The 57417-nt window shown below is 40.6% G+C and overlaps 2 protein-coding genes across 2 annotated transcripts; one reads left to right on the top strand and one right to left on the bottom strand.

The window, feature by feature from the left end:
* Nucleotides 1–12050: 12050 nt before the first annotated feature.
* HIF1AN (hypoxia inducible factor 1 subunit alpha inhibitor) lies at nt 12051–30414 on the bottom strand. The gene is made up of 8 exons (XM_015822106.1): nt 30241–30414; nt 29901–30151; nt 26700–26848; nt 25530–25675; nt 22230–22336; nt 18525–18588; nt 15470–15580; nt 12051–13927 (listed from the first exon to the last, which is right to left on the bottom strand). The coding sequence occupies exons 1-8, from the start codon at nt 30412–30414 to the stop codon at nt 13883–13885; spliced, it is 1047 nt and encodes a 348-aa protein (XP_015677592.1). The 3' UTR covers nt 12051–13882.
* Nucleotides 30415–31925: 1511 nt separating this feature from the next.
* On the top strand, nt 31926–41151 carry NDUFB8 (NADH:ubiquinone oxidoreductase subunit B8). The gene is made up of 5 exons (XM_015822109.1): nt 31926–32094; nt 34211–34337; nt 35398–35497; nt 37877–38032; nt 40832–41151. The coding sequence occupies exons 1-5, from the start codon at nt 32001–32003 to the stop codon at nt 40922–40924; spliced, it is 570 nt and encodes a 189-aa protein (XP_015677595.1). The 5' UTR covers nt 31926–32000; the 3' UTR covers nt 40925–41151.
* Nucleotides 41152–57417: the final 16266 nt, after the last annotated feature.

Genomic DNA, 57417 nt, shown 5'->3' on the forward strand with positions numbered 1-57417 from the left:
AAGCAACGGATGGAAACTAATCAAGGAGAGAAGCAACCTAGAACTAAGGAGAAACTTCCTGACAGTTAGAACAATTAACCAGTGGAACAACCTGCCTCCAGAAGCGGTGAATGCTCCAACACTGGAAGTTTTTAAGAAGAGACTGGACAGCCATTTGTCTGAAATGGTATAGGGTTTCCTGCCTGAGCAGGGGGTTGGAGTAGATGACCTCCAAAGTCCCTTCCAACTTTATTATTATTATTATTATTATTATTATTATTATTATTATTATTATTATTATTATTATTATTATTATTATTATTATTATTATTATTATTATTATTATTATTATTATCATCATCTCCTAACTTAGAAGGTGCTGGTTGCCTGGAAGGCACCATGAGATGCCAGTAATGAAATAATACCAGTAACTTTCTTTCACCTTTGAAGTGTTTCATTATAATCCACTGATTACAAATTTCTGGGGAGTGTTACATGCTGGAGTTCCTGCAGTACCTTTCTCTACTTAGTGATCTGAAAAGGGGTTCCACAAAGTGTAGTCAAAAAAGTGAAGATAGTATGACACACATCAAAAATGGGCAGAGCTTCGGTGAAAACATTCAGCCACCATTTTATGATTATAACCTGCAGACACCCCTGTAATCTCAGAACCATCTGATCAACTGGCTGTTGGGATGTGTGTTAGTTGAGGGTGAAGAGTGCACAGGAAACATCAGGTATCCTTCATGACCATTTTCTGAGTTCCTGCACATGTATTGTTTAAGCCAGAGGTCCCCAACCTTTGGGGCACCAGGGACCTGTTAGGTCCCCCCCCCTCTCTCTCTCTCCCCAAGCCACCTCACAGAGTTGTTGTAGAGAAAAATAGTAGGAGGAAAGAGTATTAAATAGAATCACCACTTCGAGTTAGAAGTAAATAAATAAATAAATCTCAGGCCTTGGCATTAGAAAGAAGACATCTCCCACCTTCTGGATGCAGTTATTGTTGAGACGTGAAGGAATGCCAGTCTTTACTTGAAATCGAAGCCAACAGGTGGCTGCTATTCATGAGCTCTTTCTCTATGTCTAACTTCATAAACAGAGGGAATTTATGTTCCTTTTGTTCAAGTCTTTGGTGCACAAAAAGCACAAGGCCCTCAGGGATGTAGAATAGCAGGAAACTTTCTGCCTGTCTGTGGCATCAGAAATGTTTAAGGCTTGAGAATTATTCTGGAGAATTGTTTTTTCCTTGTACACAGTCAAGAAAACTTTATAACAATAGAAGTGCCTTTCCTTCCCCCTACTGTGCTTGCGCTTGTGTCAAACCACCAGAACTGCTGCTGCCACCATTTCTAACATGCCATGTGGAAAGGGCTTTATCCTCTACTTTATCCTCTACTAAATCTTATTTAGTAGGGAAGGCAAGACTATAAGTAAACTGTCAACGCTGCAAATACTGTATATTCTTGCTTTGACAATATGCAGAACTGTCTGGTATTTTTAGGGTTAATGCAGAGCAGAAGAGGGTGGGGGGGGAAAGCCCAGGAAAGAAAGAGGAAGGAAACCTTTGACCTTCACACTAATTGGATAAGGTGATATATGACAGCTAATTTAGGGAGGGAACATGCTGATAATTTAACTGCTCAGAAGAAGAGAATTTCAGATCTTAGCATCAACTTTCGTTATGCCTGTGCCGACATTTTGTAACAATAAATTACTTTTAGGAAAATCAATGCCTGGAAGTTCTTTGAAGTGTTTCATTAGCCGGAACCATATCATCAACTATATCGATATTTATTAGAGCAAGATATGATTGAGGAACAGGTGAAAGAAACGATGATAATTTGGTGTGAATATTTTGGGCACAATATTGATTTGGATAACTGGCAAAGTTTATGGGGAAAAAATCTAAAAATTACTCTTAGCAACCTCCTATAAGGAAAACCTCTATAAGATGTTTTATAGGTAGTACCTCCCTCCCACAAGATTAGCACGAATGAACAAGGGGAAATCCTCGATATGCTGGAAGTGTGGAGAGACCGTTGGGAATTACTACCACATGTGGTGGCAATGCCCAAAGGCACAAAAATTTTGGAACTTATTAAAGAAATGGCTGGAAGAAATTTTGCTAATAGATATAGAGGCCAAACCAGAATTTTTTTTATTGGGAATTATAGAAAGAAAATATAAGAAAGATACAAATTATTTACTACTGCATATAGTAACAGCGGCACGAATAGCCTTCGCTCAAAAATGGAAAGAGAAAGATACTCCAACCGAAGAGGAAATATTACTGAAAATTTTCAATTGCGCTGAAATGGATAGACTCACATGGGAACTCAAGGATAAAAGTGAAACTAAGTACTACAAAATCTGGGAACAATTTTATGATTGGATAGACAATAAGAGGGTAGCCAAGACAAATGTATAGTGTTAGAATAAAATATAGATTATAGACAAATGTATATTTAAAAGATAAATAGATATACAGAAATAAGGGAAAAAGTGTTAATATTATATTATAAATANGGAACAAAGGGATGGTGGCCTCGGTGTCAGCCATTCTCTTCGCCACCACAACTGGGGCTAAACAGCCTCACATTGGCAGCCCAGACTGAAGGGCAATCAGCAAGTAAAAAAGAAAACCTAACTTATAGACCGTGGCATCTGTTCTGAGGTCAGATGACGTCGTCCTGCCTGAGCTATAATTTCTAATCTACAAGGAATACGGTACTGGGAATCCTGACATAGGAAATAGTTCTAAGGATGCCAATTGTGGAAAATAAGCAAACTGTGATATTCTGATACATCGCCTTCTCAACAAACCTTGGTCAGCTAAATGACAGCAAGCGGTATTTTTGCACAAAGATATGAATGGACGTTGCTTGGATTCAGAAGACAAGAAGTGGGTATGACCTTATAAATACTGCATCGCTCTTGCTATACTCATAAACACAACAGAAATCTATGAATCCCCGATGGCAGTGTTAGATATTGTGGAAAGTCAGCACACACACTCCGCCAGAGAATGAAATATTTGGGGGAATATGAAAAGAGGCAGGATAGAATATTTCCCCTGAAGGAGAAATGGAGAAAAAAATCTTAACAAAGACAGAAAGCAGCCCCCGTCTACCTGCTACAGGGGGGGGGGGAACTCAAGCAAAAGGGCCAGTTGTTAGGAGATTTTGAATGGATATTCAGAAAGACTGGGGCACACTATTCATAAGCAAAATGCCTTCAGTCCCCACAGCTGATGGGATTAAGAATTTACATTCCCCCACCCAGCTCCAAGGATAGGACTTCCCAGCCACAACGGGACTGAAGCAACAATAATTAGAATACCAAAAGGGCACACTCAAGCACAGGTCAAAGTACAAAGTACAAACACAAAGCCCCAAAGAAGGTATAAAAACCCACCCACTCTCAACTCCATTTTGTTAGCTGTCTCAGAACTGCATGCTGTTGCTGGTTCTGCTCATTAATAAACAAGAACCTTCTTTTCTAAGCAGCCTCCATTTCATTTCCAGCATCTTATTCCTGGCTTGGAAATGAACCTGATTTTTCTTCCAACAATATATATGCATGTATATATTCACTAGATCAGGGCTTTTCAACCTTTTCACCCATTGTACCACTTTCAGGATATGACAATATCCGAATACCACCAGTCGCCTAGCAAGGTGTCAAAAACTTGACCCAAAAAAAAAAAAGTGATAAAGTGCAAGTAGTCCTCGACTTACAATAGTTCACTTAGTTTGAAGTTACAATGGCACTTAAAAAAGTGACTTATGACCATTTTTCACACTTATGACTGTTTCAGCATCCCCTGGCTCATGTGATTTACATTCGGATGCTTGGCAACTGATTCATATTTATGACGGTCACAGTGTCCCAGGATCATGTGATCCCCTTTTGCAACCTTCTGACAAGCAAAGTCAATGGTGAAACCAGATTCACTTAACCACTTTTTATATCAGGGGTGTCAAACTCAATTTCATTGAGGGCCACATTAGCATTGTGATTGGGGGGAGGGTTTCTTCCTTCCTTTTTCCCTCCCTCCTTCTCATTCCCATCTCCTTCCTTCCTTCCTTCCTTCCTTCCTTCCTTCCTTCCTTCCTTCCTTCCTTCCTTCCTTCCTTCCTTCCTTCCTTCCTTCCTTCCTTCCTTCCTTCCTTCCTTCCTTCCTTCCTTCCTTCCTTCCTTCCTTCCTTCCTTCCTTCCTTCCTTCCTTCCTTCTGCAGGCAAGCCTTTTCACTGGTTAGTTGTTTTCACAAGTCCTTAGTTCTAGGCTGGTTTTCTTCTTGATTAGTTTCCATCTATTATTGCCTTCTGATATTTTGGAAAATAGGTTGACTCCTTCTTCTCTGTGACAGCCCATCAAATATTGGAACACTGCTATCATGTCACCACCGCTAGTCCTTTTCATTAAGCTAGACATACCCAATTCCCACAAACATTTGTCATATGTTTTAGCCTCCAGCCCCCTAATCATCTTTGTTTACCATCCATTTAGACCAGATGGTCCCCTTAGTTTGGTTTATAGAACAGTGACCACGAGTAGAGCCTTCTCAGAGACAGCACCCCAAAAATAGAACTTTCTCCCAAGGAAAATATGAACAGTGCATCCCTCACCTGTTTAGAGGCAACTCCAAACACACTGTTCAGCCAGGCATATGTAGAACAACACATTTTATGGTCAAACAGCACTAAGTAAATTACTACTAATATTTTTCTTTCTTAAAATACACACTTTTAATATTGTTTTAAGCAGTGCTGGTGATGCTTTACAATAGCTGTGTTTGAGAGTTTTCTTGTAAACCACCCTGGATTTCTCCGAAACATTTAATTTCGAATTAGACGTTGATTTAATAAATTAGACAGAAGAAACAAATGTTTAAATACATCTAAATCCCACAGACCTACTGCCTCCTAGGCGCATACTGCAGAGAAAATAAGGCATTCCATTTCTAGCCAGCATAGCCACAGGATGATGGGAACTGTGGTCCATGACACCCAAAAGACATTAGTTTGGGTAAGGCTGGATTAAATTATAAAAGAGCAGATGAGAAGAAGTAGAAGCAAGAAACACTTTCCACATGTCCGACAAAATAATTGGGGGGGGGGCAGTTGACTCGGCTTTTTATTTTCAACTCACGCCAATTCCTCTTAACTTCCCATTCATACATTCATTTGTTGTTGTTGTTAGTTGCGAAGTCGTGTCCAACCCATTGCGACCCCACGGACAACGTTCCTCCAGGCCTTCCTGTCCTCTACCATCTTCTGGAGTCCATTTAAGCTCACGTCTACTGCTTCAGTGACTCCATCCAGCCACCTCATTCTCTGTCGTCCCCTTCTTCTATTGCCATCCATCTTTCCCAGCATTAGGCTCTTCTCCAGTGAGTCCTTCCTTCTCATTAGGTGGCCAAAGTACTTGAGTTTCAACTTCAGGATGTGGCCTTCTAAAGAGCAGTCGGGGTTGATCTCCTCTAGGAGTGACCAGTTTGATCGCCTTGCAGTCCAGGGGACTTGCAGGAGTCTTTTCCAGCACCATAGTTCAAAGGCCTCCATTCTTTGGCGCTCAGCCTTTCTTATGGTCCAACTTTCACAGCCATACATTGCAACTGGGAAACCATGGCCTTGACTATACGCACTTTTGTTGGCAGGGTGATGTCTCTGCTTTTTAGTATGCAGTCCTGGGCCAAAGTCAATCAGTTATTTGGTAACACAGTAATGCCAATCTTGTTGTAACTGAAATGGTGTTCAGTCTGTTCAGCCTAGAGAGAAAATACATCAAATTAAAATACAAAATAACTGTGTTAGTTAACAAATTACAAAATCCATGTCATTTGCCCCTCAGTAGGTTTTAACAATGGAGTCCCTGATTTAAGAATTAGATTAGTTGGCCCTTAAGCTACTTCATCCAACTCTGCTTGTATAAAATTGCCCCTCCCCCGGTTTCTCCTGTTTGGGTTGTTTTATCTGTTATTAGTAGCTAATACTCTGAAATCATTTCAACAGCAAAATTCTGATCAAATCCCACCAGGTTGGGAACGTATTACTCAGCACAAAAAGGCTGGATTGTTTTCTTCGTCGGTGGACTGCCAGGTGCAAGAATGCGCTGCTCTGGAACATAAAACAGAAAAGGGGCTCTTTTGCTAACCAAGTTTCTGATTAATGGCCATTCACTCCTAATTGTCAAACTTCTTTCTTTCATCTACTGTCTAATCAGCAGTGACAGAAATCATTACGTAAATGACTTTCCACAATTGTTGGCATCAGTAAAAGCCTTGTAATTTAAAGCTCTGATTTGCAGAAGAAAACTGTGTTTCCCTAAGGCACACGGGCATCTGTTCATGTTATTCTGCAGGAGCAGCCATGGCTGCTCCCTCCCCTGTCACTTCATCCTCTGCTTGCAACAAATATTTGACTTTGCGAGGCAGTAATTAGAGCTCATAGGCTTACTTGTGGAGGGCTGGAACTTCCAAGGATGCCCGTGCTTCTATATTTCTCAAAGAGACTGTCTAACAAACTGGAGCAATGAGCAGCCTTGTGGGGACACCTATGCTCCCCAAAATGTTCAATGCTATATTGAGTATAAGTTCCATGTGCTCTGCTCATGGGGACAGTAGTCTGGATTGTGGTAGGTTGGGATTCTGATCTTACATATGTTGTACATAGTATGTTTAGGTATGTGTCATGTATGTGTTTCACTTTGAGAGCGGGCAACTAAATTTCATTTTTGATGTGTGCCGTTGTGCCCACAGTAAAAAAATGACAATAAAGGTTATCTTATCTTACTCTCCTGTAGGCTTCAAGTGCTGTTTTCTGTGCCTATCAGTCCGTCCTTAAGCCTCCCCTAAACAAATATAAGCAAAATTCAATTTTTTCTGTCCAATGAAAAACATATCCTTTCTGTCCAGAGAGAATAAAGCAGTTAAAAGTTGTTCATCAATCAAAGGTTTATAATCCAAAGTATTCCATCATCTCAATCAGTAATGGGTGTTTCTTCTACAGAGAAGTAGCTCCACAACACAGCTCTAAAAGTCAGTTAGTATTTGTATTCGTAATCCAGGCAGGCCAGTTTCAAAATAGTTTATCATCTCTGCCACACAGATAAGCAGCCCAAGAGGTTTTTTTCCCTCTTTTCCCAGCTGCAGTCTTCAAAAATGAAAGTTTCCAAGGACAACAAAAGTCTTATCTCAGTCTGGGCTTCAAGCCAAGTTTCCTTTAAGCATAATAGATTGTAGTTTGCCACTAGATGTCATTGACACCGTCTTCCAGCTTTTCAAATCCAAACTTATATTGCAAGCTTTTCAAGTCTCTTTTCTAAAAAGTCTCAAAAGCACTTCTCACATCTCTTAAAGACTGTCATTCACAAGTTGCAGTAGCTATGCCCAAGGAACCATTACATCCCTGCCATTGGTGCGTTGGCCGGGAATCAAACCTGGGCCTACCCTACTGTTTTAATATGCTGTGAGCCGCCCTGAGTCCTGTGGGGAGAAGGGCGGCATATAAGTCTAATAAATAAATAAATAAATAAATAAATGGCAGGCGAGAATTCTACCACTGAACCACCAATGCACAATATCAGCTAGGGCTGAAAATAAAAGGAACATATCTTCACTTCACGCAGCTTAAATAAAAGCCCAAAGCTCAAACATCAAAATGGCAGCCTCAGAGTTCAATCTGCAAATCACCAGCAGCCAGAAAAAGCTTGAGAAATGACATAACCTTATTTCCTGCTGAGCGTTGTTGACAAGGGAACAAAAAAAAAAACCCTCGTCAATGAGGCTGCAAGAGATAATACTTGAGGGCAGTTTTGGACCATAGGCAATCAGCTTGCACTCCCTCTCTGCTTTGGACCAGAGATAAGGAGGTACCTCTTTCTTGGGACCCCCTTTTTGTGCCATCTCCACTTTTGGCAGCAAGGGGTCACAACCAGACTTGCTTTGGGATGGGCTAATTGTGTAAAGGTTGTCGTGCCCTTAGGCAAAACGGTCGGGCAAGTCCAGTGGCAGTGGAAACTACCATGGCCAGGACCCAAAAGGGAGCTGACGTTCCTGGGGGCTGATCACCCCTTTGTAGTGTTTGAGATAGCTCTTCAGGTAGGGTCGTACCCTTGTGTTAACAGTGGCCTCATGCTTGGCAGTAGTTCTTCCTCTCACCATTATTGACTCCATGTTAAAGTTGAAGTGATCTACTTTGGTGAGTAAATGTTGAGATGATGTGTCAGTTTAATGATTGTAGATGTTGGTGTGACTGTTGTTATTGTTACTGCTGTATGGAATGTGGAGTTGTCCATGGGGACCGTGCCTATTTTGCTGGGACCCCTGGCCCTGAAGAGCAACCTGTTGATTTGTCTTCTGTGGCTTTACTTCCAGCTGGCAGCTTTCGAGTTGAGAAATAACCTTCAGCTGGGCTCGAAGGTATTGTTTGTGAAATATTGTGTTGCAGTTGCTTTTTTTTCCCTGTCATACGGTTGCTATTGATAGTTTTTTTGTTGTTGTTGCATGCCTGCTCTTAAGGGGCATTTGTTGTTTTTGAGTGGAAACTATGAGCTCTGCGTTAATGGAGGAAGGTCTCTCTTGTGGCACTCCTAGGGTGGAGTTCCATTCCCGTTTTTGTCCATGTTTTCTTTCATTGGGTTGTTTTCTACATTGGGGGAAGAAAGAGTTCCTGGTGGCAGAAGGAATCCTTTGTGGCACACTCCCAGGGTAGACCTACTGTACATCCAGTTATCCCAATGTGTACATTTTGTCTTTTTTTTTTCTATGCTTATGGGTGCGGTGTCACTCATTTTGTTTAAATGTGTTTATTGTTCTGTGCAGTATTTGAACCCTTGTCTGTATCTGTGTCTACATTGCTGACATGCAATTGCCTTAAGATTGTGTGCCAAATGCTACTTTCCCCATAGGTAAGGGTCAGCTTATTTGCTGGGACAGCGCATTTCCTGATCACTGCTATTGAGGGACTGGGCCTTTTCTGTAGATAAGGACTGTCTGTGTTGGCAGGGCTCAGCCTCCCTCTATTGCCCCTGGAGAATTGTCTGTTGCCCAAGTGAAGAAAAAAAAGAGACAAAAAAATGGAAAAAAGAAAGCAAATGAACGAACCAACTACATAAGAACATTGTAGGCCCTCAACCATGCTCTCAACCATGATTAAATGCAGCATGGTTGAGAGATAACGAAGCGCAACCACAAGCATTTTAGCCTGAATTGGACAAGTTAGTGTCCCCCGTCCACCCACGTCTGTATAAACGTTGCTTAGCTTTTTTCTGCTCTTTTGATTTAATTTGTGGTCTCTTTGTTCTATAATGGAACGTTCCCAGCCTATATATGTTCATAAGGGACCTAGATTTTGTCAATACTTGCAGCAATGGCATGTGCTTGTCGCACAAGAACTTAGGTGTCAATTTTCCCTTGCTGGAACTTTTGACAAGAGACTAATTTAATTTTTGCGAAAGTTGTCTTGGATGCTGTCGATGTCTCCCTCAAACCAGGTAATTGATCTGTTTTTGTGGTTTGGTTTGTAGAAATGGAAAAGCGGTGCAGAGAACAGCATTTGCAATCCTTCAAACATACCAAGGAAAAATGGAAAGATCTCTGATTGACCTTAAGGCCTCTCTCGTAGCTGTTCAGGTTCCCCTATAAGAATGAGTCTTTTCTCAACAGACTGGACTCTTTCCACGTGAAGTATTAATGACCAAACCCATACTGATGCCAGCCAACATTCCTATACCTAAAAGACACTCGTATGTTAGCCACTGTTTTGTTGAACTATTGCCAAGCTCTTCTCACATCTCTTAAAGTCTGACATTCACAGGTCGCGGTAGCTATGCCCAAGGAACCATTACATCCCTGCCATTCATTGAAAGTTGGTGATTGAGTTCTGACTGGAGTATTTCAGCATAAGAACTGTTTGGCTCCTCTTTGGAAGGGACCGTTCCAAATCTTGTCCACCAACACTGCTGTGAAGTGTCAAGGTCTGGCCAGAGGTGTCAAACTGCTGGCCCATGGGCCAGATGCGTCACGTGGAAGCCACACCCACCTGATTGCCGGCAATAGCAAAACTGCCGATATGTTGTGCGACGTCACATGACGTCGCGAGTTTGACATGTCTGTCCTAGGTGCTAGTAACTTCTACTCCCCACCAGCGTATAACCTCTGCCCCAGGCTAACCAACAAAGAGGTAAGCCTTGATCTGCTCTCCTCAGACAACTGAAGACCTTTACACCACCTTTTCCAACACAATGCAAGCCCAAAGGCGCATGAAGGATACACTCTGCATAAGAAGATGCCTCATGTCTGCTGTATGGCCTATGGTTGTGTTGTTGTTTATTGCCACTTGTTTTAATTTGTATAACACTTTGATGCCCTCCTGTGTTAATGTAATGTACATTTTCTCTATTTATTGGTCCTAATTGTGGTATTGTCCTAAGAACAAGAAGTGGGGACTGTGAAAGGAAAAAATATCTTAATAATACTTTCTGTATAAATCGAACATATTTCTTTGATAGTCAATTAAAATAAAGGTTGGTGTCTGCTGAGAAATACTTAGTAAAAGAAAGAACTGTGACCTTTGCAATAGATGGTGAAAGATTGTTGGGTGGTTCCAGAAGTCATGGGTAGGCACAGTGCTAAGGTATAAAATATGCATCAAGGGATAAGGGTGTTGCCACCTGGCCCAGCCGTCACACTTAATGACTGCTGTCCATTTGGTCCTTATTGCAATAAGTTGCTGAAATGTAAGTACTGAATTTGTATGTCAAATTTAAAATAAACCTCTGGATCCTAAGGTGAGAATTTTGTTGTGTGTTGTCTCTTGTTTCTCTTTAACAAGTTTTTCCCCTGACAACTTCAACTCCCATAATTCCCTAGACAGCATGCTATTTAAACTGTTTGGTTTCCTTACATTGAGCAATTGCTTCCATTTTTTTTGTTATGAATATAAATGTGTTTTCCTGTTTGAAAATCATTGATCAGAGCCAATTATTCTCCATCACCTATAAATTAAGTCTGTCCACTGGAATGACTCTGCTTCTCGTTTTTTAGCATGTACTGAGAAAGATTCGCTATTGTCAGAATTTAAAGCTTCCCATACACACATGTAATGAATGCATGAATGCAATCTTAAATATAATTCCAGATGTAAAAAGCAACAAAGTGGGTAATTTTCTGAGATGGGAGAGCCTGTACTTTATGTGTTGTTTCTAGCACAATTTAAAAGCCTGATGCAATGATCTTTTCACATCACAAGAATGCAATAAGGAAAGTTAGCCTTTTTAAATATTGATTTTAAAAAAATGAACCAGTACTTTAGCTGAATATTATCAGTTCTTGTCACATCTTATATGGAAAAATATTGTCACATTCCTACGCGTTATTCCCTTTTAGAAGTATGTATTAAAATATCAAAATTCTCTTATTAAATGTTCTTAGGAAATCTGTTAATTGCATCTTACTTTTGTTTTGCAAAGGTAAGTGCAAGATTCGTCTTGTGAAAGAAAGATTGTTGGAAATTCTTCTATGAAGTGGAGCAGGACATGTGGTGGGGATCTGTCCCTTACCCTTCCCAAACGAAAATGAACAGACAGCTGGGGACACAAGGGGGGCGTGCAAGAAGCATCAAGCCAAATGTATCGGCAGGAGACAAGCTCTTATAGGTGTCCAGGTATCCATCTGCAAGATAATTTCATGATTGATTAATCTAATTATATACAGTACACTAAAGGTAAAGGGGGAAAGATGGAGGGCAATAGAAGACGGGGACGACAGAATGAGGTGGCTGGATGGAGTCACTGAAGCAGTAGGAGTAAGCTTAAATGGACTCCAGAAGATGGTAGAGGACAGGAAGGCCTGGAGGAACGTTGTCCATGGGGTCGCAATGGGTCGGACATGACTTCGCAACAACAAAAGTAAAGGGGAAAATGTCACCTGTAGCAATTATTATTTTTTAACCTATATATAAATCACAAGATCATGGGAACAACCGAATTTTCAAAATGAATTTCAAATTGTTGCCCTTCCCGTAAGATGAGAAATACGTATCATACAGAATAAAGGGGAACAGGTATTTGTGTCATTCAACAGTAGTTATATTTTAGGAACTACACTTAAGATATTATGTATTTCCCACATATTCCCACACATCACAAGACACAATTTTTTTCCCAATAGCATGGCATCAAAACACAAGATTAAAAAACAAAAGTGACAGTGTCTAAAACTGTCTTTCGTCAGTGCATTGTAAACTAAGCTTTTGCACTACTAAACTGCAATATATTCTTTTCCCAAACCAACTATTTAGACATTTTCAAATTTACACCTTTGGCAAAAAAAAGAAAAACATAGCAGAATGCTGCATTTCAACTCATCTTCTTCTTTCTAATGAGACACCTTGCCTTTTCTGTTTAAGCTCTATACCAGGGGTAGTCAACCTTGGCTCTTTTATGACTCGTGGACTTCAACTCCCAGAATTCCTGAGCCAGCCATAAAAGGTTGACTACCCCTGCTCTATACAACAGCAAAATTCCAGTTCCAGTCTGGGGTGCCATTTCACATCAAGGACTAAAGACAGGAATTGCTTTGTTTCAGCCAAAGGCAGAATGATTTTATTGATATTACTATTCATCAAGTCCAACATTGCCCTGGTCTTCATGACAGCCACAGGAACGCTGATCTTCCATTGCCTCCTTGTGGCTTGAAACTATATCAAAGGCTTCACTTGTAACAAAGCTGCAAGGCATTTTCAGGTTCCACCTTCCCCAAAACAGCCAAGAATCCTGGCTTCAGACACTTCTTCAGCTCTTTATAGAATTCACAGTAAACAGGAATGCAGAGAATCCCAGAAACTCTTGGTTGTTACGTACAGATGTTGTCCCAATATCTAACTATCATCTATCATGCTGGAAAAAAAATCAATGACCCAGGGTGCGTCTTCAAAACTCTCGTAGAAAAGTGACTTCAAGGCAAATGAAGAAGCTTTTCCTTAGTTATCTGGGAGTTAAACTCTAGCATCTGCATTCCTGTCTTAATGAAATACAAAGCCCATGCTCATATTTCTTTCCAGACATATGAAAGAGCAAAATGTGTGTGTGGGGGTGGGGGGAGAAGGGAAGCAATTTTGTTATAGCTTTGCTGCTCTCCTCTCTTCACCAACTGATCTGGCACTTAATTTGGCCTAGCGAAGGCAGAGTGCAACGAGGAATTAACCATGCATGGTTAAGTGAAAAATATGACACACAAGTTTTATTGACTAAGGGCACTCGCTATGGCTTGTCCCGTTCTATTAACATCCTGAGTGGAAAACAGTCCAATTTCTATACACAGGCATTTGTCCCAGATTTATAGAATTAGAAATCAATGTATTGTTTATGACAAAATGACACACTGGATTTAAAAGCTCTTAAGGTCCCCATCTCTTACATCCTTCATTTTTCTGTATCCCTCAAAAGGCTTTAGTTTAAGAAGTTGCAATATCAAAGAGAAGGTTGCCTTTAGGAAAAATAAGTTGGAAGTTATCCATGTTGATTCCTAACACTGAAATATAGAAGGAAAATCAAAACCGTTCCTCTAGGTAACTCTTATATAGGTGATTACAAAGGTGCTATCACAAATAAATATCATCAAGTACCAGGGTACCAACTGTTGTATCTAGGCAGACAGAGAACATAGAGTTACTGGTGACGGGTTCTTCCTTAGTAAGGATGAATTATTCTGTAAGGTTTGGTGTAGTCGCAGGAGGGACGAATGGAACTTTTCAGAGTTTTAGTCATTCCCCTGGATGAGCAGAGTGGATCAGAGCTGGACCAGGAATCCATCTGTTTTTAAGTGCTGTGTGCAATATTAGCGCTTAATATCTTCCCCCTTTAGGTGAAACAGCTCCAATATCCTGCAGAAGTCCAAGATTACTCATACCGTCCTTTGATCATCATATTCAACAGGGGACCCACCTGCTCAAAGGAAAAACAACAAAACACATTGCTTTACTAGCAACAGATTTATAAACAGGCTAAATTGCAAAACTATATATACTCCGCCAGAAAATAAACATGAATATATAATGTCAGCACAATTCCCAAACTATTTTAAGGGCTCAACTCATGAGAATCTTTGACGATTCTCTCCCAAGTAACACTGAGCTTTTTAAAAAGTATTCCTCAATGGTAACATTTGGTGAATACCTAGAACAGGGGTAGGCAACCTTGGCTCTTTTATGACTTGTGGACTTCAACTCCCAGAATTCCTGAGCCAGCATGGGGGAAACTTTGACCCCTTCATGACTCGTGGACTTCCAACTCCCAGAATTCCTGGGCCAGCATGGCTCAGCTTGGAAACCTCTCCCTTTCCCTCAGCATGGCTGGCTCAGGAATTCTGGGAGTTGAAGTCCACGAGTCATAAAAGAGCCAAGGTTGCCTACCCCTGACCTAGAACTATACACACCACAGAGACGCTTTTTGTAAAACTGATCAACATACACATTGTCCTCACTGGCTGTAATTGGGACCAGCAACCTCACTGCTAAGCAAGGCTATGGTAAACTAAAACGTCATATCCAGATGTTCCAGATGTAGTTAAGAATATATCACCGTAGTCATTGAACGTGACATCACTTGACCATGACTTTCAAATTCCTGGTGGCTTCCCCACTCACTTTGCTTGTTGGAAACCAGCTACGAAGGTGTCCGAATGGCAATCGCATGATGGCAGAATGCTGTAATCATTGTGAAGATATATGCTAGTTGCCACATGTCTAAAACTGTGATCGTGTGATCTCAGAGACGTTGTGACAGCTTCAAGTTCAAGGACCGGTCCTTTCTCCAGCACTATTGAAAAGAGTCGCTGACTAGCCAGTAAGCAAAACTACCTATATATTCCAAACAGTGCAGAAAGGTACGCTAATGTAAATATCGGAAGTCATAATTTATTCAATGTTTGAACAATCACTTTACAAGTGAGGAAACTTGTTCACATAAAAATTAAGGTGGGGTTTGATTTCATTTTAGCCACTCTCCTACTTAGCCTGAAAGTTGTAGCTACTCCAGCACACAAGCAATTTAGTTGGTGAATGAGGCACCTGCTTCAATTTACGCTTGCTTAAGCCAAGTTCGAACATTCGTTTTTGACACAGAAAATGCTGAACTTATATTGCTTACTCTAGTAAACACAAAATCCCTCTTAAAGGCTTGAGTAATACCGTGATCTTCAGGAGAATTGCTGTTAACGTTTTGAATGCTCTATCCTGGTGTCAACTTTGGCAATATGTATGGACTTCCAGAATTCTCCCAGCATACTGGTATTTGAAGTCTACCCATCTTAAAAGTTGCTAAGATTGAAAAATATTGCTCTATCCCAAACCACTCAATCGCCACCTATTTTAAGGTGTTAAATATGTAACATCTTCAATTTGTTATGCTATTAATTTTATGCAATCAGAAACTGAACAAGCTCAGCCTCAGATTGTTACTACAACCAGCCTGAGATTCACACATTACCTCTTGTGGATTTCCAAGGGCCTCCCCCAACATTTTCTCTATGTTCCTCATTACAGCCACTTTTTGATGAGCCTTTAGGGGATATTCAATCCTTTTAGGGGTTGGGGCACCCTGCATGGGGGAAAAATACCTTCCTTAAATAAGGGCTTTTCAAGTTGCAATATTTACAAAAATGAAATTGAAAACAGATTCCGACAGAGATATCGATTATCTGGACACTATTATTCATATCCGTGGTTCTGGGGTACCAGGAAGATCAAAAGGAAACTGAAGAGATCAACAGGTTTACAATGATTCACTGTGCTTAAAAAAATCACATTCACCTAACAGTAAATAAGCAAGTAGCTACTAAAAGTCAGGGATGAGAAAAGATGAGTTAGTAAATTCTTATCTACCAAATAGCACATATCATATGAAAAGGAGGTGTTTAGGCAAGTGACTGGTCAAAAATACTATTTCTAATGCTACCACTCATTTTTTTAAAAAACAAAAGCTTATTTCTCTAAAAGAAGTCATTTTAGTGAAGTAGTATCAGGCTAGAAACTAGAATCGAATAGAATAGAGCTGGAAGAGACCTTGGAGGTCTTCTAGTCCAGCCCCCCACTCAAGCAGGAGAACCTATGCCATTTCAGATAAGTGACTGTCTAGTCTCTTCTTAAAAACCTCCAGTGATGGAGCACCCATGATTTCTGAAGGCAAGCTGTTCCACTGGTTAATTGTCCTCACTGTCAGGAAATTTCTCCTTAATTCCAGGTTGCTTCTCTCTTTGGTCAGTTTCCAAACATTGTTTCTTGTCCTGCCCTCTGGTGCTTTCGAGAATAATTTGACCCCCCTCTTCTTTGTGGCATACTCTCAAATACTGGAACACTGCTATCACGTCACCCGTTTCTTCTTTTCTGTAGACTAGCTAAACCCAAGTCCTGCAGCCGTTCTTCATATGTTTTAGTCTCCAGGCCTTTGATCATCTTAATTGCTCTTCTCTGAACTTTTTCCAAGGTCTCAACATCGTTTTTGTAGTATGGTGACCAAAATTGGCTGCAGTATTCCAGGTGTGGTCTCACTAGGGTTTTATAAAATGGTACTAATACTTTGTGTGATCTTGATTCTATGCCCCCGTTTATACAACCCAGGATTGTATTAGCTTTTTTGGCAGCTGCTACACATTGCTGGCTCATAGTCAAGTGATCGTCCTCTAGGACTCCAAGATCCCTCTCACAGTTACTGTTTTTGAGTCAGGTCTCACCTAATCTGTATTTATATCTTTGATTTTTCCTGCCTAAATGTAAAACTTTGCTTTTCTCCACATTAAAAATCATTTTGTTGGACAGGGCCCATTGTTCCAGTTTGTCAAGTTCTTTTTGAATTCTAGCTTATCTTCTGGGGTGTTGGCTATTCCTGCCAGTTTAGTGTCATCTGCAAATTTGATGAGTTCTTCTATTCCCTCATCTAACCCTAAGTCATTGGTGAAGATATTGAAGAGTACTGGGCCTGAGACAGAGCTTTGTGGTACCCCACTCCTTATTTCTCTCCATGTGGATGTAGTACCATTGAGAACTATTGGTTGAGTATGGTTTGTCAGCCAGCTACAAATCCATCTGGGGGTGATGTTTTCTATTCCACCTTTTTCTAGCTTACCAAGCAGTAGATTGTGGTCTACTTTGTCGAATGCCTTACTGAAATCTAAGTATACTATGTCCATAGCATTTTGCTGGTCTACTAATTTAGTCACTTTATCAACGAATAAGATTGGTTTGACATGATCTGTTTTTAACAAATCCATGCTGGTTACCAGTTATAACTTTGTTTGCTTCTAGTTGTTCACAGATCTGTTTTTTTATTATCTTTTCCAGGATCTTCCCAAGTATTGATGTTAGACTGATCGGTCTGTAGTTTCCTGGGTGTTTTTTTTTCCCTTTCTTGAAGAAAGGAAAAGCCCTTTTGCAATCTTCAGGTACTTCCCAGGTGCTCCAGGATTTATGAAAGATATGGTGCAATGGTTCTGAGATAACATCTGCCAGCTCCTTCAAAACTCTGGGATGTAATCTGTCAGGTCTTGGTGATTTATATTCATCAAGGTCGGATAGGTGTTCTCTTACCATTTTCTTCCTTATTTTAATTTTTATTACTAGTTTGTCTTTTGCAGTATTTTTTGGGGGGTATGTTGTGCTATAATTTCTTTTTGTGTGAAGACTGATACAAAGAATAAATTAAGCAGCTCTGCTTTCCCTCTATAGCTTGTTACTTTCTTGCCATCTTCTCTCTTCAGTGGACTTACAGCTTCCTTGCCTTTTTTCTTGTTATTAATATGTTGAAAGAAACTTTTTTTATTATCCTTGATTTCTGTTGCAAGTCTTTGTTCATTCTGAGCCTTTGCTTTCCTGACTTCGTGTTTGCATATTCTGGCTGTCTTCTGATAATCAACCTTAGTTTTGTGTCCCTCTTTCCATTTTTTGCATTTGTCCTTTTTGTCTTTCAGTTTGTCTGAGAGATCTTTGTGCAGCCATGCTGGTTTCTTCTTGACTTTCTTGTTTTTCTTTTTCAGTGGTATTGTGCTGGACTGGGCTTTTATGATAGCATTTTTCAGAGTTTCCCATGCTTCTTGAATTGTTGAATTAGGAAACCGTGAGTTCTAGTCCTGCTTTAGGCACAAAGTCAACTGTGAGACTTTGGGCCAGTCACTCTCTCAGGCCTATAAAGAAAAGGACGAGGACAAACCAGTTTTGAAATCTTGCCAAGGAAACTGCAGGGACTATTGTAGAGTCACCAGGAATCAATGCTGAATCTCTCTAGAAAAGCTAGGATTAAGACTTCACTATTTCAACTTAAGTATTACAAGGTTCAACAAGGTTATCTCTAAGATAATACTTAAGAAACCAAGTTAAGAATTCAAGTCAATTTTAGCAGCTGACGCAATTCTGATCATTTAAATAAAGTATAGATTTTATGATGCAGTAATGTAATCAATATCATACTGCACTGTATAATTTTGCAATTAAAACACAAGTCTGTTTATAAAACTTTATACTGCTATTATATTAAATTCAAACATACTTACCTTGTACCAAAAGTTTACAGTAATGGTAATTCCTCCATTCAGCAATGACTCAATGTGATGCCACCTATATCAAGCCACAGAAGATAACTCTTTTAATATTCCTAATTTAAAACTGAGGATTTTAGCATTTCCAATATTAGTTTTACAAAAATACCGAACGTGTTGTATGATAATTAAATTGTGATTTAGTTATTTCTTTTCTTCATTTTGGGAAAAAAAACTATATAGTCTATTATACTTTTTTCAGTTCTAAGCTACCCAATGAACAAACAACCACTTGTATGCATATATTCATAAGAAAATACAGGTAGTCCTCCAACTTAGTGATCATTCAATGGCCGTTCAAAAATACAATGGCTTTGGAAAAAGTGACTTACAGCCTATCCTCAAAAATATGACCATTGCTCCACTCTACAATCACAGGATTGCAATTTGACTGCTCAGCAAGCAGCTTGCTTTTGCAGTGATGCCAGCATCTTGCAATCACATAATCGCGATTTGCATCCTTTCTAGCCAGCTTCCAAAAAGCAAAGTCAACTGGGGAAGTTGAGTTTGCTTAACAACTATGATGATTCACTTAACAACCATGGTAAAAATGGTCATGAAATCAGATCAAATCATGTGATTACTTGCTGGTTGCAAAGTGATTGAATCTCAATCACATGACCCTGGGGATGTTGCAACAATCATATGTGCAAATACCAGTTGTAAGATTACTTTTTCAGTGCCATTATAACAGGGGTCTTCAAACCTGGCCCTTTTATGCCTTGTGGACTTCAACTCCCAGAATTCCTCAGCCAGCATACCTGGCCAGGTTTGAAGACCCCTGCATTATAACTTCAAACGGTTGCTAAACCGGGCAGGTGTTAAACAAAGACCACCTGTGTCTGTAAGTATAACTTTGATAATGGCCTGGACAATTGCTTCATTTAGTAGCTTCCCCAAAACTGTCATGGTAAATGTTTATAAGAACATATACAATGAGGGGAAAAATTATTTGATCCCCTGCTGATTTTGTACATTTGCCCACTGACAAAGAAATGATTGGTTTATAATTTTAATGGTAGGTTTGGTAACAGTGAGAGACAGAATAACAACAAAAAATAAAAAAAAATGCATTTCAAAAAAGTTATAAATTGGTTTGCATTTTAATGAGTGAAATAAAACCTGACTTAGTACTTGTTGGCAAAACCCTTGTTGGCAATCACAGAGGTCAGATGTTTCTCGTAGTTGGCCACCAGGTTTGCACACATCTCAGGAGGGATTTTGTCCCACTCCTCTTTGCAGATCCTCTCCAAGTCATTAAGGTTTCGAGGCTGACGTTTGGCAGCTCGAACCTTCAGCTCCCTCCACAGATTTTCTATGGGATTAAGGTCTGGAGACTGGCTAGGCCACTCCAGGACCTTAATGTGCTTCTTCTTGAGCCAGTCCTTTGTTGCCTTGGCTGTGTGTTTTGGGTCATTGCCATGCTGAAAAACCCATCCATGACCCATTTTCAATGCCCTGGCTGAGGGAAGGAGGTTTTCACCCAAGACCCGACGATACGTGGCCCCATCCATCATCCCTTTGATGCAGTGAAGTTGTCCTGTCCCCTTAGGAGAAAAACACCCCCAAAGCAAAATGTTTCCACCTCCATGTTTGATTGTGGGGATGGTGTTCTTGGGGTCACAGGCAGCATTCCTCCTCCTCCTAACATGGCGAGTTGAGTTGATGCCAAAGAGCTCGATTTTGGTCTCATCTGATCACAACACTTTCACCCAGTTCTCCCCTGAATCATTCAGATGTTCACTGGCAAACTTCAGACGGGCCTGGACATGTGCTTTCTTGAGTAGTGGGACCTTGCGGGTGCTGCAGGATTTCAGTCGTTCACGGTGTCGTGTGTTACCAATTGTTTTCTTGGTGACTATGGTCCCAGCTGCCTTGAGATCATTGATAAGATCCTCCCGTGTAGTTCTGGACTGATTCTTCACTGTTCTCACGATCACTGAAACTCCACAAGGTAAGATCTTGCATGGAGCCCCAGACCGAGGGAGATTGACAGTTATTTTGTGTTTCTTCCATTTGCGAGTAATCGCACTGTTGCTTACCAAGCTGCTTGGCGATAGTCTTATAGCCCATTTCAGCCTTGTGTAGGTCTACAATCTTGTCCCTGACATCCTTGGGCAGCTCTTTGGTCTTGGCCATGGTGCAGAGTTTGGAATCTGATTCATTGCTTCTGTGAACATGTGTCTTTTATACAGGTAACAAGCTGAGATTAGGAGCACTCCCCTTAAGAGAGTGCTCCTAATCTCAGCTCATTACCTGTATAAAAGACACCTGGGAGCCAGAAATCTTGCTGATTGATAGGGGATCAAATACTTATTTCATTCATTAAAATGCAAATCAATTTATAACTTTTTTGAAACGCGTTTTTCTGGATTTATTTTTTCTTTTTTGGTTATTCTGTCTCTCACTTTTAAAATAAGCCTACCATTAGGCCCAATGCAGAGGACAAGAAGCTTATTACTGCCGCAAGTGGCTTCACAAGCAGCAAAGAGAGACCTATCGGATGAAAGGGAAGCGTTGTTGTGGAAACCTGTTTGGCAGGGAAAAAAAGCCTAGAATAAGACTGAAAAGAGAAATCTAAAATTATATATATTGGATATAAGGCATTTTAGAACTATGGATTGATTTAAGGATTAAGTTCTTGAGTAGAAATAAGAAAAATGGGTGATTATTAGAATATATATATTAAATAAAGTAAGAATGTATATTTTGGATTAATAGGTTTATTTGCATGAAAATTATTATATAACGGAATGAAGAAAAATGAAAAGATGTTCAGGATTTGAACTAATAATTAACTGAATGTGATTCTAATAAGATGATGTGTTTTGTTTGATAATATGGATATTATTAGGTTTGATAATTAATTGGATGAAATCAGAACCTTGTTTAAGGGACTCAAATGATTTAAGGTTGATATTTTGTTTAGCTAGAAATTGATTGATTGATTCATTGATGGATTAGATATGTATAGGATTAATATTTTATCTTAACTAGGAGATATTAGTGCAAGAAGGAATAAATAAGATTTATGATGAAATCAAAGAATTAGGATATATTTGGAAGGGATACCTTAACTGATAATGTGTGTTTTTACAGTTAAATTTGATTATGGTCTTGTAATTGCATAAAGCTCTAAAACAGGTTTAGGATTAATAGAAATTTAAGTTAGAAATAGACTATTTTAAACATATAAGCTATTTGAGGGAAATAGAGAGGGAATATTTGATGTACTGATTGAGTTACTTAATGTATATATGCTTTGTTTTTGAATTTTTGATTGCCCCAGCACCATGGTGTGTCTCGAGCACTTTGTATTAAGAACTAAAAAACCAATAAAATTTGTTTAAAAAAAAAAAAAGCCTACCATTAAAATTATAGACTGATCATTTCTTTGTCAGTGGGCAAATTTACAAAACCAACAGCAGATCAAACAATTTTTCTCTCCCAAATGTAAATCTTACAGCAGAAAAAGGGATCAACATTTTCTGCATATGAACAAGTATCAAGGATTATTGTTATTCCTGCAGGGGGCACTTTACAAACAGAGCAGTCAGAGCAAAAGACACGAGGTTCAGAGCCTCTGACAGAACCCCCTTTGTTCCTTAAATTGATTCTGCTGCAGCTCATTCTGTCCCATTCTCATCCTAAATGTATTACCAATACATGGGAATATATAGCACATCGCCTGGGCCAACTACGGTTTCATAGCCAACTATGTTCTGGAAATTAGGAAACTTCTCATAGTCGGGATTGTCGAAGTCAACCTAGCAGGAGAGAAGAAGGCATCACTGAAGTCACTGAAGTCACAACACAATGATTCTCCCTGTGCTTCCCATCCCAGATACTTCAAAGAAAATGAACTTCTTTGCTGACTTTAACAGGCAGGTGGGAAACTAGAGATAAAAATCACCACTTTCAAGAAACTGCGCTCTACTTCCCACCAGTTACTCTTTTTGTTGATTGTGAATGACTATACTCAGCATTTTTGTTTACTAGTTAAAGATGTAATCAGCCAATGCTGTCAAGCAAAGAAAAGCACGGAACACATATAAGAAAATACCAGGTATTTATAGAGCATTGATTGGCAGGATTCTGCTATATCGATAAAAATCAAGATCTAATCTGGCCTTATGTAAGTGATCTAATAACCGAGTAAAGCATTCTTGAGATGTCTGAAATAAATGCAAACATTAAGCTCATGACAGTAGCCTGGAAGGACTATAAATCAGCACTCCTGATGGCTAGTGTAACTTTCTAATAAAGTGTAAATTTGTGGGAGTTTTTTAAGCTCCGCTGATTGGGGAACCAATTTAGAAAAGACCAACAGAGGGATATAATGATGCAGAGCTAACTGGAGATTAACAATGATCTCACCAGCAGATTGTTGAAATGGAAGAGATGATCTACTTAGTTGCCCTCAAATATCCTCTCCTTTATTGCAGGGAACCCTGATTACTGAGGAACCAGGGTGCTGAAACAAGCATGAGAATATCAAAGCACAGCATCCACATCCATTGCATAGACTTTCTGAATGACTGGTGGAATTCTTAGATGCAACCTGGTGCATCAATCTCACTTGGCATTTCAAAGAGAAGGCAGTCAACATGCTCATTATTACAGTTCCAATAAAAGAGATGGAAACACTGGTGCATGCTTGGCATCTCCCCTAATTTTATTAATTCATCTTTATATTCAATTTCAAATGACCAAGGCTACGGACAAATTGTATGGAGGCTGCAGCTACTTTTCTCAATGCTTTATTCTTGCCTTACTTTTGACTTCCATGAATACCAGTAGGTGACTTACTGGGTGAATCTAAAGATGGCTGACTCTTCTACAAAAGGAATTAGTATCATTAATATCCTGTTAGAGACAAAGTTCTTGAAGAGGGTGGAGACAATGTATTTCCAAATATTTTTGGATGAAGCAAACTGTTGGGAACTAGACCAAATCCCATCAGCCAAAAGCAATATAGCTAACAGTTAAGGATGAAGAAATGTATAATTCAACACATGGTGTAGACAGATTTCTTACTCCTGATCTAGATCCACTCTGGCTTTAACTTGTATTCCAGAAGGGGGCTGGGACTCTAGGGCCTAAACCAGGGGTATCAAACTGCCGGCCCACAGGCCGGATGCATCATGCCAAAACCGCGCCCACCCCATTGCCGGCAATGGAAAAAAAACTCGCGATACGTCATGACATGTCACTTGACTTTGTGAGTTTGACACTCCTGGCCTAAACTGTCCCTTTCAAGCAAGGTGCATAAACCAGAGGTTGTTGTCCTCATTTAGCAAGTGACCAGTAATCCTCTTCTAGAATTAATTCATTTACTTCTGGGCATTACATTAAAACTATACAGTAAGACTAGGCCCCATGGGAAGCAATAGTAGTTGTATTATTATTATTATTATTATTATTATTATTATTATTATTATTATTATTGATTTTGATCATCGCACAGTCAGCCAGATGTTCAGACTGGATTTGGCATTTTTGTCTACCTATCGAGTCCTTACCAAGGACCTGGGATAGGCAGATGTGGATGTTTGATGGTATTACAGATATCATTGCAGGATGGAAGCAGTTCCTAGTAAGGCTGCCTTTTGCAATTGACTAATGGCGAATTTGTCAATGCCAATGGTGTTCAAGTGGTCCTCCAGTTGTTTTGGGATTGCACCCAAGGCGCCTATTACTATTGGTACTACTATTGGTAGTACTATTGTACTATATTGTACTACATTGTACTACATTGTACTATATTGTACTATACTACTACTACTATTACTATTACTATTACTATTATTATTATTATTATTATTATTATTATTATTATTATTATTATTATTATTATATTATATTATTATTAAGTGCTGGAAAAGAAATTGGCACTGTCAGTTCCTGGTCCTCCAACAAGCAACTTTACAAAGAAATCTCTGTTAGAAGATCCAATATGGAACCCCTACAGACAGAATGAGGGGAGTTTATCCAGCCTCATTCTTTCTAGTACCCTCCCTGTGAGTCTGTAGGAGTCTACAGACAATTGCAACAGAAATGAAAATTGACTAATGGCAAATTTGTCAATGCCAATGGTGTTCAAGTGGTCCTCCAGTTGTTTTGGGATTGCACCCAAGGCACCTATTACTATTGGTAGTACTATTGTACTATATTGTACTATACTACTACTACTACTACTACTACTACTACTACTACTACTACTACTATTATTATTATTATTATTATTATTAAGTGCTGGAAAAGAAATTGGCACTGTCAGTTCCTGGTCCTCCAACAAGCAACTTTACAAAGAAATTAGATCTGTTAGAAGATCCAATATGGAACCCCAACAGACAGAATGAGGGGAGTTTATCCAGCCTCACTCTTTCTAGTACCCTCCCTGTGAGTCTGTAGGAGTCTACAGACAATTGCAACAGAAATGAGAAAACCTAAAGAGAACTCTTTTTGAAGTTCTCTACAAAGCTGTCTCATGATAATAATTAAATAAGTATTAATCTCTAGTAAACAGTTTAGAAGATTACCCTTTTATTTTATCACCAAACAGCCAGCCCTGCAGTTGTATGAGGCTAACACTTCCCAGCCTACCTAGATAAAGGTTCAGATGACTGCTTTAGCTGTCTGGATAAGGATATTCTTACGATACATTAATTTTCCATGACTGAGTTAAGTGCATCATATGATCATTTGATATATATCTAAGAACTTCTCAGGCAGATGGTTAGAGCAGGGGTCTCCACGTTTGGCAACTTTACGATTTGTGGACTTCAACTCCCAGAATTCTGGGAGTTGGAAGTCCACAAGTCGTAAAGTTGCCAAGGTTGGAGACCCCTGGGTTAGAGAAAATACAAAGGTACGTAGGAATTTTGTAATAAACCAGCATTAAAAATTATGCTTTGTGTCTTAGGCAAAAAATACGATTTGACCAAGATGTCATCTCACCTGGCTTTGTCGGTCACATGGATGGTGCACGGGATAAGGATAAAGGCATTCAAACTGATCAGGTGAAAACAGAATACATCGTTTGTATCCTTTAATCTGAGCAAAGAAATTCTGCTGTTCATCATAGTGAGCTGGTGTCACATTTCCTGCATAAAGCAAGACCGAGACAAATTTCTGGAATTATTTTACAAAATGTGAACTTTAATTTCCAGCAGGTCTTGTTCTACAAGTTATTGGGAATGGGTGCACAAACTTCATCCCACGACTGTAGATGTCACCAAAATGGTGCCACGTCCAGGATAGTGCCAAGGGGAGGGGGGATATGCCTGCGGGGTTATTGCTTTCGCTTCATCTATTCACTACAATGTAACCTTTTGCTTCATTTTATTGCCTCTGTGTCTGCTGCCCCCTACAATGTAACAATTTGCTTCCTGCGCTATGTCTCTCTCTGAACTTTATCTTCCCAAACTGTTAGCTAGAACAAGGAAGGAAATAAGGAATGTAACCCAGTGCCTGGTTTATTTCTATGCTCTCAGAGTAATAGATTAAGGTATCCCCAAACTAGGCCCCACCCCATAGTCTGCCCATCCAGTATGGGACAGCCAATCCCCAGGTGTTAAGTCCATCGTGGGAAAAGGGGAGATAACATCGCTGCGTGAATTGGAGACGGGCCGATGTTATCTCCCCTTTTCCCACGATGGACTTAACACCTGGGGATTGGCTATCACTCTGCGCAGGAAATCTCAGATCCTGTCTATTATGCCTGCTATCAACTACTCTTAATAAAAGTTCCTGTTGGAAGAAATTGTTTCCAAGAGTTCGGCTTTCTTAAGATGTGGGGTTGAAGTGGGCCCTTGCAGACTAACTGTATGTATATCCAAGCAGCCTGGGGTCATATCTGATTATCACCACATAATTTTCAGTAAATTTGGTTCTTGTTGTTTGTCAGCTCCCAGCTTAACTGCCGCAATCAAGTCTCTGGACTCTCCCTCTTAGTCTAACTGGAACACGTTGAGAACATTGTATTAGGTAAGATTATAACTGAGAAGAAAACAATCCATCCAAATTCAGTTACCTAACACTGACATAGTGACCATAGGAATTCCTCAACAGGTAGCACTAAAGGACTACTAAAACCAAATTACTTGTCCAAAGAGGCTGGTTGGTTACCTTCCATGCCAATCAGTAGTAAGTTGGATGTCAGCGGACCCCAGCCTCGCTTCACCTGCTGTCTGCTAATCCAATTCCAATTAAAGCCCAGGAAATCTACCACAATTTTCCTTCCAACCGTGTCATTTAAGGTCTGCTGGAGATATAACCTGTATATACCAGAAAATAATGAAAAAAGAAATGCAAATGTGTGTGGCAAAGCTACATCCAACTAGCTCTTTCATTATCGGTCAATCAACTGCATAGTTCTTACAGAAATGATAACAAAACCTAGCTTACAGAGCTGAAAAAAGAATTGTCACGAGTGTAATATTACCAAAAAATGACTAGTGGTCCTTGAAAAAAGAATAAAATCTTATGTTTCTGGGGTCCTGTATAAAGTTTATTGGTAAGACGTCCAGAGAATTCAACATAGTAATTCTTGTGGACTTCTCAGTATCACTTTCAGTATCACTAATCTATAGTATGGGCCAGGGGTAGGCAACCTTGGCTCTTTTATGACTCGTGGACTTCAACTCCCAGAGTTCCTGAGCCAGCCATGCTGAGGGGAAAAGGAGAGGTTTCCAAGCTGAGCCATGCTGGCTCAGGAATTCTGGGAGTTGAAGTCCACAAGTCATAAAAGAGCCAAGGTTGCCTACCTCTGGCCTAGGCCTAGGCCGCTTTATGACTCGTGGACTTCAACTCCCAGAATTCCTGAGCCGGCATGGCTCAGCTTGGAAACCTCTCCCTTTCCCCTCAGCATGGCTGGCTCAGGAATTCTGGGAGTTGAAGTCCACGAGTCATAAAAGAGGCAAGTTTTCTATCATCTAGGCCAGGGGTAGGCAACCTTGGCTCTTTTATGACTCGTGGACTTCAACTCCCAGAATTCCTGAGCCAGCCACGCTGAGGGGAAAGGGAGAGGTTTCCAAGCTGAGCCATTCTGGCTCAGGAATTCTGGGAGTTGAAGTCCACGAGTCATAAAAGAGCCAAGGTTGCCTACCCCTGGTATGGGCAATGCAGTGTCAGGAGATAATAGCATTTTTTACTTGGGAAGCCCATCTCACAACTGAAAAAAAAATGCTGATTTTTTTTTAAAAAAAACTAAATAATGTTTACCTTCAGCGACAGAAAAGCAACAGAGTTCTGGACCTACACAGCAGTGTCACTGCCTCCTCCTCCTCTGCCACCACATGAGTGCAGAATATTCCTCAGAAAGGAAAGAGAGAGGACAGGAAGGAACAGCATACAGCCAGAGGTCTGCTGCCTTCCAATCTGTCAAAACTGAAACATAAGAAAGGAAACAAGTTTGGTCTAACTGCTGGGTAATTTTGCCAGATTTGGAATGGCAGTGCAGAAACACCTGACAGATGAAAAAGCAATAGAAAATGCACCTGTACCTAGAGCAGGGGTCTTCAAACTTGGCCCCTTTTATGACTTGTGGACTTCAACTCCCAGAATTCCTCAGCCAGGCACGCCTGGCTGAGGAATTCTGGGAGTTGAAGTCCACAAGTCATAAAAGGGGCCAAGTTTGAAGACCCCTGACCTAGAGCAACAAGGATCAATACATGGTGAAAAGCAACTACCAAAATAGTAAACAACACTGGGAAAACAGAGTTTGATTAGGAGGATGCATTTCACTGTGCTCATGCAACACGATCAGGTTAAAGATGCAGCAGGTGCATTAAATCTGATTGGTGTTTATTCGTGTTAGAATTGGGAAGAAAAGGTTTTTGGGTGTGCACATGGATGACTTAGCACGTTGCGTGAACCTATACTATATGGCCTACACTACATCACTGTTGTGTAAACACACCATTGTCCTTTTTCTGAAAAACATTCACGGCAGCGTAAAACAATATTGGGCCACGTTACAGTTACTAATAACTGTTATTAAATATAATGCAATACAATTCTATTATAAAATAATAGTGGGAGTATGCCTGTAGACATAACACCCACAGAGTAAACAAACTACTCCAATTCCACCCAGTGCAGATGAATTAGCTTTCCTTTGGGAGAGACAGATTACAATGCAAAAAGTGGCAAACAGCCATGCGTCACAAAGCAGGGAAATGAAAGAAAAATATGATGCGTACTCTGATGCTATGAATTATACAAACTATTTCTCTGTTAAACGAGCTTTCTTCAATGAAATAAGGTATAAACAGCACAAAATGTTCCTTCTCACTGTATATAAACAACTGCCTCTTAATGAAGAGAAGGACGAGGGGGGACATGATAGCAGTGTTCCAATATCTCAGGGGCTGCCACAAAGAAGAGGGAGTCAAGCTATTCTCCAAGGCGCCTGAAGGCAGGACGAGAAGCAACGGATGGAAACTAATCAAGGAGAGAAGCAACTTAGAACTAAGGAGAAACTTCCTGACAGTTAGAACAATTAACCAGTGGAACAACCTGCCTCCAGAAGCAGTGAATGCTCCAACACTGGAAGTTTTTAAGAAGAGACTGGACAGCCACTTGTTTGAAATGGTGTAGGGTTCCTGCCTGAGCAGGGGGTTGGACTCGATGACCTCCAAGGTCCCTTCCAACTTTATTATTATTATTATTATTATTATTATTATTATTATTATTATTATTATTATTATTATTATAAAACAAATTTTCTTTACAAACTGCCCAGATTCAAGGTTCATTTTGCGAAGGACTTCCTCAAAAATTAAATTTAACACTTCCAATTGTTCCCTTCTCCAATATTTCAGCCGTGCCTGAAAAATACCACCACGTTCACTCCTTTATCTCGTTGGATTTATGTAATGGCCTGTTATTTCCAATTCCAAGCTACGGCCTTTTTCTTTTATTAGAGGATTTGGGAACGTCTGCTTGCTTTACTCCCCAATGAATCAAGTACAATGCCCAGGTTGCTTCTTTCATTTTCCAAAAGGTTTAAAACTCATAACGCTGGGCGTTAAGGTCCTTCTGCATTGGAACAGGCTCCTCTCTTCCCTCGGAGAACTGGTTAAGACAGGGGTAGGCAACCTTGGCTCTTTTAGGACTCGTGGACTTCAACTCCCAGAATTCCTGAGCCAGCCATGCTGGCTCAGGAATTCTGGGAGTTGAAGTCCACCAGTCGTAAAAGAGCCAAGGCTGCCTATATGCAAAGAAGCCATTGCACTCTGCCATGCAGATGAAGCCAGAAGCAAATCCCACCCTAGCCCCTTATTCCACCCCCCCGATTATTCAGATAATTATTCAGGTGTTTATTACCTTTTTCCACTTCCCCGCTGCTCTCTTTCATGGAGCTGTGTCACAAAATCCCCGAACTTCATCTCCTCCCTGCTGGACTTCGGTTTGAAGTTTTTCACGTTTGCCATCTTCTTCTCGTCGTAGTATAGAAACTTGTGGGTGCTGGCTCGGTACACCGAGAAGTCCCCGTTCCCAATATTCTCCTGCAGGTAATCCAGGTCCCACTTCAGGGCGGGATACACCAGGTCGGTGTCGGTGAGCACCACCGGCTCCTGGAAGCAAAGACAGAGCGGAGGTCAGGCAAAGGAAGAGCCTGCCGAAACACACACACACACACAACACACAACACACACACACACACCTCGTTCTCCAGCAGCTCCTCGGCGCGCGGGTCTCCGTGGCGCAGCCGGGCGATCGGCCGCGTGGCGAAGCCGTAGTGCCGGAACTGCGCCTCGCTCCACCCGCGCAGCTCCGCCGTCGGCGGAGAGTAGGAAGCCTCCGCAGCTACGGAGCGAGATGCCGATGTCTCCTCCATCGTTACCGGATATAGCGCCGCCTCCGACGCTGCCGCGCCCAGAAGCCGACGAGGCACGCATCCGGGGTAGGCTTGGCGGGCCGGAACTTCTGGCGCGGAGTTGCCCGCTCTAGGAAATAGGACCCCCGAGGATGTTCAGCGCCCCCTCGTGATGGTCTTCCTGGCCTGCGAGCTTCGAGTCGCCTGGCCGTTCCAGTTCTGGCATGGCGCCCTGGTAGGCCACCTTGGCTCTTTTATGACTCGTGGACTTCAACTCCCAGAATTCCGGAGCCAGCTTGGCTCAGCTTGGAAACCTCTCCCTTTCCCCTCAGCATGGCTGGCTCAGGAATTCTGGGAGTTGAAGTCCACGAGTCATAAAAGAGCCAAGGTTGCCTAACCCCTGGGCAAGGGCGACTGCTGGAAAAGGACCTTCCTAGGATTGCCAGGTGTCCACTATTTGAGTGGACAGTCCACTTTTTTCACATTATGTTCACTATTTTTTTTCACAAAATAGTGGACATTTTTTTTATTCAAAAGCTTTATGATGAAATGGTGCGTAATCTAAAGCTGTACAGTCTACTTTTTTTACTACTTAACCCCCCCCCCCCCACTTGTCCGCTATTTTTTTGGAAGCAGACCTGGCAACCCTAGACCTTCCCAGTGGATGTGCACTGCCAGGAGTCAGAATGGGGAACTTGCAGCCCTTGGGCCCAGCGGCCAATCTCAGAATATTAAACTCTTTATTCAGAAATCTGTTCAGGAGCCCCAAGATTTTCCTGCGATCTTTCTTTAAAATTTAAAAAAATGTATACCATTATTATTATTGTTGTTGTTGTTATTGTTTTTGTTTTGTTGTTGTTATTATTATTTAAAAAATGGCAATTTAACTGCATTTACAAATGTAAGTGGCTATAAGCAATCAATGTCCCCAAACCTGCAAGCAGCCATAAACAGCGAACAGAAGAGGGCTACTTAAAAGGAGAAAGAAATGAAGTCTTTCTGAGCAAAGCCTTTACTCAAAATAAAAAGCCCTTTCTGAGCGTCTTCTCAATGTTCCTAGTACTGTTTTTTGTTTAGAGAAAGCTAGTCTGCTTTTGGATCAGTCTACCCAAGAGGGCATTATCACTTTAAAATCTAAGCATAACCATCAGAATCCAGTTAACCGAAGTGGATTAACTTTGCCAGGATCTACATGGGGATAGTGCCCCTCTCCTGGTCTTAATAGCTCGGCCAGCTGCTTTTAATACCATTTAATACTTTTAATCAATGTTTTTCGTGCATGTACTGTTTGTCTTTAAGTTGTGAGCAGCCGAGTAGGTTGCAGTGCCCCCCACACACACACACTGGCTGAGAGATACATAAAATACATAAAATAAATATGCGGGGCTCGCTGGGCTCTCCAGGTGGCTACGGAGGAATAAAGAGGTTGCATCCTTCCGGCTTGAGAAGCGAAGTGGGGGCAGACCTGGCGTCTGGCGCCCCCTCACGGCGCAAGCTGTTTCCGGGTGAGCCCTGAGAACAGCGGCTCTCTTTCAGGGAAACTCTATGGCCGATCAGAAGTCCTCCAGCCTTCAGCTTCGACCCGGCGCCCGCCCTTGACGGACGCGATGGCCGCTGTCGTTGCGCTGGGCCGCCTCCGCGCCCTCCTCCGCCCGCTCGCCTGCCCGTTGACACCGGGACATGGCAGCAGCCGCCGCCTCGGTCCGTGAGTGCCTCTGCGCCCCGGGCGGGGAAAGGAGGCGGCCTTGCAGGTTGGGCTCTGGGAGGGACAGACGACCCCCCCCCCATATTGCGGAGGCCGCTCTGGGCAGCCCGCCTCGTAGGGCTCCATCTGCTTCCTAACCGTCTCGCGTGACGGGGGCATCAGGCCGCTCCTTTGCCCTAGGACGGGTAGGCAACCTTGGCTCTTTTATGACTCGGGGACTTCAACTCCCAGAATTCCTGAGCCAGCATGGCTCAGCTTGGAAACCTCTCCCTTTCCCCACAGCATGGCTGGCTCTGGAATTCTGGGCGTTGAAGTCCACGAGTCATAAAAGAGCCAAGGTTGCCTACCCCGCATCTCAGCTCAAAATGTGTGTAAATGGTTCGTATTTATGACGGTTGCAGTACCCCGGGGTCAGGTGACCATCCTTTGCGACCTTCTGACAAGCAAAGTCAATGGGGAAGCCAGATTCGTTTAACAACCACGTTACTAATTTAACACCTGCAGTGATTCACTTAACACATGTGGCAAGAAAAGTCATAAATTGGGACAACGTTCACTTTAACAAATTTCTCAATTAGCAACATAAATTTTGGGCTTAATTGTGGTCGTAAGTTGAGGACTACCTGTACCTTGTTGGTGTCGTCAGTAAAAATAAAGAGAGCCACTTTTGGGGGTTTTTTTGAAAAATTTCTATTAATTTTTTCCATATAATTCAATAGTGCTTAACAACATGTTGTCTCAGTTTATCATTCACTAATACAAATTTAATTCTTAATTGTTTATTCTTTTCTCCAACCATTGATAAAACAAGTCCCAAGTCTGATAGTATTCTGTTTCTTCTTTTTCTTTCAACCTCATAGTCAGTCTGTCCATTTCTGCACATTCTAATATTTTTTTAATTATTTCTTCTAATGGTAATTCTTCCCTTTTCCAATATTGTGCAAATATGATTCTTGCCGCTGTTATCACATGTAAAATCAAATATATACTTTGTTTAGCAATCTTTTCTGGCATAATATTTAATAAAAAAAAGTTCCGGTTTAAAATCTACATGTTTCCCCAACATCTTTTCTAGCCAAGTATGTATTTTTTCCAGTACCTCTTTGTTTCAACACATGTCCTCCATACATGATAATAAGTACCTGCCTTATATTTACATTTCCAACATCTATCTGACATATTTTTAAACACTTTTGCCAATCTTGCTGGTGGCATGTGCCATCTATCAAACATTTTATATAAATTTTCTTTATAAGAAGCTGCCATTGTCAGTTTATAATTTCTTTCCCACAAGTTTTGCCATTTTTCTAATTCTACTTTATATCCAAAGTTCTTCGCCCATGTTATTATTGTTTCTTTAACTTGTTCATCTTCCATTTTCAAATTCAATAAAAATGTATAAATTTTCTTAATTAGTTTCTCATCAGAGCTTAATAATGCCAGATCAAACAAGGTCTGCTCTTTATAAAATCCATTCAGTTTGACATCTTTATCATATCTAACTTGCATTAATAAGAATGGATAACTCTCAGAAACTAAAGGTTGTTATATTTGGAGGGATATGATTTACAACTTGGTTGGCACACCTTTTTATGGTATGGGAAAAATAAAATGCATAAGTACTTTCAGAACCGCTATATAAGAAACGCATTACTATTAACATGGGAAAAAATAAAATGTAAAATATATTTGAAAATACCAGGATGGCTTTCAACAATGGAAGCATTTATACATCCAAATTTAGTTAAATTTAGTGAGAAAATATGGACATATAGAGATATAAAGAGAGCCACTTTGGTCTAGTGGTTAAGGCACCACACTAGAAAGCTATTCTATTCCGGTCCATTCCATTCCATCATGAGTTCTAGTCCTGCCTTAACCATTGAAAGCCAGTTGGCTACTTTGGGTCAATCCCTCTCTCTCAGCCCAACTCACCTCACAGAATGGTTGTTGTGGAGAAAATAGGAGAAGGAAGATGTGTTGAATATATTCACCAACTTGACTTATTTGTAAAACACAGGTTATATATAAATAAGTAATCCAGACTTTATCATCTGCACTGCACATCTTTTCTCTACACTATCTTTCAGCTGTTGCTCTTTCTGCTTTTAGCTTCGAATCTGCCCAAACATCTGCTTCCAGGGGCATACCCCAAGACTCCAAAAGAGCAGGCAGCTGCTGCAAAGAAATACAACCTGACACTGGAGGACTATAAGCCATATGCAGATGATGGTTTGGGGTAGGTTGCATTTGTATATCCAAGAAACCAAATATTGTACAAAGTTAGGAACAAATGTTGTGATATCAGGATTGTGGAGCGTTTATCTCTATATGCCTATCATAGCCTCATAATAATAAATGACTTCCATAGTTGGCATTCATTGGGAAATGAGTACAATCTTTAAAAATATAAATCTAGGTTAAAGGCAGATTTACATTTGGAAGGAATAGTGGAATCACATCTGCAACATTATTTAAATCAGAAATGTAAATGTTCACTTAGCAGTTTGTGTATTATTTCCAATGGTACGTATACCCAGTATGCTGATCTAAATCATGGAAGGTCCTGTTCCCCTCACCAAGCATTTGTAACAACAGTGTGTTAAGCAGTGTGGCTTGCTTTAGAATTAAACTGTTAATCAGTTCATTGAATTGTTAGTATGGCTTCCCTTAGAATTAAATTGGAGCCCATTCTAGCCCTGTAATTTCAAAAATCAAAACGTTAAATTTTCTTGTTTCATCAAGTGATAAATATCCTGCATTTCTTTGATGAACAATTGTTTTTCTTATAATGTTGGAACAAGACTGTATCATGTTGAATTTGCAACAAAGAGTGAAAAGGGTGAAAAAATGTACTAGTTTGATAGTGGAGACATTTCTAGCAGGAATGCTTGTTTAAATTAAATGTGTAAGATATTCAAATGTTTGTTGGTTGTATTAATTACTTTCTCCTCCATTTTGGAGGACTGAATTCATCTGGCAGTTACTTTGTCTAAAATAAGAATAGGCAATATGTTTGTGATTAGATCCCCATACTTAAAAATGCACAATTCAACCTCCAAGAGACAAAGGAACATGATAGTGTGATACTTTTGTCACTGCAAGGCTTAGCCATCATTTTCAGCCCTCTTGTTGAGTTTTTTAAGTTTGGCAGATAGAACATTATCTTTTTTCTTATTTTAAATCACTAGTAAATTGTATTGTTATTTGTTGATTTAAGTACTGAAAAGATTTAGGAGCAACTTGGGTCCATAAAAAGCTTGCTCTTGGTCTAAAGCTTTGTTCTCATATTTTCACAGTTATGGTGACTATCCCAAACTCCCAGATCAATCCGTAGAAGAAAAAAATCCTTGGTATGAATGGGATTATCGTGACCTGAGGCGCAATTTTGGAGAACCAGTAAGAAGAAGAATTAATTTGGGGTCTACCTATCTTTCAATTCAGTTTGTAATCCAGAATTCCGTATTAAAATTAATGAGTAAGGGAATATCTGAGTGCAATAATATATTTGGTAGAACGTTTAATCCTTCCATGAGTCCAATACTCAAGCATATTCTGTATATCAGCACTGAAATCCCCACTTTGATTCTGGTATTGACATTTTTTTTGTGTCCTGAAAAGGAATAAAATACTTGAATAGAATAGAGCTGGAAGGGACCTTGGAGGTCTTCTAGTCCAGCCCCCCACTCAAGCAGGAGAACCTATACCATTTCAGACAAGTGACTGTCTAGCCTCTTCTTAAAAATTTCCAGTGATGGAGTGCCCACGGTTTCTGGAGGCAAGCTGTTCCACTGGTTAATTGTCCTCAGTGTCAGAAAGTTTCTCCTTAATTCTAGGTTGCTTCTCTCTTTGTTCAGTTTCCAACCATTGTTTCTTGTCCTGCCCTCTGGTGCTTTGGTGAATAACGTGAGGTTTATCTGGGTAAGGAGCATAGAATCGTTTGAGCAGTCGGGGCTCTAACATGTTTCTTGTGAACTTGCTTGTTTTGGGATGCGGGGAGGTCTTTCCATGCTACAAGGTATTGTGTTGTTCACCTTCTACCATGATGGGTTATGGCCTTGGGAGGGCCGCTTGGCCGTAAAGGCGAGGTTACTTCAGGTTTTAGAAGGTTGCAATGAAACACAAGGTGGACCTGTCTTATAGTTTTTGGTAGCTTCAGTTCTACCCTGATAGGGTTTATAATGCGTGTGATGGGGAAAGATCCTACAAATTTTGAGCCTAATTTCTTAGAGGGTTGTAGGAACTGGAGATATCGAGTAGATAGGTAGACTCAATCTCCAATGTGGAACAGCTTAGGTTCTACTCTTTTCTGCTTGTGCTTTGTAGGCTGCTCTGGCTTTGTCTAGGGCTTTGCAAATGATTGGCCAGGTATTTTCCAGCTGGTCAATCCATTCCTTCAACAAGGAAGGGCTTGTTGGCTGGCAATTCGGGTATTGGGTTAAAGTCTTGCCTGGTGGCAACTCGGAAAGGGGTGAAGCCAGTGCTAGTGTGTACACAATTGTTATAAGCAACCTCTGCAAAAGGCAAGAGGTCAGTCCAGTTATCTTGTTGATAGTTAATAAAGCATCTCAAATACTGTTCTAGAACTGAGTTTGTTCGTTCTGTGCCCCCATTAGTTTGAGGATGGTTACTAGTACACAGATCCTGATGTGCCCCCAAAAGGTCCAGAAAGGCTCTCCAGAACTTTGAAGTGAATTGGACCCTCCTATCCAAAATTATTCAACGTGGGGCCCCATGTAAGCGGTATATGTGACGAAGGAAAAGCTTTGCTAGGGTCTTAGACATGGGGATCTTCTGACATGGGATGAAGTGGACCTGTTTTGAGATTAGGTCAGTTACTACCCAAATCACTGTATTCCCCGTGCTTTCTGGCAACTCTATGATGAAATCCATAGGATCTCTCTCCAGGGTGCTCAAGGATCAGGCACCGATTGCAGAAGGCCCGGTGTTTTCCCTTGCCTCCATTTGGCTGTTGCTCAGGTGGGGCAGCTAGCCACGTAGCTCTCAATGTCCTCCTTTAGGGAAGGCCACCAAAATTGTCTCTTTAAAAGGTGGAGGTTTTTTATGAATCCAAAGTGCCCCACCAGTTTCGAATCATGGCAGGTTTGCATAGTTTTTAGTACAACTTCCCCCTAGCCAGGCCAGCCCTTCTCGCATCGAGCAAAAGTTCTTGTGGCTCAGGAACCACTCGTCTTTCTCCAGGGCCTGCTTGAAAGTGAGGGTGGTGGTGTTGTCTAGTGGTTGGGCTCCTCTTGTTTACATTGGAGCAGGGGCTTCACTGGAGCCACCAGTTGTTTTGCTGGGAGCAGGGACTTGACAATTTCTCTTTTGGAACTATTAGACTGGGGCAGCCTCGACAAAGCATCGGGCAGAGAAAGCAGGCAGGATCTGAAGTTTCCCACGCAAAAACGTTAGGTTAAACCCGATTGTTCAAAACCCCTCCCAACTGCCCGGTCCATAGGGAACCAATCCAAAGGTGTTGTGAGAACACCCAGGCGTCTTCCAAGGTGTTGAGTCTTTGGCGAGGCAAAGCAGATGGTCCCAGGCTCTTCCCTCCCCCTCCCATTTCCAAGGAAGGTACATCAAAGCAAAGAGGAACAAAGTAAACAAAGCAAAGCTAAGCACATCACAAGAGAGCTCCAAAGGTCCCCCCTCCCATCAGAATGGCAGCATCCTAACAAGGATCTATAAGGACCTGACATGCACAAAGATATATAACAAGCCTGTTACTGCAGTATTTAATCCTGTCTCTTCCTATCTTTTTTTTTTTTTAACCAGTTGCATCGGAGCTTAGATTTATATGTACGGACACGGGTTGATACGTCCCCGACCCCCATTTCCTGGCATATCATGAAGAGGTATTTTTGGGGGTTTATTGGAATCATGTTGTTCATGGCTTTTGTTGGCGAAATATTTCCATGCTACCAACCAGTGGTAAGTTCTGAATCTACTTTTTTTTTTTTTTCCAAGAGATCTTGAATCTCTGGTTGGGGTGATCTGCCAAAGTTCCCGCCTAAATTCTAGCGCCTCGTACAATTTAGGAAAGGGAAAACTCTCTCATCTAGTAAAAGCAATTAACTAGAATCTTAGAATCCCCTCTCAGTTGTGTGTCGTTTCAAGAAGTAGGATAGTGATAGAAGATGGCATTACTTGTGGGTTTGTTTTCAGTTGTGGGGGGTGTCTTTGGTGGATATGAGTGCAAAAGATTTAATCCAGTCAAGAAGAGCTGCTGTTGTTAAAAGGAAGAGACATTATTCGACATAGATGTCTTCCCAATTACAAAAGAGAGAGAGAGGAGATACTTTCCAAGTAGAGTTAAAACAGCTTAGGGTTAGCAAGTTGATCCAGAAATTTCAGACTTTGGTCCCCAAAAATAAACCTCTCGTATGAATATCATTTTTAGACCAATTTTTTACTAGCTGAATTTTTGTTCTCTTTAAGATCTGATGCAAGTTGTCCTTTGCATTTTTTTTTTAACTTTGTGCATAAGAGATGTGACTTTGGAATTTTTTCTTAACGTTTAATTCAAGGATGTTTTCTTTACTGGCGGGAAAACAGAATCTTGGAATTACCAGTGTAAGTTTCTTTCTGTGGTACTGTAAATGGAAAGTATCCCACCTCTTTGGATGGAAAAAAAATCGCTGATAGAAAGAATAATGAGTAGTTTTTTGGGATTTTAAAAAAAAACTTGAATCTTGGATACAATGAGTATATTTGATACTTATGTATTGTTCTTCGCTTTAAAATTACAGTATAATCCTTGCATCATTTTAAAGTTGTCAGTTCCTTCTAATGTGATGCTACAGCCCAAAGTATTCCAGGCACTTCTGCCCTACAGTAGTGGCCAAAATTGTGGAAACCTTTTGGGAAAAGTGTATTTTTGAGGTTTGATGGCTAATAACACCACTTTTTGGAGGGGAGTAGTACCATAAAATTATATATCAATGAAAAGATAATTTAATCAAGAATGTAATGCAACAATGTTTGTTCAATTATCTGTACTGTATACTATGAAAAGTTATAGCCAAATAATCAGAAAAAGGAAGCACAACTTGCTTAGGTTGATATCAGGTAGCTTTCCTTCATCTGATTGTAGCCAATGAGCATGAGTGTTTAGGGAGCCAATTGGGTGTCATCTTGTTTTGGCAATTAGCCAATCAGATCACAGTAGGATTCAGTTATTGATGTCATGTATTAAAGCTGAGAGGAGGACATTTGTCAGTGTGTTATGTGATCGCTATCAAGTTGGTTGGTTTTTTGTGTGTTCTTTAGTGAGCTTGTAAAACGTAATAAAATTAAAGTAATGGTGCAAAGAGTTGACTGGTTGCCCAGAAAGCGATGTAAAAATAGTATTATTAAGTGAACAAGGCTACAGTTATAAAGAAATTAGAAGAAAAATGGGTGAAAACTTAACCAAAGGTGGCATTTCTACTGTACACTTTTCCCAGAAGGTTTCCACAATTTTGGCCACTACTGTATGTAGAAAATTCATGGCACGTCTGATTTACTTAACAGTAAAACTTGTCTCAGACTTCGCTCACTCAAACAACAGCTTGCAGTATGTTCACCATTCATTCCCAGATGTCTCTTGTGGAAACAGTCCTTCTTTCCAAGGGATCCAGGACACAGTATGAAATGTGTCAGGATTGCTACTGGGGACTTAAGGTCAATGCCTTCTTCATTCTCCAGCATTCTCATTGAAGTCTGCCCTGGGGTTGTTTGTAGGATCTCCTTCCTGTTGCTCAGAAATAGGGGCCAGGCTAGAAAGAAAGCTAGAGTTAGATTTAAAAATGTGATTTAAAACTTTACTTGACAGGTAAATAAGGCTTTAGAGATCTTGATTGAATAAAGATTAATCAAATATGTGAATTTAGTAAGAAGATGTTTTTCTGTATTAATATGCTTGTTGTGGATATAACAATTATTTGGATTGGATTTAAACTTTATTGAGTGGGTTAAAAGAGTTTTTTATAGATATAGATTGATTGATAGATTACAGATTTAAAATAGAGCAGAAATGTATTTTTTGGAGTAATATTCTTATTATTAGGAAGGATAGCTATTTTGTAATGGAAGGAGAATAAGAGGGATTTCTGATAAAAGGAAGAAATGGGATTAATAAATGAGTTACTAGATTGAAAAATAGAATACTTGTAGAAAATATAAGAACGTTATGGTTGAAATAATATGTATATTTTAGAGATAACGATTAGGTTAAGGAAAAAGGGAAAGGAGGGACACCTGAAGTATTAATAATATGTCTATCTAAAAGCCAAATTAGAACATGGTAATTGTAAATTAGTAAAGCTTAAAAACAGGATTTGGATCTATATAGATGAAATGTTATTGATGATTGCTCTGATTGATTGAATTTTATTGAAAAATACATTAATTTGAATGTATTATATTATTTGAGGGAAATAGAGAGGGAGTCTTTAATGTTTGGATGATTGATTACCCTATCACCATGTTGTTTCTCAAGCACCTTGTTGTAAAAATAAAAAAAATCAATAAAACTTGTTTAAAAAGAAATATGGGCCAGGCTATGCTCTGTGAAGAAGGAATCATCTTCCTCCTCCATATCATGTTTCACATCACATACTGCATTACATCAGCAGGCAATAATTGTTTATACAGAGTGTATAATGGTACCAGATTTAATTCTGGTGTGAGATTCCGCATTTTAAGCACTCCTTGTTATTAATTGATTCTTACTGTCTCCTTTCATTTCAGGGACCAAAGCAGTTTCCTTATCATAATACATATTTGGAGGACAGACCAGATCCCAATATTAAACCACTGTCAGAGAAGCACTATAAAATGTAAAGGTATCTGGAGCTGCAGGGGTTGTTTTGTTTTGTTTTGACCTTTGGTAGACCTATATTTCGTCTAATTCTTGTTTTAAAGATTGTCCTGGAAAAGCAATGATGCTTCTTTCCATGTGTAACCTGTATCCTATCACTTTGTTCATTAAAAAAAGGAGAAAAATTACAGAATGTTGAGTCATTATGCATTGGGCATGAGAAGTCTGAATGGTATAAAGAAAAGAAAAATAAATGTAATTATATATGCAAATGTATGATTTAATTGAGTCTTGCACCTATTAATTCTTCCTAGCAGTGGGAATATATCCTTGGGCTTCACTAAATATGCAAATCAGGGGTACAGTAATTTATGTTTGTGAATCCTTTTGAACTTTCAATATTTCTCCATCAATATGACCTAAAATGTAATCAGACTTCCACATAAGTCCTAAAACAAAATAAAGTAGCCAATTAAACAAATGAGTCAAAAATAACAGAAGAGAAGTCAAAAACATTATACTTGTTCATTTATTCATTGAGAAAAATTATTCAGAGCTACATATTTTTAAGCACCACTGTATCTCTTGCTTCAGGTTTAAGACCATATTTACTTGAAAGAATAACCCAGTAATAATTATCTGTTGGGTAAATGTAAAATAGACTGATTCTTATTTTAGGTACTTTTTAAAAAGCCATCACTTATATTGGTTATTGATTGCCTGTGCATTTTGGCCAGAGATCAATTTTAGGTTACGGTATAATCTAAATCAGTCTTTAGAAAAAGCATATACATTTTTCAGACACTTTGCTCTGTATAAGCTCAGCTTGCCTTCCCAAATACCAGAACGATAATCACAGACACACACACACAAGACCAAGCATTTGAGTAAGCATATTCAAATGTCACACCTGAGACCATGGAGTTTCTGAATCAAAAGTCAAATTCTAATCCCATCCCAGATGGTTATTATATACCGATTGTATCCCTTCTGTGTCTGAATTGCATGTTGAGTGGGCAGCCATTTCAATTATAATAAATAACTGAATTAAATAATTAAATTACTGCCTCTTCCCTTGATGAGAAAAGCTAAAAGTTCAAGATCACCACAGCTGTTCTAAATTCACAATGGATTGTTCTGAGCTTTGTACACTGTAGTAGTGCAATGGGTAGAGTCCAGTACTGCAGGCTACTTCTGCTGACTGCCGGCTGCCAGCAGTTTGGCAGTTCGATTCTCACCGGCTCAAAATTGACTCAGCCTTCCATCCTTCCGAGGTCAGTAAAATGAGGACCCAGATTGTTGGAGGCAATATGCTGTAAATCGCTTAGAGAGGGATGTAAAGCACTGTGAAGCGGTGTATAAGTCTAAGTGTTATTGCTAAACAATTCAAAATAGTCAGAATAGCATTGAAATGGCTCTGGTAAAGGAGATAGAATTTTTCTAAGCTCAAAACTATCCTGATTCAGTATTGAAAGGCTGGATAATTTTTCTCAATATTGGTCATTAAGTCGTTTGATCTCACCATCAGCTTCTAACAGACACAGCAGTTTCACATAAATTCCCTAGAGTTTAATTGAATTAATTAAAGGGAAAAACACGATGGTTTAAAAAAAAAATCAGCTAAATTATTCAAGACTGTAGAATGGAAAGAAATTATTCTCTTAAATTTGTTAACACTATATAAAATTATAATCAAAAGACTAAATTGAACGGGTTTGTTTAGATTGCTAATGCTTGATATAGCCAATAAGCAGATAGCTTATGTGTTACCTGGCATTGGATGTACCACAATAGCTTTTGTATGGTTTGAATTAGAAATTAATAGTCTTCTGCCTTTATGGCAGAAGCTCCAAAATTAAATTCTAGGAGCACAATTTATCAGAATGAGGATTTATACGAACTAGTCTGATGAATGAGAAAGATTGGCTATAGGGCAAATCCACGTTTGGCTCTTAGGAAGGCAGTTCTGATGTGTGAGTAGATTAAATGCCCAAATTAGGCCTCCAAATTATCTGCAACTATGTGAGACAAATTGTCTTTTGTTTTCAGGTAGTCCTCAACTTACAAACAGTTCATTTAGTGACCAAAATTACAACAGCGCTGAAAAAAGTGACTTATTACCATTTGTCACCCTTACAACCGTTGCGGCATTCTGCTGGTCATGCGATCAAAATTCAGACTCTTGCAACTGACTCATTTATGACGGTTGCAGTGTCCCCCTTTATGACAAATTCAACAGGGAAGCAGATTCACATAACACCTGTGTTGCTAGCTTAACAACTGCAGTCATTCACTTAACAACTCCAGCAAGAAAGGTTCATAAAGTGGGGTAAAATTCACTTAGCTATCCCAGCGACAGAAATGTTGGGCTCACTTGTGGTCAGGTCAAGGACTATCTGTATTTTAACCATCTGCATCGGGAATATTGAATAAAATAAAACTAGGTAAATCCCTTAAAAATATCACAAACATTATTAAGAAAAGTGCTTACAAAAGGTCTCTGTGTTGTTACAGAAAATAACAAACGAAAAGGATAATAAAATGAATTGGATTATCCTGCTTGGGCCCTTCCATGCAGCCAGTGGTCAGGTCATAGGCATCGTTCCTACTTGGCAATAAAGGTCAAACTTGGTGGATGTACTTTTTATCTTTTATTGTGCCGTTTCATTTTTGCTGTTTTCAAATAACACAGGCCTCGTCTTGTCAAAATTCCACTCAGCTGCACTTTTGTTGTTCAGCAGAGGGCAGTATCATTCTTTTAGTATTTGTCGCTTCCTTGAGTGATAGAAAGTGCTATGGGTTGGCAGGCTTTTGTTGCTTTCAAACAAAGATAATCACACAGCCAGATAAAGAATGTAGCAGTGAAGCAGCCTTCTCTTACTAACGAGAGAAATAATATATTAATGTTAACTAATATAATTTTGTTGTTGTTGTTAGTTGCGAAGTCATGTCCGACCCATCGCGACCCCACGGACAACGTTCCTCCAGGCCTTCCTGTCCTCTACCATCTTCTGGAGTCCATTTAAGCTCACGCCTCCTGCTTCAGTGACTCCATCCAGCCACTTCATTCTCTGTCGTCCCCTTCTTCTATTGCCCTCAATCTTTCCCAGCATTAGGCTCTTCTCCAGTGAGTCCTTCCTTCTCATTAGGTGGCCAAAGTACTTGAGTTTCAACTTCAGGATCTGGCCTTCTAAAGAGCAGTCGGGGTTGATCTCTTCTAGGACTGACCGGTTTGATCGCCTTGCAGTCCAAGGGACTCGCAGGAGTCTTGTCCAGCACCATAGTTCAAAGGCCTCAATTCTTTGGCGCTCAGCCTTTCTTATGGTCCAACTTTCACAGCCATACATAAATTAGTATTTGATTAATTACAAGATTTGTTGTTTTTTTACAAAATTTTATTTATAATACAATTAAAAAAACATTGGATATAACGTGACATTCCAGTATATACATTCTTATCAAATTATTCCACATTTTACAGTCGGTTCTTCATCTCTGAATATACATCTAAGTTTTATATACAGTACTTATTCTAAAATAGCATATATTTCTATCTTAACGCTAGTCTTTAATCCCAACCGTCCTTCTCGAATCTCTCCAGCGGTAAAATTTATCCCAGGTTTCGAAGTAAACTGATCCACATTTGTCTTTCAAAACCATTGTAAGCCTGTCCATTTCCGCCCATGCTAATATTTTATATAGTGACTCTTCCTCTGTGGGGATTTCTTTGCTCTTCCATTTTTGCGCAAATGCAAGCCTAGCTACAGTCAAGATGTGTAACAGCAAATAGATTGTTCCCTTATTGTATTTCTCTGTAGTTATTCCCAGCAAGAAGAGTTTCGGTTTTAACTCTAAGTCCAATATTAACATATCTCTCAACCAACTTCGTATCCTATTCCAATACTCAAGATTTGTTTTGAAATGGGAAAAAAACTGGGTCTTTAAGCAGGTGAGTGGCTAACGATGGACGGAGGAGACAGCAGAAGGGAGGAAGATCTCACAGATAAAAGAGATTAGATTGTTAGATTGTGTTAGACCAGGGGTCCTCAAACTTGGCCACTTTAAGACTTGTGGATTTCAACTCCCAGAATTCCCCAGCCAGCATGGCTGGCTGGGGAATTCTGGGAATTGAAGTCCACAAGTCTTAAAGTGGCCAAGTTTGAGGACCCCTGTGTTAGACTGAACAGATCTAACAGATGAGGAAGAGTCAGGCAGGCTTAGGGGATAGAAGATGGTGATGTTGGAGACAAGAAGAGGGAAGCTCAACACCTCTTGAAGTTGGATGTTTGACTAAGCTGGGAACCTGAGTTCTATTAGCTGAATTCTGCATTCATTTATTAGGCCTCACGGATTGCAATATGTTTGTTATTTGAATCTCACTTAAGCCCAAGGCAGAATCTTGAAATCAAGTGTTCTTCTGTTTTTCCTTGCTAGGGAAAACATGATTCAACATCTCTTTTTCAAATCTGATCGACTCAGCTGGGAACTTGAGTTCTAAAAGTAGAATTCCGTATTCAGTGCAAGAGGCGCCATATGGAATGGAAAGTTATATCTTTTGAGTCTTTTTTAAGTCAAAGAGAGAATCTTGAAACCAAATAGTTTCCCCAGTTCTGCTTTGTAGACAACTGTTCCAAGCAAAAAGAAAAAAAGTAACAGACACATTAAAGTATATCTCTGAAACCTCAATGAAACTACCGAGAAAGCAGTAAGCAGAAGTGCTTTGGAGAAGCTGCTACTTCATTCTTCGGTGGAGTAGAGCTGTAGAGAAGAAAGGTGACCTTAATGGTGAACACAGTAACCATTACCTAGGCCAGTGGTGGCGAACCTATGGCACAAGTGCCAGAGGCAGCACTCGGAGTCCTATCTGTGGGCACACGTGCCGTTGCCCCAACCTTGCCTCCACCCGTGACCCCCTCCTCACCAGCAGCCTCCCTGGAGGAGAGTCACCCCTGAGCATGGCCCACACAAAGCAGCACAGCCAAGGACATGGCAGCCACACAGCGTAGACAAGACTCTGCCCTCACGCTCCAACGCGCACAGTTGATGCTGTGGGGGGGTGGGCAGAGGGCGTGGCCGCCATGGCACTGCTGGGCTGCCTGGGCGATCGGCGGGCCCTGGAGGTGGTGAGTGGCCCTGCGGGTAGGCAGGGTGGGGCGGAGTGGGGGTGGGGCAGGGAGGTGGGGCATGGGTAGGGGCAGGGCAGGGGGTGGAGCAGGGGCGGGGCCAGTTTTTGGGCACTCGGTCTCTAAAAGGTTCGCCATCACTGACCTAGGGCCTAGGCCAGTGATGGCGAACCTTTTAGAGACCGAGTGCCCAAATTGCAACACAAAACCCACTTATGTATCGTCAGGTGCCAGGTGGGCATGGCCCATGGGGTGGGCGTGGCGGTAATGGCAGACTGGGTGCGGTGGTAATGGCAGACTGGGTGGAACTAAAAAGTTCAATCAATCAATTCCAACTTTGCGAGATCTTTTTTTTTTCCCACGAGAAGTTGAAATTGATTGATCGATTGAACCTTCTTTTTTTTTGCACACGGCGGCAGAGGCCTAAAGCAAAAAAGTTTTATAAAACCCAACTGAAGGCCTAGGACTGGGGCGACGGCACGTGTGCCCACAGAGAGGGCTCTGCGAGCTACCTGTGGCACGCATGCCATAGGTTCACCACCACGGGATTAGATAGATTAGGTAGATGATGAGAAAGAGAGATGATAAATAGATGATAGATAGATGATAGCTTGAGATTCCACTGAGAAGTTAATACCAATTAAAGATAGCAAAGGAGCACGTTTCGGTTATAGAACTGTACTAGCCAGGTAACGATTAGGAGGAAAGTCGGAGGGAGGGGGAAACGAAGCTTAACGGTCTGAACTTAATTGGGGTTTAGGTAGGTTAAAATTTAGTCTACACCAGGGTCAGAGGACAATGTTTTCCTATAGTGTAAAACTTTTCACAATTTTTTTTTTTTTCCTTACCAGAAAACTCATAGGATGGGTCGGACGTTAAATGAGGTACTTAGCGAAGGAGAATGAATAGGCATTTGAAAAGAGTCAATTGCCGGCTTTGAGATAGATGTTAATAAGGAGTTTTGGCTAAAGAAAAGTGGCCTCTGTGCAGGAATGTGAGCCCACTACAAGTGGGTGACTTGTCTTAAATGTGTATTTGTCCTCTGCATCCTGGCATCCAGATAGAAGGATTAGTGTTCCCAAATGGCTTATAAGTTGTTCCTATGTCAGCTGATGTTTGTGCTTAGTTTGTGCTGCAGCAATGAAAATCAGACAAAAGCCACTGCAGGGAAAACTTAATTGATCTTTTTTTTTCCCCCTTCAGTTTCATCGTGTGGCAGTATTACAGGTTATAGTTATAACGTTAAAATGTTACATTTTGGGGTTCAGGAGCCCTTTTGTATCGATTTTAGATAATGCTGCGATCTACTCTTGTAGATTGTTCTTTTAAGATTAAACAATATTCTATTCTTGAGAATAATTCTGTTCTTGGAGAGTCTATATTGCAATATATTTTCTGTTGGTCACTAGTGAAGATTACTGAGCAGTACTATTCAGGGCTATAAGGAGTGATCTGCAGGGGGAGAGGAGGAGGAGAAGAAGGAATAATGAAGCCCCTGAGAAGTACAAATTTTGTGAAGGACACTGGCATACAATAATTCTTGGCTTTCTCCTAAAAACAAGGGTACGACAGTTTGGGCAAGAAAGGCATGGAAAGAAATGCTTGATGCTGCCCGTCTCTGCTCTCGATTTCCTGCCTCTACTCAAGATCCCAAACTCCCCATCCCTTTACAGAAATTTGCATTCTTCAAATACCTGACAGAAGGCCACCTGAAGAGACTAGAAGCATTTGAAATATGGATTTACAGGCGGCTGTTACGTATAAGCTGGGTTGACAAGATCAGAAATGAGGAGGTGATAAGCCACCTGGGAAAGCCAAGGGAAATCATCAAAACAATTAAAAAACGAAAATTAGAATATTTCAGACATGTGATGCGACACCCAGAAAAATACGGCACACTCCATTTAATCCTCCAGGGAAAGATGGAAGGCAAACGAGGTCCAGGCAGAAGAAGAACATCGTGGCTTCAAAATCTAAGGGACTGGTTTGCATAAAACTCAGCAGCACTTTTTCGTGCAGGTGCTGATAAAAACAGGTGACTGCTGATCGCCAACATCTGATAACCGATATGGCAGAAGGAGAAGGAGAAGGAGAAGGAGAAGGAGAAGGAGAAGGTCTTCTTCTTCTTCTTCTTCTTCTTCTTCTTCTTCTTCTTCTTCTTCTTCTTCTTCTTCTTCTTCTTCTTCTTCTTCTTCTTCTTCTTCTTCTTCTTCTTCTTCTTCTTCTTCTTCTTCTTCTTCTTCTTCTTCTTCTTCTTCTTCTTAGAAGAAGAAGAAGAAGAAGAAGAAGAATACCTGCATATAAGCAGGTGCATGTTCACAACTTTCCAAGCTCCTTTTACAAATATGTATTACATCTCCGTTCCCAATCAAATGGATACTTCCAAGCCCTCAGACAGACCCTGTGATCAATAAAGCTCCAGAAATCAATTCCCACCAATGGGGAAAGGTGGGGGGGGGGATACTCAAGAGCCATACAATGCCCAACCCCGGAGTGACTCTACCCTACTCTCACATTGAAGTAATGCTGCTAACTAACAACTACGAGCCCATGGACCTCCCTTCTGCTTGTCGTAGTGGCCTCTCAGTGTGTAGCCCAAGGGTGGTGTGGATGTCTCTGCCTCCATTAAGCCAGCTGGGGATGTGAGCCTATCCTCACACTCAACAACGGTGTCTGAAAATAAGATGATATCTTCAGAGTAGATTGAAGCTTTTCAGCCGGATAAAGGCAGAAGGGGCTGGTTGTTCAACCATTTGGGTTTGTAAAGGCACTTGCTCTGGGCACAATACTTGCACTAACTTCTATTGAGGGAACAGTGTGAGTTCCTGCGAAGTCCTTTCCCAAAGTGTCTTTGAAGCAAGAGCCCATTGAAAGAAAGAAAGCCCCGAAGAGGGGATTAGTTTATTCAGCAGCTGTGAATTTCAGTGGGAGGTTGATGAACTCCCAAGGCTTTGTTTAATTCCTTCCCCCCCCCCCCCGCCCTTATAAATGGCCCTGCTGGAGTGAGAGACCCACAGGACTAAACAAGGAAGAATCCAAACAGCAGGACGCTGTGTACTTGCCACAAGGGCTTTTCCCAAACACTTTTGGAAAAGGTGTTGTTGTGAAGAAAGGCCGGAGGGGATTAGCATGAGAAATGGACTTTCCATCAACTCCACCGAGGGGAGGGGAAAGACTCTTGGTTGTCTCTCTCTCTCTCTCTCTCTCTCTCTTTCTCTCCGTCTTGCCCCCTCAAAGCCAGTTAAAGACGTTTTGATTGGGAGCAGCTGGCTCTGTGTTGCTGGCTATGAGCATGGCCACCTGGGGAGGCCAACGTAAATATTTCTCCTCAGAGGAATCCACCTTCATCAAGAGATGAATACGTGGAAACAACCAATATGGGAGCACAATGGCCCGCTGCCTCGGCCACTGGGAAAGTTGTTGCTCCAGGCGACCCTGGGCTGGCCCCAGCCTGCTGCGAAGGTCAACCTGGGGTGCAGCTATTCTGCTCCAGTTTGTGCATGAGGGGAGAGGGAAAGGGCTGCCCCCCTCCGCCCCCGCAGCATCTCATCCCCAGCCTGGAGGGGACAGGGTGTCCCTTACCAGAAGATGGCACTGCGTGAATGCCCCCCCCCGAGGCCACAATGGTGTGGAAAGGAATGCTGGCCTTGAAAAGAGGCCACACTTGTGGGGGCGGGCGGGGTAGGGGGGCTCAGCCCTCCTACTTTCAGAAAAGGGAATTGGCTCTCGTATTCCTTTTGCCTCCCTTTTCCCCAGCTAGGAACTGGTCTTAAGAAAGGGGAAAGGGAGAAGCAGGATTTCAGGAGAGGAACATGCAAGAAATGGATCTTCTGCTTGGGGCACAGTTGGGCTTTTGAGAACTCAGGAATGGGGGGGAAAGAGGAAGCGCTAGCTTGGAATGAGAAGCGCACGGCACAAAGGTAAAATGTAGCTGTGGCTGTGTCTAATAGTTGGAGCCTTTATATATTGCCATTTCACTTGTTTTCTGTTGGACTTGCTCCTTAAGACCTGTTCGCTGGCCAGATGAAGCATTGCTAAGCCAGGACTTTTCCCCACATAGGTGGAAGACACAGGTAGCAACCACCCCTCTCTGCAATTGAGCATCTGGGTGGAACTGTATCATAGTGTATTACATGCCAATTGTTTTTCTGCTGACCAGAACTCTAGAGCACGGGTCCTCAAACTTGGCCACTTTAAGACTTGTGGACTTCAACTGGCTGGCTGAGGAATTCTGGGAGTTGAAGTCCACAAGTCTTAAAGTGGCCAAGTTTGAGGACCCCTGCTCTAGTACATGGGTCTTCAAACTTGGCCCTTTTATGACTTGTGGACTTCAACTCCCAGAATTCCTCAGCCAGGCACGCTGGCTGAGGAATTCTGGGAGTTGAAGTCCACAAGTCTTAAAGTAGACAAGTTTGAGGACCCCTGCTCTAGTACATGGGTCTTTAAACTTGGCCCTTTTATGACTTGTGGACTTCAACTCCCAGAATTCCTCAGCCAGCCAGCTGAAGTCCACAAGTCTTAAAGTGCCTGGCTGAGGAATTCTGGGAGTTGAAGTCCACAAGTCATAAAAGGGCCAAGTTTGAAGACCCCTGGGCTAGAATATGGATCTCTCAGGCCATAACTCCAAATTAGGCTTCTAGCCGAAAAGAGCTCATGTGGAAGAAAAGAGCTCTCATGATCTTCCCAGCACAAGATCCTCAACTTGAAAGGATCCCTGGATGCCACACCCTGCTGGCTTTCCCTTCATACAAATTTTGGATGGTAGACCTCAAGGCAACTTTCAGAACTCTACCACTACATTCATTAAGATATACAGGATTACCTCCTGGTAATTACCAGAATTTATATTGCTAAACCAGCTGGTTGTTAAGTGAGTGACAGTTGATTTTACCACCATTTTCCCATGACTGTTAAATGAATCATTCCAGTTGTTAAGTGGATCATGCAGTCATAATGGAATTCTAGCTTCCGCTATTGATTTTGCTTGTTGGAAGCTGGCAGGGAAGATCCCAAATGGTGATCATATGATCCTGGGATGTTGTGGATATTGTAAATATATACTGATTGCCAAATGCCCGAATTTTGATCACAGGGCCACAAAAACGCTGCAACAGTTGCAGATTCAAGAACTAGCCACAAGAGACTTTTGTGATTGTAACTTCAACTCGTTACTAAACGAATGGTTGTAAGTCAAGGACTACCTGTATGAGGATAGGTGTAACTGTTCTATTATTTAGAGTTCTGGGATATTACAAGAACATCTTTTTGTCGTTGTTGTTGTTGTTCATATTCTCCCTACAGTTGTCTTTTCTCAGTGTTCCCTTACTTTCACCTTCGTCGTCTCCCTTTGCAACCAGTTAGTCAGAAACTTTTTTGAAGTCAAATACCCAGAACGAGACAAAGCAGAATCTGATCGATGCAGAGTGGAGTGGAATTATTATTTCCCTGACTTGGGGGGAAACATCTTGGTACAACATAAAGTTATATCTGCCTTTTTTGCAGTGATTGTCCAGATTTTTTTTAAGCTTAGATCTGGCAGCCTTATCGTGTGCTCGATTTCTATGTGATTAGCTTGTCAAGATCAGCATCAATACTGTTCTGAAATGTATGGTATGGTCTCATATGAAGGAAGCCTCTTGGTCTGAGAAATTTTAGGTCTGAGAAGCAGAAAGGATGGCACAGGAATGAATATTACCAATTGAAGGATGGTCACATTCTCAGAAATCTCTGATGCCAGCTATGGCCACGTGAATTTGTCCACTAGGCTTTAGGTTGAGGGCTGAAAGTATTGGCCTCACTCTTATTTCATATCATGACAATCTTGTATAATAGGATTTGAACACTTTGAAAATAATGTAGAAGTATTTCAGTTCCTCCTTGAATAACAAGGAGGAACAGGAACTGTTATTCAAGGAGGAACTGAAATACTCAGCTACCCACTAAAGCAGCCAGTCAATCTGCCACTGATGTTAAGACTTGACTGATTATATTTAATGCAATTCTTAAAGCAGCCACACCCCCACGCTACTATCTCAGATCAGTGCAGAAGTCCGAAAACCAACAGACTGTTTCAATGAATAGCTGAGATGTGCTGTACTCACCCTGACACAAGGTCCAATAAATTTCCTCTTGAGTGGTTTTCACAACATGCTGACTCAAATGTCAATCATGCCCAGGAGAAGCAGTTGGTTGTCCCTCATTTTTGAGAGATTAGAGCAGGGGTAGGCAACCTTGGCTCTTTTATGACTCGTGGACTTCAACTCCCAGAATTCCTGAGCCAGCCATGCTGAGGGGAAGGGAAGAGGTTTCCAAGCTGAGCCATGCTGGCTCAGGAATTCTGGGAGTTGAAGTCCACGAGTCATAAAAGAGCCAAGGTTGCCTACCCCTGGATTATGTGGAACCAAACTCTGGAAGCCTTTTTCCATCATTGGGCCAGTATTCTGAAAAATGGCTTCCGTGGGAAAGCCTCATGGAAGTTGCCGCCCAGTTGCCTGAACCACAAGATGGGCGGTAAACAAATTACATACATTGTGTTGATAAATAAAATTGTAACAAACTTGATAAGTAAATTAAAAAAAATAAACTTATTCACATTCTGAAAAGTGCAGAAAGCAGAATTTTCCCCGAAGGCATTTGAATCATAGCACCAAGGTGCCCACGTCCGTGATGCTGGTTTCTGTATTTTTGATTGCAAGTATTCATTTGTTTGTTATTTTTTCCATATAGTATGACGTACTAAATGTCTGCTTATGATTGCAACAGAATATAAATGTGAGAAATAAATGAATATTACACTCTACAATAGTAGTGGGAACTTTACCTCGTCATTTATCGGAAGACAAAGTCCATCAAGGTTGAGCCTTACAGGTTAAAGAAGGCACAAGAAGATCAGCTATTCCAGACCTAAACAATAAGGAAAAAATAGGCCTTTCCCACTAGGCTTAGGAGTATCTTCATAGCATCATCCAGCCATCATTAAAGTGATATGAAGCATGTCCTTTTAGCACAACAGTGCTTGGATGACTGTAGAACAGGGGTGTCAAACTGCCAGCCCATAGCAAAACTGCACCCATCCCATTGCCAGCAATGAAAAAAAGTTGCAATACATCGCAACACGTCACATGACGTTGTGAGTTTGACACCCCTGCTGTAGAAGATGTTCTCTACAATTTTCTAATGCAGAAATGTAGCAGAAGGTTGAGGAGAAAGATACGAGTCCAAAATGATTGTGGTCAAATGAGTATCTCTTGAAATTCAAATTTCCTTCCTGTGGTAAAATGTATCAACCAATGGGATGACTTCTCTCACAAAGTGATCTGTTCCCTTTCAATGAAGGTCTGGGGTTTGGACTAGATGTTTCCTGGGGTCCCTTCCATCTCTATAAATCATGATTTGTCATTTGGTTTTATTTAATATCAACTACATTTTCTGCTTCTTTATGGCAATTCTATGCCAGAAACATATCATTTTAATATAATTATGGTAGAGTTTTGGGTTAAAACTGATGCAAGAGGTAAAAAAGGATGAGGAAGCAAAGTCAAATGTCTTAAGACGACAGTCAACAATCATGGTTTTAAAGAATGAACATGGTTACACAATTCATCAACCTGATTTACAAAAAAAAAATGGAGGAATCAAATATAAACTCAAATGGGTGAACAAATCAAGTACTTCAAAGAATTTCCCAAGATAAAATCTGGGGGATATCTAAATCAACTCAAGTTCATTTCTTCCAATAAATATAAATTCAAACAATACCTGGAATATACTGAAAATATAGAAGATGGACAAAAATATTTTAAGGTAACATATTGGAAGTATCTGAGACTTAAGTACTATCTTGATGCTTGAATATAATATTTCCAAAGTGCACAGATAAATTTCCTAAACTGCAAAGCTAACAACTGCAATAACATTTATAAAAGACAGGGAAAACTCTACAAAGTTCAGAAATTCACCATTTTAAATGAAACCATTGGCTTTTCCTAGGATAGAGATTTTGAAATTTTTAACCATAAACTGGAAAATATTTGTAGTAGCCTCTGTGCATACCACAGAAATTGAAGGTCAAGTTCTCAGGGTCTATTTGCTTTTTTTTTTTCAATGTTACATTGTTTGGAGAAGAAATCTTCCAGATTGCCTGCTGCTTGAAGATTCAACCTCTTAATCAACACTCTGCCTTTATTCAAAGACAAATACACAACGGCAAATATGTATTGCTTTCATTAGATCCTTGGGCAGTCATTTTTAATGAAGGGCAGATGACAATATCTATCACATTCTTTTTTCTGTTTTTTTTTCTTTTTGTGCTAAATTTCCTTTATTAAACTTACAGAAGAAAAGAAGAGTACAAATATCAGTAACAATACATTAAAACTGCTACAAAATAGCATCCACTAATATGAATTGAGAGGTAGAAAGAATATAATATACTAGAAAGAGGGGAGAGAAAGGCAGCTTGCAAATATGTAACATTAACCCAAGAAAAATCGTACCAATGTGCTTGGATATACTGTATCAAAAAAAAACAATCAGTTCAAATTGTCAAAGAACATCTCACAATGATCTGGTGTTGTAAATCAGGTTGGGTGTACACAGCTCAAAGTGAGGATATAGTCATATCTATTTTTATGTCTATCACACATGCAAACACACATAAAAAAACCAAGAATTTGATTGGGCTGTTGCCATCTTTGACTTATTTTACCATATTTTGGGAGTACCCATGGAATCAGGGAGATGTATCCTTCCAATGTTGTATAATAACTTCATAGTTACTCTGTCTGCATGAAGTATGTCTGACACTTGACACATACAGTTAGATAAATGATCTTGAAACCAAGCAAAACAGCAACAGTGCTCCCTGCTCAGGTACCATAAGAAATGGGGTTCTTACTTTTAATTTACTTATCCAGGAATATTCCTTAGGAAAGTAAAAAAAAAAAAAAAAAGCTATATGACTTTTTAAAGACATCGTAGACACCCAACCTGTCTTGCAGAAATTCCAGCCATAGCCATGTTGATGCATCACTTCATTAATAGCCCAGAATAATGCTTCACCATCTCAAAAACCTTAAAAACCCTGACCTTTGGTTGAATTTCAGGACATTTTTATGAATATCAAACCTTGGCAGGCCACATAGAAATACACATGGAGATTTATCTTGTGACATTATTCATTTCTCTTTGTAGAAAGGGGGGGGTGTCTCCCAGGAATTCTGCCCCCTTTCTCTCTTGAGAAAACAAAGATGAAGCCCAAAGTAGGGTGAATTTATTGGCCACCTGTGCCTGCCTGCCCCCCCTTACTCCCGCTTTCCCTCTTCATGCAGAATGCGGGAGGCACGGCTGGACCACAGTGAGGTTTCTAGGCTGAATTAGTCCCATGGACCAATACTTCCGATTCCTCATCCTTCCTATCCCTGATCTGTTCTAAAAATGACTTCCCTTTCTACAAGCCCTGGCCTTTGTGGCTATAGCCGGACCATTCAGACAGAATAGTCTTGACTACAGTGTGTTCAGGAGAGCTGTGAGTTTTGCAGAAGTGAGAAAAATAAGAAAGTGCAAACAGAAGTGGGCGTGAAGAACTTTGGTCATGGAACGCTGACCAGTTTTAAAAGAGAAAATGAAAAACCAGAGGAGATGGGGCAGAGCAGCAGAACTACTTTGCTGTGAAGCAATTTTTTGTTGGACTGACATTTTAAATTATTTTTATTATTATTATTATTATTATTATTATTATTATTATTATTATTATTATTATTATTATTATTATTATTATTATTATTATTATTATTATTATGGATCATCGCACAGTCAGCCAGATGTTCAGACAGGATTTGGCATTTTGTCTACCTATCGAGTCCTTACCAAGGACCTGGGATAGGCAGATGTGGATGTTTGATGTTATTACAGATATCGTCGCAGGATGGAGATGGTTCCTAGTAAGGCCGCCTTTTGCAATTGACTAATGGCGAATTTGTCAATGCCAAAGGTGTCCAAGTGGTGCTCCAGTTGTTTTGGGATTGCACCCAAGGCGCCTATTACTATTGGTACTACCCTTGCTTTTATTATTATTATTATTATTATTATTATTATTATTATTATTATTATTCACACTGTCAGCCAGATGTTCAGGCTGGGTTTGGCATTTTTGTCTACCTATCGAGTCCTTACCAAGGATAGGCAGATCTGGATGTTTCATGGTGTTACAGATATCATCGCAGGATGGAAGCTGTTCCCAATAAAGCTGCCTTTTGCAATTGACTGATGGCGAATTTGTCAATGCCAATGGTGTTCAAGTGATGCTCCAGTTGTTTTGGGATTGCATCCAAGGCACCTATTACTATAGGTACTACCCTTGCTTGCCTTTGCCACAGTCATTCTATTTCTATTTGTAGGTCTTTGTATTTTGTTATCTTCTCTAGTTCTATCATCATCATCATTATTCCCAGAAGATCAAGAGAGGACTTGTGGACTTCTTCAACCATATTTTATTTCTCGTTAAAGTTTCTTCCAGTGAATTTTAAGATCAAAAAAGGATTTGAACTTGGTTTATTTCACACATGTTCTGCACTTTACCATCTACTATATTGGCATGTGTATTTTTTTTAAAAGGACTATGGAAATAATATAATGAATCTTTCATCTCAGGCTCAAAATTGGAACTGTACTATACAAACTACTTGCAGATATATTTGTTGTGTTCTAGTTTAGCAGATTTCAGAAGCTCCACATTTCCCTCAATCAGAACCTAACCTCTGTTGTTCTTCAATACTCAAGAGCAGGGGTCTTCCAACTTGGCCCTTTTATGACTTGTGGACTTCAACTCCCAGAATTCCTCAGCCAGCATGCCTGGCTGAGGAATTCTGGGAGTTGAAGTCCACAAGTCATAAAAGGGCCAAGTTTGAAGACCCCTTCTCAAGAGGCTTTCCCTTAAAACAGCCTTTCCTGCCTTCTCTCCTTGAGATGGGCTGAAGCAGATGCCCCTTCCAGAAGAGTCAATGGGCCATCAAGCAAAGCCTTTCTACTGCTCCTTATTTTCAGCCATTCAACAAGCATAGCAGAGAGAGAGGAGACAAAGGTGATTCCCTCCCCTTTGCTGACAAAGCAGCTGAATTTGACCATCCCTCAACTGTCACTCAAATACTCAGTCCTCAGGCCAAGGCTGCATAGATAGAGGACCCAAGACTGGTCAACTCTAGAAAGAGTACAGAGAAGAGCAACAAAGATGATTAGGGGACTGGAGGCTAAAACATATAAGGAACGGTTGCTGGAATTGGGTATGTCTAGTTTAATGAAGAGAAGGACGAGGGGGGACATGATAGCAGTGTTCCAATATCTCAGGGGCTGCCCCAAAGAAGAGGGAGTCAAGCTATTCTCCAAAGCGCCTGAAG

The sequence above is a fragment of the Protobothrops mucrosquamatus genome, unplaced genomic scaffold, assembly GCF_001527695.2.
Source record: "Protobothrops mucrosquamatus isolate PMUCROS unplaced genomic scaffold, P.Mucros_1.0 scaffold1465, whole genome shotgun sequence".
Lineage (NCBI taxonomy): Eukaryota > Metazoa > Chordata > Lepidosauria > Squamata > Viperidae > Protobothrops > Protobothrops mucrosquamatus.

Excerpts from the sequence above, each read along its gene's own strand:
- NDUFB8 (XM_015822109.1), top strand. The coding sequence starts at position 32,001 with ATGGCCGCTGTCGTTGCGCTGGGCCGCCTCCGCGCCCTCCTCCGCCCG. Across the intron at positions 34,338-35,397 it reads TATGCAGATGATGGTTTGGG|TTATGGTGACTATCCCAAAC; the intron begins GTAGGTTGCATT and ends ATATTTTCACAG. Across the intron at positions 35,498-37,876 it reads GGCGCAATTTTGGAGAACCA|TTGCATCGGAGCTTAGATTT; the intron begins GTAAGAAGAAGA and ends TTTTTTAACCAG.
- HIF1AN (XM_015822106.1), bottom strand. The coding sequence starts at position 30,414 with ATGGAGGAGACATCGGCATCTCGCTCCGTAGCTGCGGAGGCTTCCTAC. Across the intron at positions 26,849-29,900 it reads CAGCGGGGAAGTGGAAAAAG|GTTATATCTCCAGCAGACCT; the intron begins GTAATAAACACC and ends TGGTATATACAG. Across the intron at positions 25,676-26,699 it reads ACTACTGATTGGCATGGAAG|GAAATGTGACACCAGCTCAC; the intron begins GTAACCAACCAG and ends TGCTTTATGCAG.